Here is a 72089-nt window from a genome sequence, read left to right on the forward strand (position 1 = left end):
TAGGAAAAAAAGAGAATTAAGATAAATCTTGGGTTTGTTCTCATTTGAGACAAACCCTTTTCTTCTCTTCTGACCTTTTCAGTGTGACACAGGGTGTCAGGCTTACCCAGGTGCATGTCTCCATTTTGCCTCACCACTGCAACAAAGCTTGATTCCCTAAAACTTTCTGATGTCACCATGGTGATGTTTTGCCAGGCACAACTTCCCAGGCATAGCAGCATTCTCCATTTCAAAAGCCCCAGCCACTTGAGCTAAATCCCTAGCAGCTGCAGAAGCCCACCACACATGCCTGAGCTGCTCCAGTTTGCTCCAGGAAGGGACATCTACCTGCTAGCCATATCATTCAAATACACACCCACATTCATAAACATCGACTTTCCATTATGTAATCTAAATGGAAAATATCTGGAATGTATACATCATGATACACCTATCTTATTTCTAAAATCTCTCCCCTGCACATTTAAGGGCTTTTTTACCACAGCAGTTCTTTAACTATACTCAAACAGGTGTCATTTCTACCTTGCTAAAGTGAACAACAACAGAAGAGGCAATGAAAACTTGTCAGAAATGACAGTATAGTATAGATAAAGCATAGTATCATCAGAATCCAGTTATAACATGATCTTCTGCCTAGGTAATCCAGCTTCAAAACTCTGCTGTTAATTTTCAGAACTGATACATCTGTCAAAGTGATCCCAATTGTGGCTTTGTATTTTAGCCTGAAAAGCTTTTTAGTTTTGATTCATTCTGAAGTAGTTTTTATTTGATGACTACCTGTTTCTTTCAAATGCTCCTGGGATTATCAGACACTGAAGTTTAACTCAGCTTATACTTATCTCTTCTTTGTGCTTCTATGAAACGGCCTTGTCCTCTGGGGCTGCTGTCAGTGGAAGCTTTGTAAGTCAAAAAGTAGGAATGGGCCCTTAGCGTGCACATAGGGAAAGAACAGAAGTTATCTGTTTTGGAGCTTTTAATTCAATACAATACTGTCTTTTTACATATTTTTTTTTTTAATAAACAGTAACTGTTTATTAGAAAAACAGAGACACCTGGAAAGTTACTTCACTAAACGTAAAGGTTTCATGTTTCCTATTAACTTAAAAATTACGTGGTCAGGATTTTACAATTTGTGGTTTCTTTTTAGATTGTTTTGGTTATACGCAAATGTGCTGTGCAAAATACAAAAGCAATAATCTTTCTAAAACTGCTGACGACCAGGTCATTAAGTAAGGTGGCTGGCCAGATTTCATAAACTAAAGAACATTGTTGGAAGAGGAATAACTTTTAAAAGTTAAGAGGTGACTTTTGTAAATTCTCACACTGATGACGAGCGTAGGATGATTGCACAATTAATTCTTTGTGACACGCAGAGAAATCTGCAGTCGTAATTGTGGTTGTGTAGAATCTCAGTTATTCTGATGCAGGCTGCTAGGGAAAAAATTTTTGAATTCTCCTTTTTATAAAAATACATGTATAAAGGTTCAACTCGTAGAGCCAAGGTGGCACCTAATAAAGGTGAGGCAAAGAGGAGATGACAAATAATGGAAAGTTGTAATATATACCATAATAAAACCTTAGATTTTACTGTTTATTATCCTTAGTGAAGTAGAAGTCCATACCTCTGTGCTGCACATTTCATTAGTGTGTGCAGTAACGCCTGGATGAATTTGAGAGCAAACCCTGCTGACCTTACTAATACAAGCAGCCCCACTGCCCCAGGATTGCATTTCACACAACCACAACCCATTCCTGCAACACTCATGTTCCAGAAGATAAAGGCTACTTTATAGAACATGCTGTTCGACACGCAAGACTGCCATCCATATATACATATACATATGTAACTACTTGTCAGCTTGCAAATCAAAGGTTTCTGATATATATATAGAGAAAAAAACTTATCTGTATGAACCAGATCTTATTTTATATATATATATATATATATGAACGAATACAAAATATGTAACAGGAGTAAGAACTTTTTTATATATATTTATACACACACAATTTTTGCATATTTATAAATATACATATTTATACACATATCTATAAAAAAAAGTTCCTGTTCACACAAATAGATTCAATAACTTCAGTGAAAACAGTCACAAGTCAACAGGACCTGATTCAAAAAGCTATCACCTCTTTGATCTTATGGAATGGTATTCTCTTTGCCATCCAGTGAGAACACGAGCTGTAATGTCCACACAGTGATGTACAGTCTGTGTGTTTAAAACTACACCTTAATAAATGACATCTAGAATGCAATTACCCCCAAAACCCCACAACCACCCCACCTCCCCAAAAACCCCCAAAAAACCAAAACCCCAAAACAACACTAGAACTTTAGCCAGGACATCTCGAGCCAGAATGACTAAAATCTGAAGGAAAGGGGAATGTTCAGGAGATGCTGACATATTACAGCTGTCCCTTAGAATAACTCTCCCCTCCCCCCACCAAAAAAAAAAGTCTTCTGAATAAAAGTAAAAAGGGAACAGAAAGGAACATCACCATTAGTCTGTATTTCAGTGCTAAATTATTATTCACAATTTTACATGGCTTGGATTTTACAACTCATAAAATGGTTTCTAGGTAGTACAGTTGCAGCCTCTCTCTAAAGAGCACAGCCAGACATTAGGGGGACTAGGGAAGGAATGTAATGATCAATGGTGTAAACTCCTTATCCTAAAAACATACATGTTCTTTAAAGGCTGCACATATCAGTGCTGCATCCAAAGAGGTTTCTGCTTCCAACATCCAACTTGCACCTTTGAATCAGTTAAGACTCAAGTCTTCATAAAAACTTTGTGTATGCCAGAGAAGTTCTCCCATGGTTACACCTCCCAGAGTTTGATCCCCTCCTGTGCTTTCCCAAATCTGCTTGTCAGCCCCGAGGATGCCACACTAATCTTCTCTACATCATCCAGTTTTAGTCTATGTGCCACCAAAAAAAGGCCTTCCTTAATCCTAGCACCTGTGGTTTTAATCACCACAGGAAATCCTGTTTCCACTAAAGTCAGTAAGACTTAAATATCAACAGAGGAAAACTCACCAACTAAAAATAAAAATAATTTCAAAAAGACAGAGAAATATAAGCACGGTGGTTTATACACCAGGGGGTCTTGACATTTACTTATAGCAAGCACAACAAAGTAAAGACAGTAGGGGAAAAGTCACCCCTTTAATCCCAAGGTTTGAACTCATGACCTGCATCTCTTTGTCAGTATTACAGCTGTTGCCTTCTATTTCTGAACTGCTCAGTGATGATTTGGGTTATACCTCATTAACTAACACACAAATGATACCTGTAAATATTGTCTTCCTAAGAGAGCATCTACTGGAGTTTATTCAACAAATTAAAATCATGTAACTCAAGTTAGAATGTGCACCCAGATCGCACTACTGAAGTTTTTAAGAAAATTACGTATTATAGCAAGATTAATTGGCAGCAACTTAAAAAATGGGTTAGCGAGTAATGCAATATTTTAAGTCATTCTGCACCTACAAAAACCAAGTAGCTCTGAGTCTGGCATCCTGACTTCTTCACAAGCTGCCTGTGCAGTCTGCACAGATGAAAAGCTCTAAGCTAACACAGCTTCAGAAATGTTTTTTTCCTAATGGTTTTTAAGCAACACGAGTTCAAAATTATCCTAGAAAGTTCACAGAAAGCAATGCACTGTTTCACATTACCTCATGAAAAAAAACAAATCCACAACCAAACCAAACCTCATGCAATACCAAGCTTTTGTGCTGCACTGACCAAATTAGTGCAGAGCTTTTTGTGTCGCCTCTCAGCCTTACACATTTTTAAACGCATTTTCCGTGACTGGCTACTGATGTCAGTGAGAGCAGTATTCCTGAATGACTGACCAAACTACATCCTTCCATCTAGATGTTTTGAGCTTGGTGACTCCATCTAGAATTAGAACAGAAAGATCCATTTCTGTGTTAGTAATAATTTTGATACTTATCTACATTTTAGAGCTGGATCTTGAACAGGCTACCTATACAGAGTGGCAAAGATGTTCAGTATCTGCTTCTAGTGAATCAGTGATCTTTTAGACAGGATTCTCCCCTAGTTTTCAGCTGGGCCCTGTGGATCCAGCACGCTACAGTATTTACACAGTTGCTCAGCTTTCCCATCAACAGGGCTTCCAAGCCCTGTATCCAGACAGATACTCTGTGCTTTCCTGATTCATGCCAGCCAGAGGCACTAGTTTGGGTCCAGGCTGCTGGAGGAAGCTGAAGAGCAGCTCCACCTGCACATCTGCCAGCCCCACCCTGGAGCTGAACATGGTTCCCTGTTTGGCTGTAGACCACACAAAGAATTTGTGCACCTTCCCTCTTTGAAACTAACAGCACATGTGATCCCCCCCACAAAGAGGGTGGTTTGCATTGGGACTGTGCTCAGTGAAGTGTTCTCCAGCAGGAGGACCACCTGAGAGCACCTACCCTACCGTTCAAGGCAGGCTGTGGGTTAAGGTCAAAGATCCTTATAAGCGTAAGGAAGATGAAACAAATTGTGGTTTTCCACAAATTTAAGAGTCCTACATTTTCTAGAAAAATATGTTGAGCAAACAAGATTTAAGAACAACAGATATGGGAGAACTATCTTCATTAAACATACCAAAGTCCAATCTGTACTTTGGACATTAACTTCTAAACTTCCCCATCATGGCTGTAGACTGACAGCTGAAATGCCTCCTCTCAAAAATTCAGGTGTTTTGAACGTCCACCTTATTAACAGTAAAATCAGAGTGTAAAAGTGCCTACATATTGGCTGAAAATGCAGATGTCAAACCCAGTATTGTCTCACATAAAGGACCCGAGTTCACAAATCCATCACTCCAGTCTTCTGAAATTAATTAATTCATGACAAGGCAGACAGTTCAGCTATGTGCTTCAACAGGAACTGAAGTGAATGAGAAAGACAATGGTTTGTCTCTGAGCAGCATAATATTGACATTATAGAAAGATACACAGGTATCGCCTTTCCCTTCTTACTTGAACTATCTTTTTCACATAAAATGTATTTCACTTCTTCTTTAATTCTAGGCAATGACACCAAAACTTAAAATAAAAGAACACTCCAGTATTTTTTTTAAAGAAGGCAAAACATAGCAGATGGAGAGAACAGCAGTGGCACTCGCAATCCTGATCTGAGCTGCTGGTTGCACTGGTACATGAGGAAGGTGTTCAACATCTTGCAAGGCCTGACTAGCCCCTTTGCTAACACAGTCCACTTGAATGAATACCAGTATATCATCCTCTGAGGCTGGATTTGTTTGGCCAATATTCATACTGGAAGTGTATTTATACTCACATCTAATACATTGTTTTGGCTGAGTAATGCATTGAGGATCATGTCTGAAGGTTCTGAAAATGGTCCATAGTCTTTTTCTGTTATCATGAAGAGACACTCACTTGAGACTTTCATGAAGTCTTTTCATAATAACAAGTACTTCTTTCATAAGCATGTAACACATTTCAGCAGGTACTGTCAAGTATTTCACTCCTCCAAAAAACAACCATATACACTATTGTTACCTGTTGTACTACTACATTATTGCAGCTGTGCAATATGAACCTTAAGCTCTTTTGAAACTCACTGGGATTGTAAGTGAAGGTGCAGAGGCACACAATGGTGGAAAGGCTAACAGTGTGTGTTTGACTGCCCTTCGCCTCTAAGGAGCCCTGCAACGTGGTGACTGTACAGTTGTTATGGGCAGGTAGGTCAAAGCCTCAATTACCAAAAGCTCAGGTACTCAGCCCTCTAGTAACAGTTTTCATTCAGCTGCCTGACTTCAGGCACCCTTCCCAAAACGGACGCAGACCAGTTCTTGTCCCTGGACATAGGGTACCTTAAGTAAAAGGCTGCTTCATTTCCCACAAAATTTGCAATTTATGGATCGCTTAAAACCCAGAGAAAATCCTCTTGAGATAAACTGTACACAATCTTGAAGTCAATGCAAAATCCACATAATCAAGAAAACTTTTCACTATCGTTTTGCTTGTATCAAGCAACACTTGTATGCCTTTCTGTTCTGAACAAGAATGAGAATGTCCTCTGTTATCAGGGTAGAAAAAACAAAGTCCAAAGCAACAGTGATTGAATAACCATGGGCATTCAGTCACAATCTCCAAGATTATATTCATAATGCACTTTATAAAGGGCTCATAAGTGGCTAGTAGAATCTTTAAGTACTTCAATATTCAAATAGGCTTTAAAACTATGGCAATAACCGTTTCTAGATTACGCATGAAGTTTCTGATATGTGTAACCACTTTATCTTTTAATGAACTATTTCTATTAATTATTCAGCTACTTCTGAGAACACTATAAGAAATCTTAGTGATATCAAAACTTCAATGCAAGTCTGATCGAGGTTAGCAGTTTACAATTAACACATTTACTGAAAACAGAGTTAAGAAACACTAAGAAGATGTTGTAAAATAATGCTTCAGAAGTTCATTCACTGGCATGAGAGAATGGGCTATTGAATCAACTGAGGCACTGTGAAGAAATAATGCTTTTTATGAGTATTCCTAAATCACCTTCCAAAGTGCCTCTGGGAAGACACTTGTGCTCATGAATTCACATTCGAAAGCCTGATGAAAGTGCCCTAGTTCATTTAACAATTTGGTATCCAACAGGTTAAACACATGGATTTAAACAAAAATAAATCATTTCAAGGGATGAAGCACTGCACAAACACAAGCACCTTTCGTGTTGAGGCTATTCAGTTTGAATGGATTTTAATTTTGAACATACCCCTTAAGACAGAAAAGCAATTGAAAAGATGCATTTGAAAACAAAATGTTTTGTCTGTGCAGTATCAGCCACCGTTATCAGTCTGAAAAAGAATGATTAAGGAAAAGCCTTTATCTGCTAGATCGCTTATGGAGGTGAAACATTTGAAGCTTACATACCGCAAGAGGTTAGAAGCCACTGCTTTAGAACAGCAGTAAATGAAATCTGCAGTCTTCCACCATCTGTTAACTAAAAACTTGTCCAGTCTCCAGTGTCTGTCACTGAAGTTTCAGACTCCCGATTTAACATCTTATTTAGCATAAGGACCCTATCTGTGTAACGAGATCCTGATTCTTCACTACCTCAAGCTTTCTCCTGGCCCTCTCACTCCTTACCTCAGCAAGTCTTGAAGAAATCATTGAGCAATTCTCAGGGGTTGGAAGTGAACAACACTGACAACTGCTCTGTGTGTATATTAACTATGCCAGGACTCATTTCATAAGAATGAGAAGTTTGTCATTTTAAGTTGTGCAGAGTATTGTGTGCCAGATGACTTCTGCCTTCCTCCCTAGAGACAGCCACTGAGCCAGCACTGAACAGATGCAGCTGTATAGACCACCTTCTTCTGGAAGCATCAGATAATCAAAACACTTTTATGGCCTCCAAACAATCAATTTCTCTCTTTAAAACAAATCACACACACACAAAACATTATCTTCACCAGGAAGCAGCTTCCAGCTCTTTTGTTCTGCTCAACTTGTGAACCCAGGAGAACCTTACTCACAGCTGCAGAAGCAGGAGCTCTTCCCTCCATGTTTTAGCAGGGAAGATGCTGTGGTGCAGCAGCATCAGGCAAAACAAGGATATTCCATCACCACTCCCAAAGTGTTTCCCTAACAGGAGGCTGAAGAAAAGCACGGAGAATATAGTTATTTTTTTCCATAGGCCAACTCATGCTTTCCTTGCTGAAAAAAGTTAACACAATTGATGTGAATTGTGCTGGGGGGGAACAGGGGACAAGAGACATGGGGAAGAGCTGACCCTGTGCCTTCTCTTGTTAAACAAAGCTGTTGCTTTGCATGCAATCCATAGAATATTAAACTCTACATACTCTGGAATTGGCTTGAAGCCTAATAAAACTGGAACCACCCCATCCTTATTGGCTTTATATAGATAGGTACAGAAATATACAAAGTTGAGATGATTCATGCTCTCTGGAATGAAGGGCAGCGGCACAGCTTTGCTTAAGCAGAGATATTCATGGGAGCAGGAAAAACAGACCAAGCACTCTGACTGCTGGGAAAAGCTGCTGAAGGTTGTTCTTGGTAGCTATGGAAGAGGAAGAACATTACTGAAAAAGGGGGTAGGGCAGCTGATCCCACAGCTGAGAGAGGAGACTGGAAGGTGTCTGGGTCAAACTAAGTTTAGGTCTTTTGAACTGCTACTCAATAAAAACAAAACTTGTGAAATAAAATAGCCAACAAATGCCTAAAATCAAAATACGTAGTTAACAATTTTAGTTATTCTAGGAGCTTCTCTGCATCTGGCACAACCAAAGGACAAGGCACAGTACCAAATTTAAATAACTACTCAATATACATAAAAATATAAGTATCATGCTTCTTAAAAGGCAAGAAATGCTCTCTACATATGTGAAATGGAAGCTCAAAATATTTTTAGCAATATTGATATGCTCCACTTTTTTCTTTAACACGAGTCACTTCAGTGCTTTAATCAAAACATTACTCCAAAAATGCACAAATAAACAACCAAGCATTCTGAAAGTATTTGGAAAGTATTCCGAAATTTTTAATAATCATCTCGGGATGTCACAGTTCCTAAGAAAAACTTAAATTATTTTCCAAAAGTCTCTTTGAGAGAGACAGGAGATATGAAACTAGAGAGCAACTGTAGATTTAAGGGTGCTGATGTAATTTTTTCTCACAAAGTTACTGAACACTGTAGAAAGAAAGCAACGACAGATTAGAATATTATGCTGCTTCAGAGACTCAAAATCCATTGTGGCATATTTTTGTATTGCACTAATGAGATGGTAACTCTCACTGAACAGCTATACAGATGTCGAGCCTTCAGAAGCCGGGATAACCATATGTCAAACTTCTGTGGTTTTGCCACTTGATATTTTGAGTGTATGCCTTCGTTTGTGATAATAAATATCAGGCCACAAACTAATGTCTCCTCAGATATCTAATATGTTTAACACTCAAAACAGCTTGAAAATCTAAACATTTCTGCTGTTAGCTTTGAGTTCTCCTCAAAGAATTATGCTACAATATATACCAGATGAATAGGCGAGGGATAACACAACGATTGCCAGTTGTTGGGATGGGTTTCTCTACCATTTTGTGTCTATATTTTTTATCCTGCAGTACACACAAAGTTCAAACACCCTCTCCCTTCTCAATGTCTTCATTAGGAAAATCTAAATCCACTGTCCTACTGCACATTTCCATGTTGAAGGCTGAAAGTTTCAAAGTTGCTCCTAATGGTATCCTGCGTATAAGCAGGTACAAAGAAAGGTTTGTACATAAGGCATCTGCAGAAATGGACAGAACAGTACTATGTATTTTAAGTATCAATTAATAGGCCCCAAGGCATTTGCTTCACACAGCAAATGGGGAAATGTGATAGCAAAGTTAAACAAACGACACAGCATCAGACAGCCAGTCTGGAACAGTGAAGGCAGCAGAATTCATCCCCAGCCTCTCATTTATAACACCTTAGTCACAACACAATTCCTTCTGTATGCATATGCTTACATAGAATATATTCTTATTATATATGTTAGCTTCTACACCTTCACAACCAAACAACGACTGAGGAGAAACTGCTGTAGCTTAAAGCCAGTTGTGTTACCCTGACAGATGTCTTCCAAATTTCTTCTCGTTTGACCCTTTACAGACCTGAGGAATTAGCATTAGGGCTGACTAAACCCATAGGATGTATCTCAGAGGTCCATCTCCTTACTGAAAAAGAACTGCAAATGAAGCAACAGGAACACAATTTCATAGAGTATTGTTAGAAAAGCCCTCCCTCCCCCATGAAACCAATAGCAATGACTGTCCTTTCCTCTCCTTCCAGACTCTTGGCTTATACAACTTCAGACTTACAATGGAAAAAACACATATATATAAATTATATATATAAACCCCAATCAGTAGGGTCAAGTCTCTCTTTTTACAATTATGTCTCCAGAGTTGTCTCCAATCAAACTAATGCTCCAAGACCAGAACTATCAATGGTTACTTTTCTTTATTATCTACAGGACCTTTTCTGGCCAAAGTAGTAAAGACTCTATAGGAGTCCGATAACTTTACAAGGTGACGGCATTTCTGTGTTTATTGTAAGCCATTTCTATTGCAAATTGCAACAACTTTTCAAAGTGCAACACTGATTTGGAAATGCAGGCATGCTAATACATCAATTGCCATGACTAATGTATAAACTTTTAATGACCTTGGCAAAATCTTTCCTTCATTGGGCAAGTGCCACTATTTTGACTGTACAAAATGTTTTGGAAATATGTTGAAAATTATACTTGTTTTGGAAAATATTTCAGGATTTCAGTATAGCAAATGGAGCTATATTAAATAAAAGTTTGACATGGAGGAGAAAACACTCCAAGGTTGTGTAAGTCTTTTTTTTTTTTTTAAAAAAGAGGTATCCTCCAAGTGTTGTACATTCACAGAATGCTGACTTTTTATCCAAACAAAGTTAAGAAGATAAGACATTATCTTGAATTGTTTTCAGTTTCATTCAGTCACTGTCATCTTCTTGTTTCAGACCACCTCCTTGCTCAGTATCACCCTCTCCATCGCTTTCCTTGTCCCAGTCCTTCATAGATGCTCCCATCATGAAGTCATCACGCAGTATATTCCACTCTGGCCCCTCTTCAGACTTCACTTCACCCTGAATGTTTGAGGGGAGAAGAGGGAACAGGGGAACATGAGATGAACGTGAAAGGCAGTAAAAGATGGAAGCTCTTCAGGCAATCAAAATAACACCTCCTACAGTTTGCACTGGCAGACCTACCAAGGGCTAGCTCTTTATGCAAACAGTACACAGAAACATGCAGGACAACCATAAATGACTTGATGCTAAAAAGCAAACTTCTTATAACCAACCAATAAAAGAAATATGGAAACAAAACAATTATTCCTCGTGGATGAAACAGTCAACCCTGGGCATGGCTTCCTTTATTAAAATCTTTCTTGGCAATCAGAATGGATTTATGATATCATTTATTAACCCCCAGGTGCTGCTTCATTAGAACACTTCTTGGCACATTTCTAAAACATAAATATGGATTTAATAAAGGCTTAACCCCCCCCAATTTAATATTTAACATATTCTGTGATATGTGAACCAAATCCCCTTTATGTGGATTATTACCTCACTACCTGGGCTTGTCATACTGTACAAAGCTGCCTCTAAAAGAAACGAAGTTGATCTATGCTTAGCAAGCCAACAACAATTTACTCCAAGTTTCCTACCTCTTGAAAGTGAATAAACTGAGGCCCACTACATGGACTGGTGAATAATAGAGAAAAGGGATAGGAGTGTAGTTTCAGGTCAGCACTGAAAACAGTGCTTGGTTGCAGTTCTTTGAAGTGACAGATCACATTTGGGCAGTGCAACAGCCCCATCCTGTGGCAACAGTTTTAAAGAACAGCTTGAAGCTATTCCTACATCTTTACTTGAAGGAAAATACTAAAAGCTGTTACGTGTACTGAAGAAGGATTTATTTCAGTGGTTTATACCTTAGTAGCAAAATACTTCCAAGGAACAACATGGCTCAGTGTCCAGCAGGCAAGCAAAAAATTGTCCTACCAAAGTGGAATTAGGGACACTGAAAACACTAGTTTTGCAGGGTTTTTGAAACATAGTTAACACTGGCATCGCAGGTGTGCTTTCCCCACTCCCCTGCTCAAGAGGATGGACATCAGCTGACTCACTCTAGTTTAAGTGACTAGCACCTCCTGATACCCTACAGTGGATGGGGTCACCTGTTGCAGCATCCCCTGCAGACAAAGACTTGCCTACTAGATGCAAAACCTGCAGTAATCACTGCAGTGATCACTGCAGACATTTGTTCATGCCTCTTTTTCGTCATGTATCTAGGAATGTGAAATTTAGAACCACTGCATATTGAATCTGATGTTTGTGCAGTCTTTGGGAAAGAGCAACATATGGAATTTAATAGCTGGAGAATGGAGGAATAAAGAAAATGTGAATCTAACACATCACACCAACAGAAGCTATCTGAGTGCAAAAAGTCTGACAAACAAGGTGTGTATTTTTAATAGGTAATCAAAGCAGAAATGCCAAATGTGATTTCTCCTACAGTTCTTTTTGAAACATTACACTCACAAAAACAGGGTAACAAGTCTTAACACTTTCCTTCCCAAAAGGAATCTCCCAGGGCCTAGCCCCAAAAAAGAAACTCCACAGCTGTTCCTGAAGATGTTTGCACTGTGTTTTGGTTTGGGATTTGCTTTTGTGTCTTCACAGCTGCTCTCATTAATGCCTACTCCCATCCAATCCCCCTTTTCCCCAGGGTAATGCCTCCTAACCATTTTCCACTCTTGCAGCAATTCACTTCAAATGCTATACCCAGTAAAGTTTAAAAATCATTTCAGACAGGACAATCAATTACCTGGAATCAAAGAGCTACCGATAAGCTGGGTGAGTCCCTAGGCAGACTTTACAATGTTCACGAGGGAATAATGTGTATTAGTGCAAACAGAGCTACTCTGTTCTGGGATGCAAGGAGAGGGTAACTTTTTTTTTCCTCTTTTTTAAACTGTATTGCAGTTGGTTTATATGTTTACATTTGCAGAGTAGAAAAAGGTTAAAAAAATTACAAAAATCACCACGCTTTTTCTTTTTTAATCTCAGATCTTTTGTAAATCACTGTTTGAACGATGACATTTAAGAGAGTTAAATATGAAATACCTAAGTGTAAACATCCCATATTCCTTTCAAAACAATTCACTTTCTTTTTTCAATAATAAAACCAAATTCCATTTTTTTTCCCAGATGTGCAGAATAGGGATTTTTTTTCGCTGGCTTATTTTGTTTTGGGTTTTAAACAGCACAGAAGCTGTAGATTATTGTTGGCAATGACAGTGGAAAGCTCAGGGTTTGAAAAGCCCAATCCTCAAATTCATCACAAGCTACTATTCAGCAACCATTAGCCTTTCTTTCTGGCTATGTCAAGTGAACAACAGGACAAAAGCAGGACCTTAACAAAAGAGGGATGCTGATCCTCCATTACCCAGTATGTAAGGCACCACAAAGGTTTGAATAGAGTTTTACAACAAGCCCTAAGGAGAAAGACAGAGGTAGCATGTTAGTGCCTCAAAGATGAAGATTAAATGCTTGAAAGCAAATATTTAATCAATTTTAAGCATGCTTCCAAGTGCAGAAAATGCCTTGTTTAGTATCTTCATTCCTAACTCATTTGCTACTCTATTTTCCCCTCAGAATAAAAACTCTCCAAATCTACTGTATCAAAAAACATTCCTGAAGTCTTAAGAAAATATGCAGCAAGACTATTTGTATAATTAACAATTAGTTCAACTGTAACATCACTTCCCAACTTGCTTTATGTAAGAATGTTAATACAGTTGGGTTTTCAATGCCATAATCTGGTTTCATCTAAATAAAACAAAAATGATTCTTGGCACGTGGAAAATAAACCATCTTTCACTCGGCACAAATGCTTTTGAACTTCCAGTCAGCTGTTCATGCACATCTCACTACAACACTGAAGTCCCCTTTGAACACCCCCAAATGAAAACAAAGCAGGCTATATAAACATTAGAGTGTAATGCCACATAATGTGGATCCTTTGGTAAGGCAAGGAGTGAAAAATTGTGGTGTTGGTTTTTTTTCCTCTCCTCTTCTATACATATATTGAAATGGATTTGTTCTTTGCAGAAGTTGTGGCAACCTATTTCAAAATATTTGAGGTATTTTACTAATTGCCGCCCCTCGGGAGTCACTGATACATTGTAATGTACTTGTTATCACGAGATGAAATAAGACAGACCAAAACATGCAGTGTGGTTACTGTAGTGCAGATACTTGCTGTGATGGACTGATAGTCCAGTTGAAAAATGATCATATAAATAAAATAAACACTATCTTGCCTGCTTAGTGTGCCACCTAAGCTCTCATAGCATAAGCTCAAGTCTCATACAAGTCTCTGTAGTGGGGACATACGTCCCAAACTAATTCTGGTTTGAAGACATACCCTCTACAATCTGTACCAGGACAAGATGAACTGAAATTCTTAGCCAAGTCCTAATAAAACCATTCACCCTCCAACAAAGCTTAGTTCTATCATCTAGAAAAAAACAGGTGTCCCTTTCAGGATCCAGGCTGGAACTGCCTCCTGGATGTCTTAGAACAAATTGCTTTACAAAAGCCTCGTGGTAGCAGCAGCAGCTATATGATCAAGATCAAGTCAGAAATCTCCCTGTTTTGATTCATTTCTTTACCACTGCAAAAAACTGGAGCTACATAATTTGCTCTTGGTAAATGATGTGACAGTAAAGTATCTTCAACTGAGACCTGCCAAACTCACACTGGAGTTGTGGCAGATAGTGCTGACACTGAAGTGTGAGGTCAATCCTCTCTACTCCTTCTGAAGCTGTCAGAAGCAGCAGCAGGATACTTGTAACCATACATAGCTGCTTCACTCTGCCAGTGAGTGCCTTAGCTCAAAGCCTTTTGCCTTTGAAAGCTTAAGGGAATTAAACTCAGTCTGTCTAAGCCACAGGACATTGTAGTTTTCATCTCCTGCTTTACTGGTACAGCAACATCCTAAAAACAGAGCAGGAAAGTTTGCCAGAGCTTTTCAAAACCTTACACTTAAGCAGACCAAAGTCCATAATGCTTATTGGTAAGTAATGGCATTAAAAGATGTTCCCTGAAATCAGGGCACACATGCAAAAGACAGCATTTCATTCCATCTCCCACCAGCTTGTGTCACTTGACCACACTCCAGCTCCTGCTGCTGCAAAACAGCAAACATACCTACAGCACCATAGAGATTCCCCTACAGCCTGTGTCCAGAAAACAGTGACTGCAGGGTATTAACAAAGGAATATTTTTCAGATCTGGGAATTACAATCAGCACACTGGACTTCCACGCCTTTGTTCCGTGTAAAAGATGAAATGCCAGAGCTTGCAGGGGCATCTCTCTTAACCATCACCTACAATAAATGTTTATTTGTACCTGTCAGGGAAGGAATTTCTAACATAAATATCTCTCAAGTAACAACTTTAAGCCCCGAGACAACAATTCTAACGTGTCTAATTAATCTGAACTGCCCCCCCCATCCCTCTGCTTTGCTCAATACAAACATCTAAGACCTTGAGATACAGGGAAGCTTTTGTCATGATGAAGTTAAAAAGTGTAACTGCCAAAAAGCATTCTCACATACATCTGACAATTATCTTCCCTTGCCAGCTTGCATCTTGCTCCAAATGATTGCTGCTATTCTGTGTCTCATCCCCAAGCAAGTCAGTTTAAACTGAGCTCAAAAAAATAAAAAACAGCACAGGCATACACTGAGGTGTGTTAAATCTCAATTGAAAATAATAATAATAATAATAAACCACTTGGCAGAAGAGGGGGAGGAAATGGAAAACAGAACACCAGAATAATCACTTCTCCTAAATTAATTTTCAGCAATATCCAAGCTCACAGGGTAAGAAAATAAGTTTCCTCCAGGCTGGGAAGAAATAAATAAAACTGCAGCTGAAGTATGTAAAGCCGAAGTATAAGCAGAAAACAAAATGTAATTATTTTTAACAGAAGAACGATACTTGGGATTGATCATAGGTGCTACTCACAACTTAATCTAATTTGAATTACAGCAAGATCATGACTCTAAGAAAGGTTCCTATGTAAGCCTGATCCCAAGCAGCGAAAAAGCCACAGATTTGCAAACCGAGATTGTAACTAGTACCGCTATTATCCTGAACTTCTGCGCTGAATTGTCACAGCAACTCACTTTGGGAAGCATTTTCAAGCTCACAGAACATGTGAGCTGCACAACAGAAATCTATTCTGCTGCAGCATAATTCTGCATGAGGATTTATTCCTTAGAGTGAGAGTTATTCAGTACCCATTTGCATCCTCTCTCTGAACGAGCCTTGTATACTTGAAGTGGCTGTCCATTCTGAGGACAGAAACAGTGGCACAGGAAATTCAGTCAGTTCACAAGGTCTCTCATACGCACCAGAACCTGCTTTGGTAATTCTAGTAAATAAATCCAAGAATGAAATTTTTTTGCAGTGTGTTTTGAAACCTGCTGTTTCTGTTCAACCTTCTCTGCAAGTAACACACTGGAATTATTACTACAAGCACAACAAATACTGATTTTCCTTCTGAGCACAGCCAGAAGACCACCCAGAGCTTAATGACCTCTACGAGGAATCTCCCCATCCTTACATCCCCCTCTAGGGTTTACTACAACTGGGGATGTGCAAATGAGAAGGAATGCTTTGGGTTGGCACGCAGAGGCTTAAACATGTCCCAACTTTAGAGGGGTCAGAACTGAATTACAGATTTTCTAAAAACAACCATTAATCTGGGCCCAAGCAAAGAAGACAATTCATTAGCATCATTATTAAATGCTCAGTTGCAAAGAAAAATCTTAGGAAAAGCTGATGAGAGAACAGATTTCCTCAGCCTTGGTTCACCAGAAGCCTCATAAATTGTTATTTCTGTCAGAAAAAAGCAAAAATATTTTAAGAATTCAAGCTTAACACAGGGCCCTTCTGTATACGGGACGCTCTGGAACTCCTCAGCCCGTGCCATTCTTCAGCAGCCATCTCAGAAACCCTTCTGCTGCACAAAGAATTTCACATGTTGCTGCAAGACACGTTTGGCCATACCAGCATCGAGATTCCCTTCACATGTTTTAATGAGCATGATGAGTAGCATGGGTATGCTACACCAGAAGCTGCCCACAGAAAATAAAAACTCACCTGAAAGTAAGACTCACCTAAATAATCCTATAGATAAGTTACGACTCCGGTATGAAGTGTTACCTTTACCCATACCAACAGTTCCCCTTGCGGAATACATTCTGTAATTTGTAACTCATGTTCTCTTAAATAAAAGGCAAAATGACAATGTTGTAAACATCAAGTAACTACACTGTCTTTCCACTTGTCAGGCCAAAACACTCCACTGACATTAAAAAAAAGAAAAAGAAAAAAACCTTGTCCACAAGTAAGCATTTTTAAGAAGGTACCAAGTAAAGATAAGCTCAAAGTAGATTGCAAGTTATTCCAGAGAAGATACCTGGAAAAGACAGAAATAGCACATTCCCTGTATGAGGTTATCATGCAACTCATCAGGGCAGAAAAGTTATAGCCCATACATTCTTTCAGCATGCCACCACAATTCATTTTCAGTCCTGCTTGTTTTTATCTCCTGTAAAAACAAAACTGCTTCATCTTCCTCCTCTATATGCTTTTACCTTTGCAACTGCAACGCCTGTTTATCAGCAGTTGTATTACTGACAGTGAAACTCCTGTCTACTGTCCTGGCCATTACTATCTGTGTATTCACCTGTTACTTGCATACTTTATTCACCACTAAGTCTCCACACAGCTTTCATGGTTCATGTACTTGATAGACAGAATTCTTAGAGCAAACACTGCACAGCATCAGGATCAATTAATACTTGACATAAAGACCCAACGAGTACTGGTTGAAAACAACATATAATCAAGACTTTTGTATTTAAAGCCATACATTACACTCTCATTGTTTATTAGACAAAAAAATTTATAGCAAGTTATGGTGTTCAAACTACTTGAATTGTAGTTCTGACTTGGAAAAGACAACGCCATTCATCAGAAAGAACAGCTTTTCTTGCTAGCTAGTCATTAACCTCAGCTAAACTGTCTGCAAAATATTGTTCATTTTGTACTAGAAAGCATACTGGTTAATTACCAAGAGCAATCTTATATGGACAACTCCTTACCAGCTTCCATCATTATTACTAAAAGGAAGATTATGTACCAGTAGTTTTTCTGTTTGGATGGTATTCAAGATAGAGGAATAAAGAACTTTTCTACATATGTAGCACTTCAATCCAGAAATAAATGCCACACCACTTCTCACATGTAATAAAAAAAACTTCTCTCCATCAGCTGGTCCTACATTTCTTAATGCGTATTTTCTCCAGACAGAGTTTAAAGATCAACCTAAAAATTACAGAGATCCACAACATCCTTGCTTCAAGTTGCACAGTTCCTGAACCATCAAGCTGCACCTGGAAAATACGCAGGTACTGCAAGAGTGCATGGTAAAAAGCATCCAGTCAAGACTAAGGCCGTCAGTCTGCTATCCCTCAGAAGTCATGTACTCATGTCTTTCAACAGTCTACTTTAGATAAACATTTTCAAGTCATAACAGATTTTTCTCAGATGTCACCCTTTATGCAAGATACTTGTGCACTATCTCAACTGGGTACTTAAATTTTTCTGCAGGTTTTTATAAAAGCTTGTCTGTTGGCACAGTTAAGAAATGTGCAGACCTGCAGCTGTTTGGAATATTTTTGATTTTTTTTTTTTAATAAATTAGCAGCTTGAAAATTTTTGAATTATCTGAATATGACTCAAATTATTTCCTACAAATGATGCTGAAATCCTTCAATTTGTCATTATGATTCAGCAAGAAGCGTAACAGAGAGATTCCCAAAAGCCTGTCTCAAACAATGAAAGCTACAGTAATGACCATGTCCATCACTTCCAGCTGATGAGGAAGAAGCAGGGCTAATAAAAAGCCTCCCCTTCCTGACTCAGGATTTCCACTTACATTTGAGTCCCAAAAGAAGTATAAGGATCCAAAAAACTATGAGGTAGGAGGGTGAGAAAAAAACTAAATCCCAGAGCCCACAAGGAACTAGCTTTTGTATAATTTTATTACTAAATATGAAATACCTAAGTTTTTATGTCTACTAAGCAGCTTGTCAGACTAAACCTCCCTACCCCCATTGCCCCTGCTTTTACTTAAATAGCTTCTGCAACATATCCTAAAGGTCTTCAAATCCAAGTCTCTCTGATTTTATATTCCTGTAATTTCCCCCACACTATCACATATGAGTGGCAAACTCATTAAGGAACAGACTATACCCCTCAACACTCCCAGGCTGCTTTCTAAAAGCAGCTTAAACCCGATGAAGGAATATGTAAACCGCCCATGATCCCAATCCCTTATCTTAGCCATCTGGCTACCCTTTCTCTGCATTTCTGACCTTTCCATCTCCTTCTGTGTTTCTGTATGGGTTTTCCCAACAGCTGCAGGTGGAGAAGAAATGACACAGACCACCTGCAGAACACTGTCCAGGGTACAGCAATGAACCAAAAAGAGGTCAGATCTTTCCAAGAGGCAGCTTTAGTATAATTTGCAATAATACTAGGTTAAAAAAAAAAAGAAGTATAATTTCTAAGCTTTCAGTAAATTTCAGAAACACTCATTAAAAACTGGCCAGATTTTCCCATACAAAAAAAGAAATACTGAACTCAGCAAATCTCTAACCATTGAAAGCTGGAAGCAGTTTCACCCACCACTCCTTAAGTCTACCAAGATAAACAGATGAGTAGGTGCCCACAGAGGTCATTTATAATACACATCTGCTAGTTCAACACTCTAGAAATCAGAACATTTTATACCTTAATAAAATTTCAAAGTAAAGGAATCACTTTTCAAGATAATTTCCAATAGAAAATGCTTAGATGGGGGAAACAAACTTGTTCAGATAGACAAGCTCCACCCAAACTCTTACTTCCAGAGGACATTTTTTTATAAAACTTTATGAAATGTTTAGATGTTTTTTTTCTCTAAGTATATTGCCCTGCCTATAAGAGTTATGAACAAAGCCAAAAGTGGAGAGCTGCTTTTATAAGGCTTCCAACTCGATTTACCAGATAAAAGTCTAATAGGATTTGACTCTTAGTGCTTTGTATACTTACGGGAAGATCAAAAGAAGATGTATGCCACAAGTTTTTCAAATGTGGTTGTTTTAGACACAGTCTTACTGAAAAAAACCCTTGCAACATCTTCTGGGAAAAAAAACACCATCAGAGTACCCTGTGCACTAATAAACAAATAGCAAGGCAAGTTACTTTCAAATATGACAGATGGAGCTGTCTCAGTATTGCCTGACATTTCAATCACAAGTCCCTGTTTATATTCACTTAAAAATTTGCCAAACTTCAGCCACTTGGTGCTGAAGGCTTTTGCAATGTTTCAACTAAAATCACTTCATTCCTTTTCACAGAAAGACAAACTTAAAATATTTTGTCTTCAGCTCCAAGAAGGAAAGAGACATTTCCTACAGGAATCCATTAAAACCTTGCATGATTCATTCTTTTTGAACTTAAAAATCAGTTAAGGATGTATTTTGCAGCTGGGAACATATCTTTTGCCATCTCCATAAACATTTGCCTGGACTGGGACAAGTTATAAACATCTGGAAGACTGCCCTCCCCAAACCTCAGGTCATCACCTCAGTAGATACAATAGGCATTTAGCATCCAAATTCTCTTAAGATATCTGTCCTCACTGATCACATACTATCATATCACATACTAATGCATTTTAGAAGACAGCGTTAAGCTGGACTGTGCATGACTCATGATGACAAAGAAGGTGTCATTTCTGTGAGGACAACTGTCAGGGTTGCCCTCACATCAGGCACCAGGATGCTGGGCTGTGTGCTTGGTCCTCAGGTGCAGGGGGAAAGAATCTGTCAGGAACATAAAACAGGAAGAGGATAAAGAGAGATAGATGGGAGCAAAGTGCAAAATCACAGTCTTTTTTCCTTTCTGACTTCTGATCAAGTATTTGGAAAAAAGAGAACAGAAAGGGAACTCTGAGTATAAAACACAGGAAAAAGGGTTAACCTGGTGAAATACAGCCCATCCTTAATCCTCTTATCTGGAGTTGAACTCACGGTGTCAAGTTCTTGACATCTATCAATCAAATACACATTTAAATATTGACAAATATTGACCTACATTCCCACAATAACACAGATGTGTGTTACCAGCTATGGCAACAGATAGGGAACTGAGCTTGCACATCTTAAAAACCTAATCCTGTTGATACCCAAACCGTTTAAGTAAATACGTCTTCTAAACAGTAAAAAAGTAAAAACCATCACCATCCAACAATTTCTAATACTTCAAAACAACTCTTTACCTTAAAGAGTATAAGGACTGTAGGATATAGCAAACTGGTGGCAGGCTACACTGCATTTGTCTCTACGAATAAAAAGCAGCATACAGCAACTGAGCTAGTCAGCAGCCTTCTGGTACAAAACCAAGAAACTAACTTAAAAGCATCAGCTCCAAACATACAAGAGGTGACTTTCAAGAGTATGTACATACATTTGGGAAAAACAGGTAAAAACGCAGCATCCAGAGGAATCCAAATTAAAAGTTTCTGTGCACGTGATGGGAAAACATCTATTAAAACTGGGAGAACACATCTATTATGGCTGCAGCTGAACTAAATTAATACTTGGCTGCCCCCTCAAATCTGCTGGAATACATGCATGCCTGGTTACTCCTTCAATTTGTTCTGTAAAACCAGCACACAACATTTGTAATAATAAACTTGTGCTACTCTGCAAAGCCATTATCACCTAAGGAAAAAAAGTTTCCTTTTAAGATTAAAAAAGGTGTTGATACATCTTATCAAATTTCTAGAAATCATCTCTGCCTTTATCCATACTTCAGAAACAAAATATTTCCTACAGCTAGTTAAAGCAATTGTTCAGACCATTGTAACTTCAAACAGATTTATGGATGAAAATAGTATTATTTTCTGCCCTTCCTCCTCATTTCTATACTGTGGAAAAAGTGGGAAAAAGCAGAACACGCTGATGGCCAGTACTCACACAGCTGCAAGAAAAAGAAGGCACTCTCACAGTTTTTACACAGACCTAACATTTAAGCTGAAAAGCACATTTTATATCCTCATTTAACTTGAAAAATGAAAGCTCCAATGCCACTTCTTGTATCCCAGTAAGACCAGCAGTCAAAGTCAAGTGTAGTACTCCTCCTGCCCTTGAACAATCTTTAAACTACTGCTTAAAATTAGTCTTATGAACAAAAGAAAAATCTATAGCAAACCTGACTCTAATCACTGTGCTTAAAAATTACTTACCAACCACTAGGAGCATTTATAAAATATGCTTCAGGCAGAAGGAACTTTTCTGGAAAAGCACTTTATTTCAAATCCCATATGAGCAATAGCTGATATGAAATAGCACTTGTATTCTTCTCCACTCATCTTCCTTCCTATCAATAAATTATTTTAGAATAGGTACTATTTTGAGACCAATAACCAATTTTTTCCAGATGTCATCACAACACAGGAAGCAAATTGTACCTTCAGGTCATGTAGCCAGTACACTTACAGAAAAATTACCTTACAGAATTTGGATCATGGTTACTGAAGTAGGCCAGGAAATCCTGCTCTTACTTCCACCATTGAAATGCTCTGTCACAGATCTGGTGTAAGAAAACTTACACGTTGAAGCAAAATCATGCTACAAAGGCCTAATTGAAAATGAAAGGTTCATGAGTTCAGGCTATGCTTGTCATAAAGAGTATCTGTAACGATCATGCCAGTTGTTTATATATCACTAGAAAAATGTTTTACCACACAGTAATGCTTTACAGGGAGTAGTACAAATGACAAGCAAAAAGTCAAGATGAAATCTGGTACTGAACAACCCTGTTGTCCTGACACGCACTAAAGGAGAAAAGGTGAGGCTGCTCTGAGAATGCTAACTCTGAATTTCTTTGTTTCCTTACAATTAAGATTTCAAGACCTCTTGTAATTCACTACATCAGCCAACGTGTCTGCGCAACTGTAAGAGATCAGAAACTTCATTCAACCCTGGAAGCAAAGGTACTTCCTCAGAGCACCCAGAAATTTCTTCAGGACCTAAAGAAAACAAAAGATTCCTGCAAGGAATCCTTTACTGCCACTACTTACTTTTGTATTTCTTCCATAGACATAAAGATGACCTCAGCCTTCAGGGTTGGAAAAACAGCATCTCTGATAGGTACCTTTTCTAAACCTGTAGTTTAATAATATTTCTTACAATGTCTTACAGGTGGGAAGCTGCAAGACACGACCAACACGTACTGAAATGAAAAACTGGTCTGTAAGGATTGTGTTGAACAAGATTGAAAGCTTTCATATCTGCCAATAAATGTTTCCCAAAAAAACCCACCCCAAAACTTAAAAAAACCCCCACCCAAACAACAAACACGTAGGATTTTTTTAAAAAAAGAAAATTATTATATGTTTCTCCCACACTGCAAGGCTTCAGACAAGGTGGTGAGGGGAGGAATATTAGATGATCTTACCCAGAGGCAAGCATCGTGCACCGTCCCTTGGAAAAAAAAACAGGATAAAATATTACACAAGTCAGCTGGCTCAGCAAGGATTAAGAAATACCTTGATAAACAGCTAATGATATGAAAGGCAAAGCTTTTGGCTCCAGCTCAGAAAAGTAATTACTCCCATCTGGGCACACGAAACCCCAAGAAGGGCTACAGTTTCACAAGACGAGCACAAGAAAACTTTCACAGCCTTGAAGCCTTTTTTTCACAGTTACATTGGTGGGTGTACGCTAAGTAATAATTAGGCCAATGACTAAAAGTATACAAGACTATAAACAACGTTCTCAAGAGCACAGGTTACCTGCCCTTCCCATCAATGTCTGAAGCTGATGGAAGTAGAGAACCAAATTCTGCTGCAGATGGGCCTTTACAGAGCATTCAATTTCTTTTTCTCACACAAAAATATACTTGACTAAGAAGTCAATCAAAACAGAGCTTTATAAGGGGTTTCTTCAACAATCCCTGACATCTGGAAGAAACCACCAAACTTTCAAAAATACGCAGCAAATTCTGCATTTAAAAAGTACTGCAGAGTAAGAAGAAGCATTAGCCCATTCCCACAAATACAGTCAAGTCTCCTGTCACAGCACAGGGCTTGAGTCAAGAAGGGTTTGCTTTCACTGGTGAAACTTTATTCTGCTATTTTTCCTGCTGACTGCTTGTTTCATGTGGGTGGGGTTGTGTTTTTATTGTTCTGGACTGCATTTTAATTGATGGCAGAATGCCTGGAGTTTGGGATTGGCATCTCTTCCATTGTTTTTGTTGAGATAAATAAATACATTTCACCCCTCTTTTCTAAAAATTAAATACACGCTATACTCTCAAGTGGTAAAAAGAAAGCAGGCTGCTAGAAAGAACAAACCCACAAAACAAACAAACAAACAAAAGCTTTCAGATGGCATAAACAACTACCAAACTCCTGTTGCAAGGAATTCACTACCAAAAAGCCTCATCCCTGCTTACTACCCTCTGATAAACCCCCAAAGACCAAGAAGCAGAGCTATGACAGTGGAGGCCAACAGTACTGTTCAGTGGCTAAATGTCTCTGTAATTCTAAAGAGAAGACTGCAGATCAGATTTTGGCCTCAAGCTCAAGCATTAACTACCAAGATGGGAGCCTGCTAAACGAGTAAGATATGTTCTCAAGAGAAAATAAGGAAGATTAAAAACAGCTTGAAAAGGAGTTATTGAAGAGATTGGTTCAGTATTGAATGGAGAGTCACTGAAGCAGAGGCAGCAAGGAAGAGAGGAAGAGGGGTGGTCTATCTAGGCAGACACACTATTTAAAAAATCCAACCAAAAACCTCTATCCCTGTCCAGTTTTTGTTCACAAGCAATGTGAAGGCAGCATCTACACTAATAGTCAAACCCAACACTAACCAGCCAGCCTCTAAAGCATCTCCAGAGCACTTGAATGGAAATATGCTCTTACTGATGCTGCCAAAATAAGACTTTTTTTTTACAGTATAGAAACATTTGCAATCTACGTTTTCTGACCTACTAATTAGAAAATTGTCCTGCTACAATCTGACACAAAAGAAAACAAAGGTCCTAGTTCTTGCTCAGCTATTGATTCAATGCTGACTACAACACTAGTTGGCACTGCTATTGTTCTGATATTCTGCTATTCCAGGGGAGGAAAAAAAAAACCAAACAAAAAAAAGAGAACCACACACATGCATGCCCCCCCAACCAAACAAGCAAGCTGGAATTATTTAAGGAGAAATAAAGTGTCAGCACCAAGCTAAATTGTTCTCATTATCTGAAGAATTTAAAAAATACTTTAATATTACACTTGCATGAAAATTGTATGAGCACTTCATGCTAGGCAGTGTTTCAGCATGTTCCCCAAGTGCACACAAACAAAAAACATATGACAAACTGTTGTCTCCCAACTGATTAAAGTATTTCTTCCTGGCACAGAAAAGCACTTAGTTAACTGCTGTGAGTCTGGGCCAACAGCAGTATTCCACCCACTACTGAGCACAGAGTTCAAACCTGAACACAAATACGCTTCAAAAACGTGCAGCTTCTGAAATACGAGAGAGAGTACGTCTGAGGAACTTGTTTTCAACCCTGAGCTACTTGGTGAGCTGAAAGAATCACTGAAGAGTTAGACAAGTCTAACTACACCACGTCTCAAACACGTTAGAAAAAGTGAAGTGTATTTCTTTCCAAAACATCGTAACAGCAACGAAGCCACATCAACCTAAATACACATACAGAATCAAGGAAAGAAAAGCCTACATATAATGTTTAATATGTCTCTATTTCTTTCTGTTGTGGTATTCACTTTGTACAGCAAATCCCTTCAGTTCCGGATACCGCAATCATCCAAAGGAAGTGAGTTTGACATGACTAAACTCTGGGTACACACAAGTAGTACAGTCTAATACACTGTGTAAGATGAAGAGCCTCCATGTCTTTAACAATTTTTAAGGAGCTATTATTGGCCAAATTCCAAATGTCACGACCCACTAAAATCTAGCAGTTTGTTCCATGCTTGATGCAAAACCCAAGGAAAAAAATCCTATATTTTTTTTTAACATACACCACTTTGTATTTTGATACTCAAAATACAGAGAAAACAGGCTAAGAGCTACTTGTTCCCTTGCTAAGAAGTCTCAAAACACCCCAGCCATTTGGATCACAGCTGTTATGAAGAGCAGGCACATTAACAGACAGTAACTATACTGAGAAGGTATCTTGTATGCATTTTCTTCTCACAGATGAAGCCTACCTCTTTACATTTTGTGGCCTTTCCATCATTCTTGCCTCCTTTAGCACCCTCCACGTTTCTTAAAACGTTGATGAAATCTTTCTTTGAAACAGAAGACAGCAGTTTAGCACGCCGCCTGTCAGAGCTCCCAGCTTTCTTCATCTTCTCATCAATGTTCTTTTGGTGCGCCCTGACAGCATTAAATAATTGTACAACACCTCTGGGATAGGGGAAAAAACAACAGAATAAATTTTTTAACTCAAGTTCCTTTTACAGAAATGAACCCCCTACCAAAGCAACTAATTGGTGCAGATGCTGGACAGCTTCTAGCTCCCCAGAATGGTTAGTGGGAACCTCAATTTGGTTAAGAAGTAACATTTGCTATAATGTTCACTCCTCCTTTACAGTTATTGCTAGGAACCAGTAACAAACAAATCCACACATAACTATTCAGACCCTGAAGTAAGCATAGTAACTTGGCACTGAAATCAGTACATGAGCATGTTTCATCCTCAGAAGTACATTACTCGTCCTACAACCAGATATTAAATTCTTCAGGCAAGATCTCAAGGGCAGCTGAAGTAAGGGGACAAGGCAGAGGAATGATTAAGGAGGCAGACACAGGCAGCCCATCAAGGTGTTCAACTAGTTCTGTGACACCAAACTACTGCAACACTGAACAGACTGAACTTTACAGCCATCAGTCTGGTGAATCCTCTGCAGAGAAGCAAAAAACCAGAACAGTAGAAACAACTGTTCTGCATTTTTAAGGCATTAAATTAACAAAATGATGGGATTCAACAAAGCACTCCTGTTAAGCAAATATTAGATTCCCATCTAAATTTTTACTCTTTCATAAAGCTTCTGAAATCTTTTGCTGAACTTGATACCGTACAATGCAGACCTGTATATAAATCTCTCGGCTCCTGGAAGTCACTTCTTAAGAGTTCAAACTGATTGGAAACAGATTACCTGCATAAGCCTTTTCTTCCCCTTTTCCTCCTCTTTTTGATATACATATATTTAAGGAAAGCATTCAGAAAAACTCTTACCTTGTGGCAATTCTCTGAAGATTTCTTTCTTTCTCTCGGTCTTTGACAACATCTGGCTTCACTCGGCACATCATTTCCCATTCCCGCTTTTTATCGAGCTGCATTATAAATATTGTTATGAGAATGCAGCACACACTGATAGAGTATGTAGCAGGAAGAAAAAAAAAAATCTGCAAAGTTCAGTTTGGTTTGAGGGTAAGGGGGGCTCCAATATGGGGCTGGACAACAGGTCTGAGGTAAGTCTCTTGCGTTGACACACCAGGGCCCACAGTCAAATCTCAAAGAATCACCTGCTTTCAGTGACAAAAGTCTAGAATAAAAATGCTTTCACACTAACTGCCGTGAGCAAGGAAATTATTCAAAGACCGCTTTCAACTCCAAGACTCACAAGCTGATCACAGAGAAATTCATACATAATAAAATCCTGTGTCTACCAAGACAGGCACATCACATTTTGAGCCTTGGGAATTTGACTTTCCCCACAGAATTAATCCCAGTACAGCTCTGTGACCAACAGTGAGGCACATCAAAGACTGCAACAGGCAGAACTCAAGCACCAGGAAGAGCACCAAGTGTCCACCAGACAACAACTCGTGTACAATACTGATTTTTGTCTTTTTCTTTTGAGTCTCTGCTTCAAAACCAAACTGATGCATTTTCCATTACCAGGGGCCACAATATCACCAGCTTTGTTTCTGCTAAAATAGGAGACCACTGTATTTCACAACCTCTGCTTCAGGAGAAAGGTAGTGAAATTTTTTCTTCCCCTTTGAACAATTTAATAGTGTTCTAGGCCTAGTGATGTTCCATTAAATCTGTTTTATGCAAGAAGTTTTTAGTGGAATTTCAGAGTCCTTATCTTTATAATTCCAGGAAAACCACTATGAATTTCTGAGTTTATGACCATGTTTTGGCCTTTGATCAAAAGAACTGCCCTATCCTACCTTTCATCAGCAAGCAATCAGTGGAAGGCAGAGCGTTTTCAAGTTTTCCTAAGGTAAACAAGTCAGTTTGGGGACCTGTAGCCCACCTCTGTTCTGCAGTATTCCCACATATTTACTGGATGAGAACAGGTATTTAGGACAACCAGAACCACGCAGATGCTGTACTGAAGCATCTCTGCATTTAAAAGGCAAGCTGTGGCCCAACCACAGCATGTCCCAAACTGTCAGGTGACTAACCTGGCTATCCCACTGAAACAGAACCGGTAAGATGAGACATTAGTACCATTAATGTATTTGTAGCCTGAAGGTAAATCAATCACAGCCTGGAATTAAAAGTTCCACTAAAGACACAAACAAAAGACTTACTTGCCAACATAACTTTGCTCTCTTCATAACAGGTTCAGAACCAGAAGCTATTCAGGGAACAGACACAGTTTTCTACAGTAGTAGAAACAGTAGTTTCCAGTCAAGAAAATCATTGAGGAGAGCAAACAAGTATTCACAACCGCATCAATAGTTACTCAACCTAGAGGCCTTGATTTCGGATGTTGTGGCATAATTTAAATGAAGGAAGTTTTCTTCTTTTTCTCCCTCTCACTTTTTGTGATACAGAACTATTTTGACTTTTAATTCTGACCACGTGAATTTCACTCCAAACTAACAACGGAATTAGAAAACCAAGCTTAAAGCAGCTGCTTTCACCCTCTCAATAACAAAAACACCTTATGGCCAACAGACTGGAACAGTCCTGCTGCCAACGATCAGCCTGCCTGATGACCCAGAAAATGCAGTAAGGGAAAAAGCCCTACACAGCATGACTGGAAAAGTAAAAAAATTGAAGTTATTTGACATCACTGTGGAAGAGAGATTCCAAAACTGAGATAGTCTCAGAGCACTCTCCCAAATCTCTGCTGAGACTATCTTGCATGTAGTAGCCCACCTGACTATGACTACATAGGAAATACTGCATCTTTTTCTCACCTTCATCCTCTTTTCCAGCCTTTCTTGTTTTTCCTTTTCTCTCTCCTTCTCCAAGCTTTTATTCTTGGACAAGATGGTGGACTTATTCTGTGGAATCTTTTTGTTGAGCACTTTTGCCATGGCATCTGCCCAGCCTGAACTTGGGCCATCTCTGGAGGTTGTTGCCTCTTCAACCACATTGCCAGGGGCTGCTGTTTCATCTTCATCATCACCATCCAGGGCTTCATCTCCTGAAGAGTAGCTGTCTTCTGGGAGTTCTGAGCTTAACTCAGAATCTAGGGATCAAAAAAAAAATAATTATCAGTTCTTTTTCTCGTAAGGATCCATCACTGGTGCAATTTGCTCCATATGTAAATGTTATCTGAGTCCAGGGCCACGTACTGCTGCACATGTAGTGTCACAATTACTTCCTCAAGCAGCCAAACACCATCATAATGAATTTACTAGAAACTATGTAATGCAAGTGCTTGCTTATCTCAGTAATGATTTAAAGTGATTGAAGTGGATGGCTAAAAGGGAAAAGGCAGCCTTGGATATTTTTTGTTAGAATATGAATATTTTTATGTTTAGGGCTGGAATTGTGGGGGAAAAAAAACCCTGTATTTCCCAGTTCAGAAATTATAGCTTATAAATGCATATACATACATATCTGTATGTATACATATGTGTATGTACACACACACATACAAACTGCAACAGTGACATCTGGTGTTTGAGTGCAAACAGCCACAGGGATTAAACTGAAGCTGGGAGGGCATTCCTTATGTGAAAGAAAAATCTGCCCAGGGAAAACAATGCCATCAAAAATACAATTACCAAAGTACAGTGAACACAGGGGAGATTGTTTTGTGAAATGCAGAATCAAAAGAGTCATCAGGTACTCAAAAGAAACCAGAGGCACTAAGGTCTTCTGGCATAAGTAACTGTTCAAGTTCTTCATACAGAAATAAAACACCCCCAAGTTTCCTTACCCTATGAGCCCTTCAAAACAAAACTAAAGGAGCTGAAGTGACAATATTGAAGTTAGTAATCAAGCAACATCAAGAGAGCACAGAACAGCCAACTAGATGGCACATCAAACACATGAATAATCTGCCATTTCCCTCATTTGTCTGTTCAGTGTGTCAAATTGCAAAAATTAAAGTCTTTAATGGTGCAGATTAACTAGAATGAAATGGGCTGCAAGTTTAGGGTGGGCTAAAATTTGTTTGGTTATTTCAGTGGACCCACTTTATCACAAAATGAAGAGCACAGCATACATATTTCCTGCCACTATTAACTACTATTCCACTAATATTTGTGTCATGTGAAATTTTAAATTAATTTCCTTATATACAACTTTCAAGGGCACAAATCAAGTGCTGGACAGAAGGAGGCTAGTTTCTGACCCTGCCCAGTCCCACTAGCAAGGGCCTAATTCCCCACCAGTTGACTCACTTTCATCCCTCTAGCACTCACACTACTTGAAAAAGAGTACTACTACTACTACTACTACTACTACTATTACTGCTGCTGTACTCACAGTACTACTGAGCCAAGTGCTTTACTTTGTAAGCACTGCTATATGCCATGAACTACCTTTATCAATTAAATCATTAAGAGAACGAAGTCAGGACTGCTTCACTAGATCTGTTTTCTATAAAGCCATGCAGACAGCTATTAATGATATTCCCCATTAATCAACTGTCTTTTTAATTACTTAGCAAACATAAACATACACTCTGTTGCCAGACTTATTCATTATTCTGCCTTCTCCATGTGCCTTTTTAAACCAGAAAAATACAGCCTGACATAGCAGCAAAACAGTGGCATTAATCAATTTAAAACAAAACCTCTAATGCCCAGGCACATTTAGAGGCTCGGAGAGCATTTAGTTACCATCAGAGACAGGAGTAAAATTATATGTTTACAAAACAAATGTGGAAGAGAAATAATTACTGAGTACTTAGTCATGATCTAGGTCAGGATGACTTTTACTAGCATCAAGGTGCACACAGTGTTGTGTCACACTCCACTTGAGATAAATAATGGGTTTGGTTTTTTTTTCAACAGTCCTTACTATAAAGTGGAAATTTAGAAGCTGCAGATATGTTCAACACATTCACTAACTACTTAAAGGCACCCTTTTTATCCTTTTATATCCTTTTAGATATCAGTATGTTTCCATATCCTGAGTTCCAGATTAAAAAAAAATAAATTCAAACCATTGCATATGAAGAAGCTGGTACATCACCACAGCCTGGTTCCTACAGGTAAAACAATGTCAACTTTTCATCCCTAGGCCTTGTCCATGCTAGGATAACACTATCTAGTTTTTAAACAATGAATCAACCCCCACTTACGACTTTTTTATAGATACAAAAACTAACTACTAACAAAAGTCCAAAGATGAATTCCCCAGTTGCTTGACAGTTAGCCATAAATAACAGATCAGACTTATAAAAAGGAAAATTGCAGAATTATGTATTAATTTCCTTTACATAATATTTTCTGCCAGTAAAATAGGAGGATAGTGCTGGATAATACCAACATTTTGCTTTCAACAATTACAGAGAGATTAACAAGACTTCAAGGACCAGCCTTAACTTACTCTTTTACATGTCAGAGTATCAGACAACAGCATGAGATAAAGCAGAGATATTTCAAAGTAATTTAGACTAGATTAACTCTATCAGAAGTAGGACCTGAGGCTCTGTTCTGAACTGCAAACCTTAAAGCCTAGTACAGGTTTAATGTAAAAAGTCTTAATTGTGTGTGTGGGAAATGCACATTTCCATACTTTACTCTTCTAATATTGCTCAGTGACGAAGGTGTAGACGCACAGTTAAATATAGAAAACATTCCAAAACGAGCTCTGAAAGAAGCTCTCACACAAAGCTTTCCCTTGGGTTCAGTTTTGACCCTCAAAGCAAACAGAACCAGTGTGACCTACAGCTCCAAACGGCCACAACCTTGATTCCTCCCAGAATAAAGAAAAAAAAGTAATCTAATTACAAGATACAATTAAAAAGCGATCACAACTAGTTAGGTACACCCTCTCAACTCACAAGGAGGCAAGAACGAGCGCAGAACTGTGCGTAAAGGATGGAGTACGAGTGTTTGCGCTCTCCTGGTGAATCACTACCTTGCGTGTCCCACGGGTTTACTTCGGAATAGAAGCAGATCCCGGTCTGGCACAGACACGGAACTTTTGCAGCTCTGCACAGTCGCTCCCCCCGCTCCCAAGGAAGCAGCGAAAGTTATTTTGGTGGGCCCAGGGAATTAACCAGCTGCTGTCGGTACCCCCTAGCTGAGTAGAGAAGGGCAGGAGCAGAGGACAGGACCAGGCACAACACCGGGCACAGCGGGAATGCCACCCACGGGACCCCCGGCTGAGAAGGAGCTTCAGCACGTGGCTGTGCCGGGGCCTGAGCCCCCATCCCCCGCGAAGACGGCTCCAAGCCCCGGCCCAGGGTTCGGAGCGGGGGGGCTGAAGGGCCTCGGACCCACCGGCGGGCTCGGACGCGGCAGAGAGGAGAGGCCGCCGGGCCAGGACGGCCCACACGGGCACACAGAGCTTTAGAAGAAGGAGAGACCCACGCTCGACCCTCCGCCCTCGTTACGCTGTCCGTGCCGCGCCGCCGCCGTCCGCGCCCACGTGGGCCCGCCACGGGCCGCCGCCATCTTCCCCGGGTCCGGCCAGCACCGTGCTCCGGCCCCGCCCCCGCCCGCCAAACTGCCGTTCCGGCTCCAAAGGTTCCGGACGGATGGAGCGGCGGCTTCCGGGGCGGTTGGGGAGGAAAAGGGGACAGAACTGAGCTGATGAATAAGTCAGGGAGCGCCGCCCGTGCTCCTGCTCCCCCTGGGGCGCTGCCTGCCGCTCCTCCAGAGCAGGGCAGAGCCCAGCGAGAGCCGGGGGCCGCTCCTGTTCGGGCTGTTCGAGCCCTCGGGGGCGCCGCCGTGGGGTCACGGAGAGCGGACACGGACCGCGGCCTCGTGGGGCCCGAGTGCGGGAAAAGGTGGAGAGCGCCCTGGGAAACCCTCAGACCCAGCAAAGCTCAGCCTGGTTCACAGAGTCACAGGGACCCTTAGCCCTGCACGGGGCCATCCGCAGGAGCCACACTGTGTGCCCGAGAGGTTGTTGGCTTCCACCTCGGGGAGCCAGTGTGGGTGGGCGCAGCAGCGATAAAAATAAATAAATTAGTGTTCTGTTTATGTAGGTTGCCTGGTGGGAAGAGGAATTTGGAATCTCCACAGTGCTGATGTCCCCAAGGACGCTTAGCCATGCTTTCAAACATTCCTTTAAGGCCCAAAAGGAGTTTTGTCATGGGGAGGATTGAAAAACTGAAATTCATCTTTCATTGACTTTTCAATCAGGGGAAAAAAAAAAAAGAAAAGAAAAAAGACAACTGACCATTTACTATATCCCTAAATGTTTACCATTTTCACACTGATACCACATACTTTCTGAAGTCATTTTTTCTACACTAGAAAAAGATTTTCTCAATCTTTAAGGTTGGTCTGCCCTAGCTGGTATCTGTGGAAGGGATGAGCTCAAATTTCCTTGGACACCAAGTGGGCCCCAGATAGGGTAGGTCATGGACCTTTTGTAAACAAACCACAGGTCTCTGGGATGGGCTGTGCTGTTAAACTTCACTTGACAATTACTGTATCCACCCAAACCATGCTGATCTAATGCTTAGCATAAGTAGTTTAGGTCATAGATCACTGACTATGCTATACATTCTTTTACAAATTTTTCAGATTAAGAGTTTTGGATGCTAGAAGTTTTTGCAAGCTCCAGTTCATGTACTGAAATCCCTTTCTCTCAATGGTAGTATTTGTTGTTGCACTGGGTGTTCAGAAGAGCACACTATCCCCCACGTGTAGGGAAACAAAATTTCTCATACCTTAGGTTAGAGAATTTCTTATCTTAGTAACACTTATTTTCTGTCACTTCACAGCCAGTGAACGGACACACAGATTTTAAGACCAGACTGTAACACTACCAGTCATCCAGTTACTCAATTGGAGGCATCTGTAAGAAGTATATCTTGAAAAAAGCACCACCTAAAACACCAGAACTGTATAAGAAGCAAATCTTCTTAGGCAACCTCTTACATAAAGGTGCTCTAAACTAAACAAACAAAAATTAGTTATCAAGAACTGCTGTTCTTGTAGCAATTAAATGTGCTGGTAGGCAGAAGCTCCAGTATTCCTTGGAGCCCTAAAGTAGTGCAGTACAAACAACCTTTGACATTGCAAAGTACATCTATAGATATGAGCGAAGATAGAAATGTGTCTGAGAAGATTTGACCCAAACACTTGCTGTCTTACATCATAATTATTAAGCAAGATCCTATGGATGAAACACTGCACTGCTCTGCAACTTTGCTGACACCTTAGAGAGCCTGGATACATGAACAAGTATTAAAATAAGGAATGGTGGCTCATATTGTAAATGAGGTGCAAGGCAATGCTTTACCTGGCTATTACTGATCTTAGACTAGTGGATTGATTTTAAGATGACTTGGTTGCTTTTTTAAAGCTCAGTTATCTTATGGTGGTGCCTCCAAATTACTACCGGAGAAAAATGTTACATGCAGCGTATTCCTCAGTATTTTGCAGGTTTTAAAATCTTAAAAAATGTTTCTAATTTTCACATCCTGTATTTTTGTGAATATTTTTTTGTTGTTGTTGCAACACTGCACAACAAGTGACCTTTGTCTTTGTACTTCTGTCATTCCACATTTTTTTCCTTAATGATGTGGGTTGCAGCCAAGATAGCAAATTTTATTTTGCTCACTCAGTATCAAGTGGGAAAATTAGAGGTTGGACAGAGGTCAGAAAATGGTGACAGAAATTCTTACCTGGCTGGGGAAACAGTTTCATAGGGAAAGATTATAAAGGCTAAGTAAGTGTGTCTTGGTTAAGTGCTGGCTAAGGACAATGGTACTGGACTTCTGTTTCTGTCATAAGCTGTCTTGCAGAGCAGAGCTACTTGGAAAGAATTTCAGTCTAACTCATTGTTACAAGCAAAGAGAAAACTCATGCTGAAAAATTTGGGCCAGTGCTGTGATTTGCAGAGTAAGAAGGAAACTATAAACATCCTCATGATGTGTAATGAAGAGGCACAAGCACTACAGGAGATGTAATTCCTAGTGTTTTACGCTGTAGGGCTCAAATCCTACCGTGTCTGCCAATAATAAGCAGTAACCATTTGGTCAAGTCTGCTATGTGATGATAAAGACACTTGCCATTTGCTTGGCATGATTCATCTCTGAATCATGTTGCGTCAGAAGGGACACTGCTAGGAGAAGGTTATTAAATTGCATAGACAACAAGCTCTTTCAGTATGGCAATTACAGTCCTCATTTCCTAGAACATGCACCTTATTGAACATGTCTTACTCGTGGTAGCATATTTGTCTTGGAAATATGTCAAAATCTTCAGATTAAGTTCTGTAATGGGCTCCAGTAAATGACGGGTCTGAACCTTCTTCCCTCAGACTGAATTAACAAGTCACATCTCTGAGAGCATACTTCTCTCCACAAGCATTATCCCAAAGCATTTGTCAGGAAATTTGTTGCCAAACCTCATTTCAAATGACTGTCATTGTCTCCCATCACTCTGGCCTGAATGTTTTTCTGTACTGAAATTGTGGTCTGAAGAACACTGGAGATACAACTGGCCTACAAAATCTTTCCAAAGCAGACAAAGCAGCAGTTACCTCCCAATTTATCATTATCAGCAGCAGCTGAAGAGGAGCAGAGGCACAAGCTGACATTCTGCATGTACAGGTCTATAGTAAAACCATGGCTAATGAAATAGTGCACAAAACTTTGACCCATGGATGCAGCAGAGCCATGGGTCTGGCACAGGAATTTGCAATCCTAACTCTTTTTTAATAAGATTTTAAATGTGAGGTTTTTGTATTTTTTTTAGCTGAAAGTTTAAATATCAACAATACTGGGAAACAGCCCAGTTAAAGCAGTTACTGTGTATTCCTCATTACAAAGATAGCAGCAGCAAAATCATAGAATGATAGAATGGTTCAAGTTGGAAGGAACCTTAAAGATCATCTAGTTTCAAGCCCCCTTGCCATGTGCAGGGACACCTTTCACTAGACCCGGTTACTCAAACATCCATCTAATGTGACCTTGAGCACTTCCAGGAATGGGAGATCCACACTTCACTGGGCAGTCTGTGCCAGTGCCTCACCACCCTCACAGTGAAGAATTTCTTCCTAATACCTTATCCTAATACCTGCTCTCAGTCAGTTTGAAGCCACTACCCCTATCACTACATGCCCTTGTGAAAAGTCCCTATCCAACTTTCTTCTAATCCCTTTCAGGTACTGAGAGGTGCTACAAGGTCTCCCCAGAGCCTTCTCTTTTCCAGGCTGAATAACCCCTCTCTCTTGGTCTATCTTCATAAGATATGACAAGTAAAGACAAAACCTCCCTTTGGTTTCTCTTTGGAGTGGTAGAGCTCCTTTCTGTCCTGATCTGTTCTAGAATTGCAAAGAACACATAGATCCCAGCAACATGCTAAGCAAATGACCGACATCTGCTGTATGCCTGTTGTCAGTTTGTCTCTGGGAGAGAAGTTTGCACTTCGACACAATGCATAAACACATAGGAAAACGTGTAGTGGGTTTATGTAAAAGAAACCAAGGTCAGAGAAACATACCTTGTGGTTAAGCAAGGTAGTAAAAGTTTTGCGCTATCCTTATTTCTTGTAGAAAAGTACTCCACAGGCTTGTCTCGTTCTATGCAAAGGAACTCTTGCCTAGGCAGACAGGATTACTGTGCTGGTTTAAAAGTTAACCAGCAGGGGGAATGAACTCAACTCAAAGGAGAGATTATAAATCAGAATAACAATTTATTAAAATAATACAGTAAGTACAATAATACAAACAAACAATTGGTCTCAACCCACAAAAACCCAAATGTATAACCCAGTGCCCTGGGGCATGAACAAAGTGGTGTTCCTTGGGCCCTGTTTGAGTCCAAAGTAAAGGGAGAGGGGAAGAACCTGCTGGTGGGAGAGCTGCTGCAGTCTGGCCAGAACTGGTGATCGCAGTCCAGTGGTGGTCTAAGTCTGGTTGAGAGCGATGAGATGCAGCCGTCCTCTGGATCCCACGAGTGGGTTGAAAAATGTTCCAAAACTCCAAGATTATATATCCTCCAGTTCAGGCAGGAATGTTCAGTGCTCCCCTCAGGGCGGGGAGTTCCACAAAGGGTGTGAGGACAGAAACATCCTCCTATCTCACAGGCCTCTTAACACCTAGTTTATAGCCTGAGGAGTCAGGCTCTATGGGCAGAGGGTGCGAATAGTCTATTGACAACAATAGTCTAGTTTCTGGGAAATGACATGGAAGGCTATAGAATACAGTTTTGGGTCACACCCACCATGATGAACTGATCTCAGCTGTCCTAACTAGGACAATTACCCTTCCTAAAAAAGTTCAGTCATTCTTAGTTATCAGCTGTGATCTTCATCCCAGAGTGTAACCTCTCAGATATCCTGGGTGCAGGCCACCAAAAGCCTTAAAGACAGGAGTTCAGTTTTGACTTAATTGGATAGGTGTGGAAGTAAACTAGAGGCCTGCTGCCTCCCATGGCCTTTGGATCAAGTTCTTCATGTTTAAATTTCAGTAGAATAGAAATGAAAAAAATTATATAATTACAATAATTACTAATGTAGCCCCTTGTTCTGTTCTAGAAATTCTTATGGGCATCTGTGAGAACTGAGCATTGTAGCATCCCTCACATATTCCTGTGGCATTATCCTCAGCTTCCCAAGGCCTTAGTATCCCAACTGAACAGCTTTGTGTTTCTGATCTGTCCAGCTGTGTTTTCTTTTCCACCTGTCCTCTATGGCTGCTACTACCACTCTCTTCCCATCCCGTTTATGAATAAATTGCCTTGCACACATATCTCCCAAACAGTTGCCCTTTCCATTCCAATGAAGGCTGAATTCCAAGCTGGTATAATAAAGTTTAAAATCTTTGCCACTTTTGTAGGTCATATTCAGAGCCTGATTCCTGCACTAAGAGAGATCAATAACACCAGATAGGAGATGAGCATGATAAAGCTCTCCAGTGCCCCAAGATTTAAACATGTTTATTCTCATTTCCATTTCTTTGGTTTAGCTGATGCCATGTTTTCTACCCAACTCTGCAGGGTATCTGCAGATGAAGAAAGAAGGGCAGTTCATGAGTAAATCACAGAATACTGAACTGTCATATAACAACTACTGCTCTAATCTCATATTCAATAAAACTCATATAAACTGACATTTAATAAATCATAATAAAGTACTACCTGGTCCTCTGCAAATGTTTTGCCTCATGAAAGTTCTAGTCCAGCTCCCAGCAAGGTCAGTTGGAAACTTTGTACTTCTTTCCCTGTGAATTCACTTGGTCCCTAAGCCTCATAACACCATTTCTGTTGATGCTTTTAGGATGGAGATACAGAAGGATAAATACAACATTTGCAAACTTTCATGACTGTATTTTTTGACGTAAATACCTGTTTTTAGACTTAACTGAATACCTGTGCAATCGTGGACTGAAGATTGATGCTATAAAGAAACTGTGACATTTTGCCCATTGAGTGTGGCAGGTTAGCACATTGTGTATCCATGAAGTGATGCTGGGTAATCTTAAAACTGTGTTTTCCTAACTTCAAGTGCTTGAGTTTGCAACTATCTCTGTTATTTGACACAATTTATTCTGCATGTGGTTGCTAATTGTTATATATCAGCTTTCAACCAATACCACGGTGCCATTTGAAATACATCTTCCTGGTTTAAGCGATAGGTAAGTTTATATGTCATGTTGAGGAGCAATTATTAATTTATCCCACATCAATATGAGAAAATGAGAGATAAAAGGGCTTAATGTACCTGGTAGCTAAATCTTAAATTCTTCTCTGTTTCTTCTTCACTCACTCCATTCATTAATTTATTCAGGCTCAATAATCATTCTTATTCCTATATTTCATAGGAATTAATTATGGTAGTGATGTATTACCTGACATAATCAGGTTCAAAACATGAACCAGTGACTGGAATTTTAGGAATTCATGTCAGATTTTCTACATTTCATCAATATCTGCATCACAGGAGTTAGCTGGAGTTACAATGAGCAAACGAGGAAAAGAGCTTGTGCCCAAAAACGTGGGTTTATGTCCGGAGCAGACTTTAAATGTTTAAGGACTTGTCAAGGAGGGCAGGTGGGAGAACAAAAGAGTCATACTGAATATCATATCCAAATATTTAAGGCTTTAAAGGTGGACAGGTTTATGTTTAAATTATTGTCAGCTATATTCATCATATCTGATAATGTTAAAGAATTCTCAGTAATGGCTAGAAAAGAGAAGAAGAAGAAACTTGCATATATGAAAAGTCAGAAAAGCTTAGGTAAGCTTAGAAAGTTGCCTCCTGCTCTCTGGGAATCACAGAGAGCCTGTGTGTAGTAGAAGATTATCCAAATGCCTAACACCCAAGCCATAATTAAACCTCAAAGTGTGAAAACGGTGTCAGAACAGTGACTTAGCTTGTATGCACTGAGGGTTGTGCAGGGACACTTCCTGTAAATTCTGACAATGGGAATGTCCTACAAGTTATAAAGCAACAAAATGCAGAGAAAGATAATTCTGTAAAGTGATTAATTATGAGTAATTTATTACTACAGAATAGTCTCAGAGAAGTTTATATACATTTTTAGTTAAGAGTGTTATGTACTTGTTACCTAAATATTTTTAAATTCTGCCTAATTATTACTTCAAATAGTAAAATTTTCCACATCTACTTGTTCATTATTATAGCAGTCTTCACAAAACCACGTGAAAGCTCACTGCAGTGATTTCACATTGGCCATAAAAGTCATTATAAAATAGAGATGCAGAAGGGTTAGCCAAAAACATTATTGCAACTACAAAGCAAAATCTGTATTGAGATAATTGAGGAGGATGAGATAATACTCTTGTACAACGGTGTAAGAGCTAAAGAAACATCACGTTAGACTAGTTTAAAATTTTCATAATATATTTCTTTGAAATGCAAGACAAGGAAATTCTAGTTTTTAGCTGGACTTGACCTTTACTTTCAAATTTGTTTGCACAAGATGAGCAAGTGCATGTATATTTGCTCTTCATTTAATACCAGATTTTGATACGCTTATATCGTATAGCACCTAATTGCCTAAGTTAGCCTACTCCAGTTGGTAAAATTAAATACCTAAAATCTCACTTCAAAAAGCTTCTAAATCCCTCCTTGTCAAAACTCTTATACCTATGAACTTTCAGTGCATGAATTCTCTCCATGAGTTCTTGTAAGCTTGAAACTAAGCCTCTGTGTAATTACCTTGATGAAGCCTGAATACATGAGGTTGCAGGCACGTGAGCTGTTACTAGGATCTGCTACTTGCACCTGAGTGCTGATGAAAAGCCATAATTCTCATATGAGCAAATATTCTGTAAAATGATTAAGTTTTAGGGTTTTTCTCCTGGCAGATGAAACACAATGGGAACTGGTTTACAGTGTTTCCTTTCATACTCTCAGGTTTTCAAGTAATGGTATTTTTTTTAAAAACCTGAACTTTTCTAGTAGTAAGGTCATAAGAACATTTTAAACATAGGAAACTAAACTTTGCATTCAGTTGTATTGTTGCAAACGAATTTATTCCTAAAAATTAATTCCTCTTCCTTCACTCCCTCCTCCTCACAGTGGAAATCATTTACAAATCAGCGAATCCAGCTGATAATCCTTCATCTGGATGAGAACTTGGCCAACAACCATAGTTAAGAGTTATTTAAACAAGGTGAGATCTATCAAGAGTCTTACCATGCCTGGGACATATTTAGAGGAACCTAAACACTTCAGTGAAAAGTGAGTTATGTATGTTTAGAGATGTTGAAGTAAAGGTAAAGGAAGAGATGTCTATCAAGCCAAAAGCCTATTCTGTTAAGAAAAGTGCTGGAGAGATTCATCATCCAATCTATCTTCATCAAGATTTCCTCTCCCTGTGTTCTTGCAACAGGCACCCTTCCAGCTAACACTGGGTTTATTTTTCAAAGTGTTTTAGGAGGCTTTCATCTTTAATGAAAGACAAGTGGATAAATTCCTGGTTCCCCTGAAGTCAGTAACAGATCCCTCATTATGTTCAGGGAAAATAGAATTACATACCGTATTTTGTCCTTGTGCAAAAGTGTAATTACTAGTCATTGTTTGTCAAGTTCATTTTCTTACCTATGAACTTACACTGATTTACCTTGATGATGGAATTGCTAATGGACAAACCTGTTATGGTAAAAGTACTCTTTCAGCTTTCATCTGAATGCTAGCATTAACCAAATTCAAATCACTTTTTTTTTTTTTCCCCTGCAGCTCCAACCGAAATTATTATTGCAAATGAACTCCCTAAATTTCTTTTGATGCAATGAGTCTGGATGTTTGGAATAGGTCTAAGGAAATTATTCAAAGAACATGAGGTCAGAGAAATAAGCTGTACCTTTAATTTCAAAAACAGTTCTGTAAATGTTCTTGGTTTTGTTGTGACACTAAGTCCTACTGAGTAAATCAGGCTCATGGGGCTCTTCAGTCTCTACCTGAGTGACTCTCCCCATGCTTACAGGATCTTCACTTGTTCTGCAGGAATGTGGATACCTGGAAGTCCCATGGTGGCAGCAGGAAAAGCAACTTGGCCTTCAATATAGGGACAAAACCATGTAGCTAAATCTGGGATTTGTGAAGAGCCAGAGTAGAGGATTTTTGTTAATCTTAGCCAATAGATGGACAGAATGCAGTGTTTTGTACGAGAGTAATTTTTCAAGTTGCCTGTCTTCATTTCTGTACTTAAATGTCTCATGCTGGCCTTTAAGAAGGAAAAGAGGTGGTGTGAGGGGTGGAGGAAGTGATGCTGGAGAAAGACTAGAAGTCTGGCAGAGAGATGTACACTTCTTTCGGGTTGGGGGTTTTTTTCGGATTTTTTTTGTTTGCCTGTTTGTTTGGGGTTTTGGGTGGGGATTTTGTTGTCTTTGGTGAGGTTTTTATCATTGTTTGGAGATAATCTTGAATCTGTCAACCTGATTTTTCAAGTGTGAAGATTCAGCTCTAGGAAAATGGGGGTGTGTGTGCATTGCTACTTAAAACCAGATCCAAGGTTTTGGTACTGTTGCTAGAAATAAAAGAAAGATACCCGCATCTGTCTGAGAAGACAAATGTGAATCCTACATACATGTGTGAGTTTCTAATGAAGCTCTTTCTGCCTTTAGAAGAAAATGTTTCTGTTTATCTTTAATAGAAATCCATTGCGTGTAGCTATGTAATGGAATCTCTCATTTTTTATTTGCATCTGTTAGCTTTTTATTGCAAATAGGGCTCTAAATCTTACTTTAGAAATGAGTATTGCACTATATGTCAGTGCATGTGCAAAGGAAGCCATTAATAATGTTCGTTATGAAAACCTGATCATAAGTGTTTTTAGTCCATTAGCCATTCAGCTTTATTTATGTCCTCTTTCAGGAAGAATTTGAAGCCAGAATTCAAAAGATGAAGTTTGAAAAAAGAGCCATACATGAGGTCATAAAAAGCTGTCACATTCAGGATGCTAGAAATTTCTTCTCTTTCTTCAAGGTTTTCAATAACCTTTAGAAAGACAAATGAATATTCACCATCTACTGCTTTGCCATCATTAAATTACAGTGCTTTTAGGAAACAAAACTCTGGTGAACCAAGCCAAAGTAATCTGCTAATTTCACAAAATTAAAATATATTGTACCTCCTTGGACTGTTTAAATGTACTGCAGGTAGCAGCTCTTACATAGTCAATCCCTTCCCCTCAAGGCTTACATGACGTATCTTTATTCTTGAGTTTTTGTTCTGACTGCCAAAATGTGTAGATTTCTGATCTCTTTTAGGATAAAAAACTTTTAAAATAAAATACTGGGAAATGTGCAGCCAACTTCTCATCTTCATAGACTTACTCCAACTGACTTTTTTTTTTTTTTTTTATGTATTACTGAAAAAGATTAGGCCCTAGCTCTAAAGTGTCCTTTGGTCCTATTTACAAAAGACACCATCAGGAACAAAATTTTGTACTAAAAAATCCTCATGAGCTAGCTGAAAGCATAATCCTATTGAAAAAGGAAAATGTTTTTTTCTCTTTCAAATAACAGTTTGATATCTCTTGCATTTTTTTCTTTTAAAAATACTGTGGCATTTGTATGATTATCAATATAAAACTGTAGTTGCTATTTTGTCTGAGAGTAAAATCACCTTGTACCATTGAGATTGGGAAAAAAAAAAGTTTTCTTACATGTTCCTTGCAGTATAGTTACTGTCAGCTCCGGAGATTTCTTATGTATGTTTACTGTTTTAATGTATCCCTGAAGCTATGACTTGATCCCCTTGCATTTAGAAGTTGTGTCTGGGATTTGAAATGTCAGCAGAAGAGCTGCTCTCAATGCATCACCGCTGCCATAGGTAGTGGTGGCTGTGGCAGCCACTTTGAGGAGCTGCTGGTGTTCATAATTTCACCAAAGCCTCAGGAAAAGAGGCTGTGTGAGAAATAGGGCAGCGTAAGAAAGAAATGATCTCAGCTAATCTGTCTTCATCTTTGGTTAACATAGTAAGAGGCAAGTTGATTGTGTATAATACAAATTATTTTATGATGTATAGGGAGACTTTTTTCCTCTGATTTGCATAAAAATGCAGTAGCTAGCCTGACGTAATAATTTGGCATTCAGTGGTTTTCGATCGCCTAACGCTGAAAGGCTGAAGTGGTTTTTGCATGAAGAATAGGTCACTAACTTCTGAATTAATTTCTGTAGGAGACAATATGGATGCAATGTTTTTAAAGCTTAATTTAGATTCAAATTAATGTGAAGACAAGCTCCTTGAGTCACCTAGTCTTTCTCTGTGGAATCATTTCTAATTGAATGTTAAGATCAAAGTTTAAGTTTATAAGAAAGAAAAACAAGTGCAGATAAATAGTTATTATCTGACATCCTTATGAAAATTCATGACCTGCCGCTTTATCAGAGACCTTTTAAGAATTCTAATTGTGAAGTATGCATAACTATTAAATGGCTAGAGCGCTTCAGTCTCTTGATAAGAAGCGAGTTAAATAATTGTCCTGTTTAACTTGTGCTTGTTAACCTTTAAGGTCAACTAGTTTGAACATACGTTTAATGAAATCCTGGAGCCAGAATTTATGATACTGCTGCTGAATGTTAAATTGGACAATTTACATAAGCAGGACATTAACCTTCTGAGCACTAAATAGCATTTTAGCACTTAGCCGCTGGGGACAATAAGGGACATGTTCTATATATTTGTGATTAGCTTGCCTGGAAACTCTCATGATGACCAATTGGCCTACCAAGTTTAGCAGTATAATTAAATGAATGGACTCAGCCTAAGTAAATTATCAGTGCTGTGTACAGTATATCATTATAGTCCTAAGGAAAAAAAAAGATATGAATAATTTAATATTACATTACTAATTTATCAATGCTAAGTGACTGTGAGGAGGCTCTTTGTAATTCGTTGTTTTAAATTTGATATTTGATTTACTGCTGGTGTGATTAAACTTGAACCTACTTCATTTCTTTATCAGAAATTTATGATAAGAGTAGACTTTTTTCTCAGGGTAATGGATGTTTTTTTCATTTTCTTCATCTTTGACGATAATAGCAAATACAAAGTATTGCATATTGCCAAACTTGTAATTAAGCAATTTGTCATAACAAGGCATGTGTGTCATCTTTTGGCTGGCAGATCTTGTAGCAGATATGGGCAGCAGATCTGGAATTGTCAATGCTCCAAGCTGGAGGAGCAGTGATAGCAGCAAGAGCAGTTTAAGGTATGCTTTTCTCCCTGAGCTGAAAGATGGAGCACAATATCCACATTCTGCCCACTTACCTATTCTCTTGTGGCAACTCAAGGCCGTATGTTGTAAACAAACAATGTGCATTTTTTGGCATAGGTGCTGTACTTGTTAGGACAATTACAATTTTTGGGGGATGGTGCCTCTTCTTTGTCCTGTGTTAGGTGGTGCTGCGCAAACATGAATAAGGACATGTTTTGAAGGACAAGGTAGGACCTGAGCTATTTCCCGAGGAGGACGGCAAGAAAGCATCTGGTTGTTTTTGTTCAGGTGCTTGTTAGCTGGGAGATGCCTTCAGATGGGTGCTACCCACGGTCATTGTTGTTCAGGCCCACAGGCAGGAGCCACGCTGGCGGGCAGCTGACTTGTGTGTGGGTGCTGCATCTCCAGCCCAGCTCACCACCTCTGCCTAAGAGGTTACCCTTGGTCAGCAGAGATAGGAGTGTGTTCAGAGAACTGGAGCCAAGGAGGACAGGATGGAACTGGCTGCCATTTCTGACACTTGGCTGTCCTGCCTGTAGACTGGGAAAGTGCAGTTTTTGCAGATAGCGCTGCCTGAAGGCATTGCCACCAGTAAAGTACGTGTGTTACAGTCTTATAAAAAAGGACACTGAACAAAAGAATCGAGACAGTAATGGGCATATAGTAAATTAATAACTCATGGATGTTTAAACACAGAGACAAAATAGCCCCAAGATCCAATTCTGGAATTGCACAATAAAGCTGTCAGGAAGATGCGATGGCATTGCTGTCCTTCCCTAATGGGATGGAGCAAGGAAGGCTGCTGAGCTCTGCTCTGTGTGCCCTGGGGACTTTGCTTAGAGTGCCAGAGAGGCTGAGAATTGCTAGCAAGCTCAGGTTATGTGCATGTTGGTGGTGTTGGGGAAGAAGCACTCAAAACCTGAGATTTTCCTGGCATTCTCCAATGTCCTACTTCAAGTTCTGCACTGTCCAGTTTCTTTAGCTGTAGAGAAAGGATAACAGTACTGGGTAGGAACTTAGTCTGTTGATGTGCCAGAGGAGTGTAAATTTGACCCACTGGTGAATTCACTGCTGGATGTCTAAGATGTACTCACAGAGTCTAGATGGATTAGATCTTTGTGCTCATTCAGCTACACTGACTTCCCTAGCATCATTTGTTGTGCCTGAGAAAGTCATGGTGTGTGAGAAATACAAGATATAGTTCATAATCCATGGATATTCCCCAATACTGCCTCATTAAGGAAGAGAAGCGGTTCAAGCTCATGTAGGAAATTAGAATGCAGTAAGTGTTTTAATTTTTCCCTCTTTTCTATGTATTTCTGGCAATGCATGAGATGGACTTGAATAAAGCTGCTTTTCATTACAGAGGATCAGACTGGTTTCTTAAGTCCTACTTGTTCCAAGTACTTTTGCTAGAAGGGAAAAGGGAGGAAACCTATGAACTCTGGTCTCTGAAAGAGCACCTCTCCTGATAAATGTAGTAGTGGTTTCTGAAACGGGTCAAATATTCATGGGCAGGAACAAATTTGCAAGATTCCTGCCTCTTTCCCCTGGAAACCAGTTAAAATTATTCCTGAGAATACTGGTGACTGGTTAGGACATTTTTTGTGCTTTAAAAAAAACCCAAAAAAACCAAATCCCCTTGTTTTCAACAGTCTAGACAATTACTTGTATTGGTATTTTGGATGCTAAGGCTCCTAGTCTTTCTCTGGCTAGCCAATGCATGCCAGCCTTTAGATTCTCACTTATTACACCACAGTTAGAAAGTATTAATAATAAAATAGCAGAACAGGAAAAACACTTTAAGCCATCTAAGCCACTTTAAGACTTACTAATATGTCTGATCATATCATCCTGAAGATCATTCAGGGTGTCATCTGTCAGCTGTAGACATTTGGTAGACCGAAGAACCAATCAAGAAGGAAATTTTGTGTTTTCAGAAGCTGGTTTCTCTGAAGACAAAGCTCTTTGAATTGCTTTTTTTTCCATGTAGGCAACCTTGGGTGACCCGAATTCAGGGCCTTGTTGCGGCAGAGAAGTTCATGTAATGTTGGGCAAGCCACTGAGTTTGAATGCATCAGCTTCTGAGCTCAAGTTCTGCCATGTACAGAGTGTAAGTAATAGTGTTATCCTCCATCAAATAATTCTGTGGCAATGAATGCATCGGGACTGTGAGCTACTCTCGTGCTGCAGGAGTGAAATCTCTGTAAGTCATTCCCCTTTCCAGTAGATAGTAAAACTCAATGGAAAGAAGTTAACTTTTGTGACAAAGAGGTTTCAGCCTGCTGCATAATAAATACACTTGCATCTGGGTTGAGGAAAAAAAGGGAGAGACGAAGTCACGCACCAGCCCTTCCTAGCCCCAGAGATTCAAACTGTTAAAAAAGATACATTATCGGCACAGCACGCGTCTGTTTTTCTGCTCTATTTTTGTGGCATCAGTGCTTTCAATCAGCCGTCACTGGGAGTACAAGGTGCAAGGGTCTTCAGAAACAATTTTAAATGATCTCTTCCGTATATGACAATCATCTTTTCCCTCCCCTTTTCCTTCTTCTGGATATTTGTCATTTGAGACATTTCTCTATACATTTTCAAAACAGTTTTACAAATGCAGTCAAAGTTCTTGGCTTCCCACTACTTGCGGTGAAGGAGAGCACAGCTCATACAAAACACCAGTGCTGCAGCTGTACAAAGGTCACACGGGGAGGAGAGAGCCAGCAGAGAAGGACAGAGAGGTTTGAAGGAAGCACCTGCCAGCACCAAACCTTCTGTATTTTTATTCTTGTAGGAAGCTACTTGTAATAGGTGTGATGGGACCAGAATGTGGGTTACTCTACACTCGGGTTGTCCTTAATGTTGTGCCTCTGCTGTTTTGTGGATCTGCTGTTGTATAGAGCCAGGGGTGTTGGTGTGTAAGTGACAGGGAAGTGACAGGGGGCACTCAGCATGAGACTGTGGCAGTTATGCTGCTCCCCAGGTGTTACCCAGGTAGCCCTTTTTCTTTCATCAGTCATATTTCCTTGTCTGAAATGCTGAAGAGACTGCAGGAGGGCTGTTAACCGGTATTAAGACTGCAGATTTCTCTAATTTTGTGGTCCCAGGCAATAGGGTTACACTGGCGAGATGAAGTCTTGTTTTAATGAAGAACAGATGAAAGAAGTGGTGAGTTCAGGTAGTACAGCCAGTACTGATGGAAAAACTTAAGGCAATTGTAGCCCACAGCAGCAGACCAGCACAAATCCAAATATGATGAATCTTTTAAAAGACTCAGTGGTTGTCTATCACTTAACCTCGTCAGCTTTCCTCATGGCAAGATTAATTTACACCTCTTTTGTTTCTCTTCTTTTCACATTATTTGAATTCAATATAATCAGACAACTATGTGGTTTTGGGGTCTGATTCCCATCCAAGTGAACTCAGTCTTTCAATTTTCCTCTTTTGGTAATCCTAGAAAAATCTCCTGCTTCCTCTCAGTCCTCTACCACAGTCTTATTTTAGGATGCTTATATACATTCTAGTTCAGTTGTTTTTTTTTCCCCCTCCATCAAGGAATATTTTAATTCTTCTGAAGCAGACAGTCCCCGTTGGAGAGGAAAACTCACAGAACTGTGAGCATTCCACTAGGTGATAGCAAGGAAGAACAGAATAAAATACACCACACACACACTGAATATGCAACCTGATTAAATAGAAAGAGACTTTTCCTTCAGTGGACCACTTTCCATCAGTCATGGCACAACCTGTTTTGCCTAATCTTTAGCTATTTGCAAGTATTTAACTCTACTAGTTTTAAAAATGCAACAGACACATTAGCTGAGTGCATTGGGCAAGAGGCTTTTCATTACATCTTTAAAATTGCCAGCACTGATTTACACCTACAGGAAGCGGCACGTTTAAAATTACTGGCACTGTTTTGTCTTTGCTTTCATATGCGTTTTTGTCTCCCTGTTTGATGATGACATTAGTCCTTAAGTATCCCTCAGCTTCTATTTAAACATGCTAATAGCAGTATATATGCAGAAACTGGTACACTTGAAGAGTTGTTTTGTGTTACTTAAAGCCATAGAGTTTGTCTCTGCATCTTTTTTCTCTTCCTTTTACATTTTCTGCTTAGTAAAAGTTGTATATACTATTGATAGTCAACAGCTCTATGAAATTATATGTTATAAACAAGCTTAAAAAAATTCTAGTCTTAAAGAACCTCTGAAATGAATTAATCAATGCAGCACTTTGGCAGGCTGAGGAGATTTAAAAATTCTTTCAGCCTGGCTGTAGCTGTAAGACATCTTCCCACAAAACAACTATTATCTTTTCAGAAAAAAGAAATACATTTCTCTGCCTTGTTTTCCATATAGATATTTGTAAATATAATCCCTTCTGTTGGTTTGGTAAGTCAATCACACGAATAGGTACCAGTTATTCAGTGACTGCCTTGGGCTAAATAGAGCAAATGACAAAAACACTTTTAGGTTGTCATGTGTTAATGCAAAATGCCCCCAGCCCCCAATGCTTATTCATCTTCATCTAGTTGACTAATGCTTTTCCCATGTTGTTACATGTTGGTAAATTAAAGAAGCCTTCCAGACAGTTCTGTCAACAGTTTACTGAAATGTACCTCATTAGTGAGGTTGAGCTGTCACATGAGTGTAATTTAATCCTATTGAATTATCACTCAAAAATGCTTGAATACCAGGCCTTTATACAGTGAGAAAGAAGGTTTTCTAGGAATACCGTCACATCATAAATTGATTAGATGTGAAGCATGCGAAGGAAAAACCCCTGAGTTTTTTTATACTTGCAGTAAGACTTGTGACAGCTCTTTCACTGCATCTAGTATTTTAGAGACCTGCATTGAGCAGATGCATTTCTTTTGAGCATTTGTTTTTCATATTCATAGCAAAGTTGAGTAGCTGAGTGCCATGCTTAAGATGGAACTTTTTTTTTTGTCCACTGAAACAGAAAGGAGAAAGAAGGGGAAAAAAAGGTAAGGAACTGAAAGACCAAGAATGGTGTCATAGTAAATAGTATGTATTTAGTCCTTCTTTTAGAGAACACTAGGCATTTTGAAATTTTTGCAGTCAGTTCTGCGTTGTTTGACCAATGCACATATGATTTAATCCATGAAGTGTAGAATCTGGTTCTATACATGTCTATGTGGGTACCTGAGGGTTTTTAAGTTTACTCTGTTCCTACTGAGATAATAGAAATGGACCCCATATGCGGACTGAGTGTGACGTGATTGGAAAAGCTCAAAGACAGCATTTGTCTGAAAAATTTGATGAGATTGAGCATATCCTAGATGTAGCATTTTAATGATGCTTTTGTCAGAATTGTTTTGGGAGGACTTGGGAAAAAGTTTAATGAGAGACAAGGGTAAGATCTGCCCAGTGATGGGCTTTCCTCAGCTGTGGTGGATCATAGTTCAGAGGACAGCTACTCTTCCTACACCCTACCTAGATGCCCCAAACACTAGATGGCCAGACTTATAGCAGAAACTGCAAAAAAATCATGGATACTTTACAGGAATGGTCTTTAAATCTGATCAAGCTGGACAATTGTTTCTCACTCACCCCAGCAGTCCTTCCAAGCAAAGCAGTGATGCGATGGACAAATATACACACAGATCCCACACTTCATCCACTGTTGGTAAAGAGGAAGGGGGAATGGAGTGGTGTCCCAGCAACTCGCCTTGCTGGAGAACATCCCAGAAGAATTTTGCCACAGTGAAGGAAAGCTCACTGACACACAGTCCTCTCCCCACTGAAGGTCACCAGGGAGTCTCTGTGGAGCACGTCCTCTGTGCTTGGGGCCAGCCCTACCTAGTTTCCTCTCCTGGTAGGTCTGCTGCCTTTACATATTTAATGAGATTTTATGGTTTTAGGCATTGTAAATTATATTCTCTTTCTCAGACCTCTAAGACCTTCCTCCACCTACCCTCCCTTACCTGTCAAGTTTCACTGGGTATGCTTTAAATTCTGGAGAGGAGAATACTGACTTTGCATAACATAAATGAAAGAGTGAGAAAGCATTACATTTTCATAGAAATTAAATGAAACCCCCAAGATTCTGTCCTTGAGGGGAGACAGCAAAGCAGCAAGTGTGCAAAGAAACAATAGCTTTGGGTTTTGGGTTTATGTGAGCAGGGAATAACGTTTCGCATACTTCACATAAGGAAAGCTCCTGTGCTTTGCAGGTAGCAGTTGTTAGGCAAAGCTGGATTTTACTTGGTTTTGTAAAACTAAGAATTCTTGCTGTTGTCCTGCACAGGAAAAGTTGTACATGTCTGTGGGAAGTTTGTACTAAAAAAAAAAAAAATAATGCAGCAATTTCTCTTTTGGACTTCTACACCAGTAATTTATTCCTCCGTGGAGCAAGTGCTCATTTTCACTGGGCACATCAAACTTTTCTTCTGCAACAGGGACTGCTACAGGCAAAGAATTTTCAGTAATGAAAATGCAGTGTTACATCTTGTATATGTGGCTGAGCACAGCAGCTGAGTTCAATAGACTGCTACTGAGAATGTGTTACCTATACGGAAAAGTTTTCTGTTCAGAGTTACTGTATTGGAAGTAAAGAGATATTAAGACTGGTCAATAGGGTTATCAGCAGAAAACTGATCACTTCCTTACCACTCCTAAGTTATTATTGCCACAAAGGCAGTCCAATTTGATCTCTCATTACTCTGTATGAGGCAAATGTCTGATCAAAGTATGCCTAATGATTCTAAACACTTCCTTACAAGTGATCACTTCTTTACTATTTGGAATGCTGAGCCAGGAATAAAACGAAAAGGATCACGTGGTTTCTGGCACAGGTCAAGGTATATACTAAAAGAGTATCTTGCTCCATTGTCTCAGGTCATGATTCCTTCTCTGGGTTCAGGAAAAAACTGTACGCGTAATTCTGAATCCATACAAAGAACAGTAGAAGAAGTAACATGAATTTAAATATGAATCCTTATGGATCAACTGATTTTCATTTGGAGCTGAAATAATGTTCAGTAGAAACTCTTCACCCAGTTTGAAGAGAAAAAGTAATTTTTGGGTTAAATAGAGTAGTTCCAAGACACTAGACCCTTATTCCTTTTTCCATAGTAGTCCTTTAACACATAGAAGCTCCTACAGCCACTAGGGCCTAAAACAGAACTTCATATAAAAGGGATGCTCTTATTTTTGGGTGGCTTTGGGGAAACAAGAAATTTGGGGTTGGTTTTTTTGGGGGTTGTTTTTTTTGCTGGGGTTTGATTGTGGGGGTTTTGCTTTTTTTTTTGGTGATGTTCATTCTGTGTTTGTGAAAGTAAAAAGATTAATAATGCTATGCTATCTTATGTTCTTTTGTTTGGGGTTTTTTGGTTTTGTTTTTGGGATTTTTTTGTTTGTTTGTTTTGTTTTGTTTTTTTTTTTAATTTATTCTGTACATGCTGTAAGTATGTGGAACTCCAAAACAGTATTTTCCTTTTGAGCTTAGAACTATCAGTAAACTGCTTTCTAGCCCTGACCATAAAACCATTTTTTAAAAGAAAAGCAATGCAAATTGTATAACAGTTTGCCAAAATGTAACTAAAAAGCCCAGAAATTGAAACCCACTAAACCTCATTGTTATCTTTCTGATACAAAAGTCTTCATTGTCTACTTTTTCTTTATAGTTATTTGTTTTATATTTGTTGGTTTTTTTGGGTTTGGGTTTTTTTTCAAGATCTTAAGGAAGAGTAATACTATATATATAGTTTCACTGGACTTCCCTTTCATAGCTAAATATATCAAGTTGATAGTAGCTTTCACCACTTTAGGAACTTTCTACTTCCTAAACAAAAAGTATAAGCAAATATAAGTAGGATAAGTGTTGTAACAGTGGGAAGAGGATCTTAGTATCCATAGAAAATGAGGTAGGAAACCAGATATTCTTCTGCAAATGATGGGATAACAACCTCTTTGTTTCAAAGATTACTTTTTTTTTTTTTAATTCACAGAGGTTTTGGAGGTAAATTTGGAATCCTAGTAACTTTATTTTCTGTTTTCAGTTATCTTAGCAAAAAAGTACCTCTAAAATTCAGTCACTTGACCCCTCAAAGAAAGCCCATTGAAGTCAAAGGGAAGATTTCATTTACCCCATGAAATTTTGCATCAAACTTTTCTAGGAAACATCTCGTATTTTTTTTTATTTTTATTTCTAAGTGTTGTACCTCTAATTGTTGCTAGCACAGTGCTATTAGACCTTTCTCTTAAAACTAGTTAGCTTGCCAGTTCTTAGTCCTGGGATGAGCTTATCACATACAGAGATTTTGGGTTTTGCTTTCATGAGTGGTTTTAAATAATAATTAGAAATGTGGTTTGGAATATTCGAAGTTCTTACAGTTTCTGAGTGCAGTATGCTTTGTTTCCAGATCCACTGTCACAGTTTTGTTCAGTTAAACCAGCTCTGGGGTTTGTCAGATCCCTTAGTGGGGATGTGCAACCAGAAAACTTTCAGCTCAGCTGCCTGTGCAACCAAAAAATTTTCTCCTTGCCAAATTAAATGTTTACTGGTGTTATGAACTGACTCTGTAGGGTACTGAGGAGTGTAGGATCACATGCCTAGGAGACAGGGAAAAATTTTATTTCATTGCAACAAGTGACTATCTTGGCTCAACCATTATTATGGTATCCTTAGTACAATACCTTTGGCTTAGCTATAGGTGATGTATTTGAATAAATTGGGTGAAAAATGAGCATCACTGCAGGCAGGCAGAGTTTTACCATTATCTTTCCTGAAGTCAGGCCTTTACCCAAGGATCTGCTTGGTGGCATTGTTGGAGGACAGTTTCTGACCTGCATTCACATCGACTAGTCCTGATGGGCACTGCAAGAGACACAAAAGGGCTAACAATTTGTATTTGAGTATGGATTTAGTCCTTGACCATGTAATCCACCATACTAGGAAGTACTTTTCTAGTATTTGAAGAGTAAAAATTCTGCATAGTTTCAGAACGGGGGTAAAAAGAGAGTGTTGCCTGAACCTTCTTCATTCACTATTTCACCCGCAGCATAAATGCATAGTAAAATAATACACTACAGCATCATCCCATGATGTTAAGATCATACCTTTTTCCCCTGTGAAAAAGCAGAAACTGAATAGCTGGGCACAGAAGTGTAACATAAGAAAAGGGATAGTCATTACTCACAAAGAAAAATGAGAATGCGGAAGCTGATATGCCTAGGAATTTTTGCAGAGGGTGGGCATGTTCCCAGAGCAGGCACATGCATGACTGGAAGAGGGCATTCGCATTTTAAGACAGATTTGCTGCTTGTTTTATTCCCCTGCTTTCAAGTAACAATAGCTTACAGCGTTAGGTGGTTTGAAAGGGAAGATTCAACTCCCACACCAAAAACCTCAGAAAACCAAAGTCATCCTGGAAAGGGTAACAGTGTTGGAAGTGCTTAAAATGAATGATACTGAAAAAGAAATCAAGAAAAAATACAATTTCTTTTTTGTACTGCTTGCAGATCTAGTACTTAAGAAAATCCTTGGCCTGTCTTCTTCCCCACCATCATTCTTCTTGAGTTCATGTTGAAAACTGTGCCTGCTTGAAGATAAACTTTGAGAGATTTTTTTTCCCCACCCTGCACAAAAAGGCAGTGAAAAGGCAACAATGTCAGTGTCATCATCCCAGTGATAAACTGTCTCTTCAAGCAACATGTCCACTAATTATGAGAAGAAATAGCATCCAAAATCTTTAGTTCTTGGTACGTGACTCTGGTTCCCAGTGTTTAGCATTTTACTGAAGTGGAAGTGTACTGAAATGGTAGTATTTTATATGCTCTCCATTTGTCTTTGTAAGAACTGCCCAAGAGCAGATAACCTCATCTTTTCTTTTGATGTATCTACTACAATTTCTACTAGAAATTCTGTGGCAATCTTTTGTCTAGATTAAAAAATGTAAATGCACTATATGATACTACCTTTGGGCTATCAGGGCAGCACTTCTACATTTTTATCTCATCTCATGGGCTAGGTGCTCCAAGCATCAGGTGAGGTGCAAAGCACCTCTTACCCTTTTACAGATAATTATAGAGAATTAGGCATGCAGACATCTTAAATATTGAAATGAAGTGTGACCTAAAAAAGCTGAAAGGGAGCATGTTGGGAATGTCCATACACCAGCATGATGCTGTATGAAACCATTGACAATTAAGAGGAACCAGACTGTCCAGGTTTCTCAAAGGGATGTGCTAGCCCCTGAAAAGTATCCTTTTAGTATGGTGTTGTCTAGCACTTTGCTGGCTTCATAACCTAACTTGTGGTTTCCATTCTGACTTGGTTATTTCTACATGTTATGTTGTACAGTTAAAAAAAACCCCAACAAACAAAACAAAACCCACCATGAAAACCACTCCAATAAAAACCCACAGAACCCCCCCAACAAACCAAAAAACCAAACCCCAATGTTTTGTATTGACTAGCAACCTGCCAGGCAACAGTAGGAGCAGTCTGCTTCCCCGGGGCAGATGAGACGAGAGGCAAGGGTAACAGCAAGGGAAGCTCAGGCAGGGGTTTCTCAGCCACACAGTATCTGAACAGGAGGAGCAGGCTGAGTCCAACAGCAGCAGCCAGGGTCAACCAACAACCCAGGGAGGCCAGTGGACAATGCCAGGCCAAGGCATCGCCAAGGCACAAAGGCAGGTACGCTCTGTGTGAGAGGCTGGTCAGGGCAATTGCAGCCTGTTGGCGTGCTTGGGGCCCTGACACAACCATCTGCCCTGACTCTCTAGATATGTGGTGTCTTATATCAAGCTGAGGTGTTAAATTGTGTGGGTGTCAATGGTGAGGGCACTGGTGCATGCCTGCCCTGGCACAGGAGACATGGGAAGAGCGGAGAGAAGTAGACCTTGGCTATGGAAATAATCTGTCCTTCCTGCCTCTAAAGGGCAGGTTTGAAAGGGCTCTGGCTTTTGCTTTGTCACGACTGGGTTGAGGAAATGTTGAGGAAAAACTGGTTTTTTTCCAGCAGAGTCTAAACAATGAGAAATATTTCAAAGACTTGGAAACAAAGCATACAGTTTAAAAGATATTACTTTTCAGTTCTTCATTGGGTTTGCTCTTGTTTTTTCTCCTTCATTTTTATGCCCATGAAAAGTGCTAGGTTGACAGACTTGGAGATGAACTTCTCTCTTTATCCAGCTGTCCTGACAATGTACTTCTTCCCTAAGGGACCACTTTTAAGGGGACTGGATGGTAGGTTGATTCCTACATTATGCGTCTCTGCCAGCAACTAACTGCCTGTGAGGAGATGACCTAGTTCTGGCTGTGAAGGTGATGGGATTTTGGTGGGCCAAACTCCTGGCCACAAAAGTTTGAGCTTTTAATAATTACCTTAATCTGTAGGTAAGGTGCTTCTTTGGTTTAAGTATAGAGAGAAATCTGTATGCACACAGACATAAAATATATGTTCTTAAATGCCATGTACTTGCTTTGCCTTATAGTACTATTTGCTCTGTGGGCAGAGCCCATGGAATTATTATCTTTACAGCTATTTTGCAGTCATGACACTGTTATTACCATGCAGGAATGGGAAAATATTATCTTTTTTTGTGTCAGTTTTCATTAAATTGCTAACATTTTTATACCAAATAAAGAGTGGAGACTGTCAGCCACTTCACGCTTTTTTATCATTGCTAGGTGAACAAGAGGGGGTTCTTTTTGCAGATACTGAACTGTGAAAAATGATTTTTAAAAGGATAAACAATTTCTGTATAAAATACAGTACATTAATCCTACTGCAGCTTAATGTAACTCCCTGAATTTGATCATTTCTTTAAATTCTGAAATCAGTTGGTTCTCGGTTACTTTTCAATGACATTTAACAGTTAGACTTAAAAATACAGAAGAATGCATTATAAGTTTTACCCAAAATGATTATGGCAGTCATTTGAATAAAATACAGATTTTGCAAGCTGTAAAGCATATCATTATACTATATACTGGTCTAACTAAGGTTTGGTTCACAAACTACAGTGCTCTAACCAAGTCATTAAATCTATCTAAAAGGGCCTCATTTGAGAAGCAATAAAATTTTTAATCATTTTATTATTAAAAGAGTGTTTAATATGTAGCTAATTAAATGCCAAAGGCAGGTTATCTGAGTTTAACCTTCAAAAAGAAAATGATGTATCAAAGTCTGCCTCTGGCATCATGGGATAGAAATGTCATCCTCATAATCATTGCGTGACAACTAGCTGGTGGCCTTTTCTAGAGCTATAGTTAAATTACCTGATTAAATTAATAGCCATTTAGGTGTTTTAGGAACTGCACAGACCTATACTAAATGAAAATTAGGTCCATTACATTTTCTGAGTGGGCTAGATAGACCCTAAAATAAAACACGTATGCCATTGTCCACATTACTTAGATTAAGCAATTAAAAGCCCTTTCTTAAAAGCTACTAATTTTCCATAATGTTCCAAGAACTAGGTTTACACTAATGATCAGAGAGGAAGTTTTTCCTCTGCTTTCCCCCACTTTTCTTGTTTATTTTACTATTAAAAAAATACCTCTCAAATGCACAAGCACATCTGTGTTGTGCTGTGTTGACTTCTCTTAAGTCTGATCTCCTGGAAGAGCACCAAAGGAGGATGTTAAATGTACAGACCAAGCCCCATAAAAATCACAGTGGTCTTCCCTGTTTGAGCTGGAGTCCTTCAGCATGTCATGGTCTTCTCCATGAGAATAGAAGACCTTGTCTGACACAGGTGTGTGAAATGACAGGTGAAGAGCACAGTGCATGTGCTTGCTGTGCCAGATAGAGAGTTTTCAGTTGTAGGAGAGTGACTTTCAAGACTCCAGGAAGGATATTTCCTTTGTCTCAATAGTCTGTTTGGGAGAGAGGAAGAAGAAAACCCCACAATTGTGTTCATTTTGGATAAGGTGTCCAGTCTATACAGTTGTTCAGTTATTTGTACAGTTGCATTCTTTCATGAAATCCTAAAGGACTTTCTTGCCCTTCCTATAAGAAATACAGTTTATATTACTGTGCTTAAGGAAGTTGATTGGGAGCTCTGGGAGACACTTTCACACTGTGAGACATATTCTGGGGATGGTGCTCAGTGAAGCTGGAGACACTCACATTTCCTTTTGATCCCTGCCCCTAAAACTAAGATTGTTTGTATCCATCAGATTTCCATGTCCCTCTCCAGGGCAGATTTCAACCACATCCATGGCACTGGTCTGCTCTGAGATCTTTGAATGGTCTGCTTATCTGTCTGCATCTCTCTGTTTCCACTCCTATCATCTCTTTCTTGCCCATTTAAGCCATACATTCTTCATGGCAGACGCTGTTTTTTTACAATATAGTGTTTAGCACAGCAATGCCTCAGTCTCAAATGGATCCCATGAACAACAGTGTATGTAATATCTTCTTCTTCTGCAGAAAGCCCAACATAAACTGTTCCAATTTTACAAAGCTGCCTTTCTTAATGTTGGTATTGTACTTGTCTGAATTTTTACCTTCTACATAGAACTTCATTTCAGTACCAGATCTGTAGATACATAAGACACTTAATCCTGGATGATTTACTGCTATATGCAGGTTCGTGTTCACCATATGGGACTTTCTAAGTACGTAGTGTTATCTAAGTGCTTAATGCAGTTAGAACTGTGCTACAGTTTTGATTTAGATATGGATTTTATGGATGCTTATGCTTTAATCCAGGTCTTAATATTTTGTACAACTCTCATCCAGTAAAATGCTCCACAGGTGCAGGTGTTTTAAATACATCGAATCCCACTGAGTCCAGCAGGACTGTATATACACACTTGACTTAGCACGTACACATTTTGAGTCTTTTCTGAGTGACATTATAGATTTCCAAAAAATAAAGGAATCTGTTAGAAACCAGGCTCTCACTGAGTAGAGCTGTTTGTTTAGTAGACAAGTCAGTATGCTCTGTGAGTCAAACATGTTCTTCAACTTGGTCCTTCTTAACACATTAGATAAAAATGTTTTATACATTAGGCTTTGAGGTGATGCAGTTTTAACTTGATTTAACTGTGAAGTGTGATTTGTAAGAAACCCCAAACTATTTTATATTTGACTCCAACAGTGTTTTCAGAGTTAGTAAAATGAAACATGGAGACAATCTCATTGAAGAGAAGGTATAATAGAAGCTATAGTTTAATAAAGCATGGCTTAGTATTTCATTTTTCTATAACAATTAGAAAGACAGTAACACAAAATTTATAACCATTTCTGCAGTTTTAAATGGTACTTGTATTTTTGTCTGTGGGGTTTTCATTTTTTAACCCTACTGTGTAAGCAGCTTGTTTTACCAATGATGTGTCCATAGCATAAAACAGTTCCTACAGAAACATTTTAAATTTGTGATAAATTACGTGCATCAGGTTGTTAGATGCTGATGATATTAATAGTTGTGCAAAATACCAGTACTAGATTTATTTGACATTTAAGCCTGAATGAAGTTTAGGGACTTGCAGAGGAGTAGACTGTTTTGGGGACAGTCGCATACCTTCTCACCATAGGAGAGCAAGGACCACAAAATGTTGTTAGGTCAAGAAGTGGGCTCTCACTGATCTGCTGAATCATACTAGGACTGTATGCATTTGTTTTGCACCAAAATTTTGTTGCTGATTTTGTTGTTTCTTTTCTATAAATGTGAATATCAATGCATGTGTGTTTACTGAAGGCAACATGACCCATACCCTTTGGGTTATCTTCATAAACTCTTGAAGTAATTTTTTTTTTTTTAGTAGGGATGATTAAAAGTAATCAAAGCAAGGGTGAGCTCAACCAAAGAAAGTTAACTCCTGAGCTCCTTAGAGAGTCCCTCACACATGTCTCTGGAGTCACCCACGGGTATTGTTGCCTCAGTGTTTGGCTCTTCTTCAGTACTTGCAGCATAACCCCTCATTTCTCAGTACAGCTGTGTTTTCATCCTTCCTCACAGAAATTTAAAAATCAACATGTTGAAAGGGGTTTCAAGTAACATCTGACTTTTCATTTTGTGGGGATACCTACATGCTTTGCAGCATTTCCTCATCAAACAAGCAAGGGAGGCATTTATTTCCACAGCACTGCAAGGGATGGGGCATCCACAATTTCTCTGGACAACCTGTTCCAGTATCTTACCACCCTCACAATAAAGAATTTCTTCCATATATCTAACCTAAATTTCCCATCTTTCAGTTTGTACCCATTCCCACTTGTCCTATCACTACGGTTCCTGATGAAGAGTCCTTCTCTGTCTTCCTCGTAGGCCCCCTTCAAATACTGGAAGGTTGCTGTGAGATCTCCATGCAACCCTTTCTCCAGGCTGAACAGCCCCAGCTTTATCAGCTTGTCTTCATAGGGGAGGTTCTCTAGCACCTCAAAATAAGTAAAGGCAACAGCCTTGGCCAGGGCTCTTCACCATCCACATACAACTGATTTTTTTTTCATGAAGGAAATGCATTTCTTAGACACCAGACAAAAGATGAGAAATACAAAGTAGCAATAAAGACACAGAGGTGCTTTTCCTGTTATGAAACATATGGGAGAAAAGCAGTCTAGTAAAAAAAGATTCTGAAAAATATCAAACACAGGCCCCAGGTGAAGAAAATGCCACTGGAGAAAATGTTTTAGCAGTGCAAGTTCTTCAGAAATAGATATTTTAGGTGATTTTTTTCCTCTAATAGTAGCTGGCTGACATTTTCCAAATGCTGTTCCTTAAAATTACTTTAAATCTTCCTTTGAAGTCTCCACCTTGTGGGGGAAGGACTCCACCATACCAAGACTTTACTGGTGGTACCAGGCTGAAATTTAGATCTCTTTGGTGAAGCATCTCTTTGAGAACAGATGAATTTCTGATCACGTGACTTGTCTTCAAGTGAAACATAGACTATTTCCTTTTTTCAAAAGCTTGTTTTGCAAAGAGCTTTCCCATATCCTTTGCAAGATCTTGTCTTTCCCTTTAGCACTCCAGTTCACAGCGGTTTTGTGGGAAAGGAAAATGAAGGAAGTTAATTATGGTTTAAGCCTGTGTAAAACTAGTTACTGGGCTTTCTCTGGAGCAGTTCTCACTGCCCTCCATAGCAGTTGAGCTTAAGAATGATAGCAATAGTTTAAATAAAGTTCTTCAAAAGTTTCTTTCTTTAGTTAAGAATCACATCCCCATGCTACACTGAGTCTTGACATTCCATTGGCTTCACTGGAGCAACTCAATATGAGCTAAGATGACAGAACTGAGCACCAAATAATTCTTTTGGTGAGGAAAATGTGCTTTAAGCTCTAAAATATTAACAATAAACACAAATCAATGTATCTTTATGGCTAGATCATGATTTCAATAATGGGATATTGGATTTGATAAGCATTGGAAGCTGCCACAGCTGATGAGTTAAATACCAGAAAAAAATGAAAAAAGCACAGTGCAGACCTGTTAAAAAAACAAAATAAGTTTTGAAGAAAAATGGAAAGGCAAAGGGTGCAATTTAATGTTTAGAATATGATTGGTGGTCACTTAGTACTAGCAGGGTGCTCAAAATGCTGAAATAAAAATGTAAGTGATATTAAGTGTAATTACAGTGATTCTATTGCAGCATCTCATTTTCAAAGCCAATTCACTCTTAAGGCAGACTTGCCTTTTCAATGTTAGTACTAGTCCAAACTTCCAGACTTGCCTGTTTTTCCCTCTATTCTGAGAGGAAAACAATAAAGAAAAATTATATACAAACAGTTTAGATATTTATATGTCTATTTCTTCCATCCATCTAGTTAATTATGGATTTACAGGATTACAGCAGAGATCTGAATTTCTCCATGACGTAGCAAGAGGATCTTCTGGGTGTTGAGAGCTGACTAAATCCCTTTAAGTTTATAAGGAGGGACGGGTTTGCATGTGCCATCTAGGCTCACCGTACACTGTAACCCAGCTATAACCTTATTACCAAGGTGGTCCAAGGTGAGTTCATGTAAATGTGGGAGCTTCTGAAAGGGTGGTGAGCTGGTACTCCATGTTGGGTGGAGCTGAGCCCCTATTGGAGACAGAAATGTAGATCTATTTTTTCCAATTGATGAGACTTTTTGATGAACTGCCATTGCGCATTAGAGGTGTCCATATAGGAACAGAGCACCTGGAGAAAGTCCTGAAAGGTGGGCTATGCTACCTGGTCAGTGGTTCCTGGGTTACACTGGGTTTTTCTTCAGGATGCCAGAATTGGGCAGTTTCTTTCACTACTTGAAAGAAATAAGCACGCTTCTTTCCCAGCCGTTTCATAAGGCACACAGAACGGGTGAGAAACCCACTGTAATATTTGAGTAATGAATATGAAGCATCCTGACTTCTGTATTCCCTTTTATTTTTTTTTTTTTAGCCCTGGCTTGTGGAAAACCAAATACAACTAAACTCAGGGTCCTCTGATGCCTTATAGTTTTCTTTGCTGAATCAAATTCATCACAAATAGTCTTGACCTGTTAAGTTTATTTCCAGCTTTTACAGTGTTTACAGCTATTTGGGTCTTTGGGGTGAACTCAGTGGAAGTGTTGACCCAGCACTGAAGACTAACCCTGGATTCAAGCAAAACATGCCACAAATAACTGGCTTTGTGTTTGGATCTAGTCTAAAACAAGTCAGGATTTTTTTCTCTTGTAGTTTGTCCAATATTAGCCAGACTTCCATAAAAGGCTTATTTTGATTTTTGACACAAAGTTTGGTGTCAGTTTTTGGAAGGCAGTGTTGTTTACCTTAATTTGAGGCAGTGGTCAATGTCTCATAAAATTTGAAGATGTGGAATAAGATACGTATCTGTTTGCTAATGCAGAGTAGTGCTTTTTTTAAATCTGGTTTTGGGGTGGGGTTTTTTTTTGTTGTGATTCTGGGGTGGGGTAATTTTTTTATTTATTTTATTTTATTTTTTAAAAGCTGTGTAATTTTTTTTAACATGGCATTTGCTGGCTGCCTGCACTGCTCCTTTAAATACTAACTGGGAGATACAAACGTGCATTACCTTTGCCATTTCTGAACAGTATATTTATCATTTTTATTATTTATGTTTCTGGCTTGCAGTGTGGATGCAAATGTATTAAATGCTGTTAAGACCTGTGTGCTTTAGCATCTGTGGAATATCATCACACCTCCAAGGCTAAGCCTGCAGCTAAAGTGTTTAAGAATTTATATGGCCATTCTTTTTCCCTCTCTGTGGCATTAGAGGGAGGAAAAAAAAGCAATAATGAAATGCATAACCTACATCCACAGAAAATATAACTGGTCTATTTATGATTATGATTCACAGTTCGGTCACTAGAAATATACTACTGTTCTGCAGTTTTATGCCTTTAGCAGTTATTTGTTAATGGCAACTCCTGCACATTTTTTCCCGCAAGTCTTTTGGATTTCAAGAGAAAATGTGTCCTTCAAACAAGTTATTTCTTTGAGGGATCTTTCTGTAAGTGGGTTCCACTGTGTATTGACTACTCATAGTATTTTCTGTTATCATCTTGTCAGGGTTCAATTCATTACTCCATTCATTATTCAATTTGTTGGGCCATGAGCATCTGAATAATTGAAAACTGCAGAAGTATTATAAATTATAGTGTCGCCATGAAATCCTAGTTTTAGGGTTTATGGCTTGACTTTAAGAAATCATTCTCTGTTGAAAGTTGGCATATGAGGTCTCATCTTTAAAGCAGAATCTTATCAGTGTGGCGGTTTTTAATATCTCTATCGCTGCACACTTAAGAACTCAGGTTGCCTATGTGTTTTAGGTTACCGACTTTTTTAACAGTTTATCTGTTTTTTAATTACTATTACCATCTCAGTGATGTGGACTAGGGACAGATAAAGAAATTAATTTGTTTTGAGGTTAATAAGCAATTTACAGATGTAAATTAAAAGTCTTTTTTTTTTTTCCCCTTTCACACAATAGAGTTAATATAGTTCCCCTTATTAAAGAAAAAATATTTTTGTGGTGTTTTGCGGGTTAAAGATATTCCTACACAGAAATATGAACTGACATTTAATTATTATTTTAACTAAGTACAGTATGTTTTAAATGTGTTTTCTTAATTTTATTTTTACCTCCTGTGTTTTGATTTGGAGTAGTATTATATTTCTACTTTCTGGATAAATTGTATTAAATGACATCATATTTATTTTAAGACAAGAACTATTTAATTTCTAAAAATATGAATACCTCATAGACTACATTCTTCTCTTGATTATGTTGCTGAAAGTTCAGCAGAATTGTGCAGGGTAGCCTGCATTTCTTGTTTTGAATTTTTAAACATTGCCTGTCTTTGGCCTGTTGTAGGCCAAATTTGTGAAGATATGCCAAAAGAAGTAAATGTGTCATTAAGGCTACAAAATAATTTTTGTTTATTACTGTACTAATTGTGTGTAGCCTCAAATGCCTCTTCACGAATAACTGTTAGGATCATCTAATTTTGTTGTAATAATATAGGAAAGCTTGTAGTCATGCTATTGGCAAGCTACAAAATACCAAGAATGATGTAGTGATGAAGTTTCCTGTATCAGCACATGCATTACCACGCCAGCCATCTTTCTGTGTTTGGCCACCACCTTATGCAGAAGACAAGAGAAGGGTATTTTCCTGTGATGATGGTTCAGGGCTCACTGTCGGCGCTCAGAACTTCATTCAGCAACAAAAACCTGGGTTCATGGTATCCTTTGGGGTATCTTGGCTGTCCTGTGTTTCGACAGCTGTTTGTCCAACAGGGTGCAAGGCTCCCTAGATTCTGAGTATCAGCCCTCTCTGTTGCAGGTGCGTCAAGTACCTTACAATCCATCTCCTGACCAAAGATTTGAAGGTGTTCAGCCTTGCCAGCTGCATGCCCTGTGCAGCTTACAGAGCAAACAGCTACCTAGAGCTGGCTGCAATTTTCTATCAACAAAAGAGGTAACTCACACAGAAGCAAAAATTGAGTTTCTTTATAATTTTAAGGATCTGACCCTCTCCACAAAGCCAAAATGAAAAACCCTACTTTTGAGTCTTCCCAGTAACACCACAGCAGAAAAAGGCCCCAGGTGGCTCTGGCTGCCAGGGATGTTCGGCTCATTTGTCCAAGAGCTCTCTGAGCAGTGTTCACAGGGACGGCTCCGTGGGAAGCCTAGCCCTGCCAGCACAGCTGGCCACTGTGTGTTGCCTTCACAGCTGTGATGGTGATGCTGTGCTGCAGCTGCAAGGAGGCTGAAAGCCAAGAAATGCAGGGTCTCTCTGGAAGCAGGGAAATCATCTGGGATCTCAATGAGGCCTGGGAGAGTTTGATTTGTGGTCCAAATCCAAGCATGTGTTTACCATGTTCTTAATTTACATTGCCTGCACAATTATCTTTGGAGTCTGAGTCTTTGTACTAGGCAGGAATGAGGAATTTTATTCCCTAAGAAAAAGTGTAGGAAATATGTTTTCTATATCTTAATTTCCTATGGGCATCTAGAGCTCCTTCTTCATCATGCAGGAAGTAAACACAGGGTGAATTCACCCCTTTATGAGTTAAAAACTGCAGTTATTACCACTGTTACTCAAAACTTGGATAATTTTTTCACCAGATTGAGGCAAAAACATCTCCGTTGTGGAAGAGCTGAAAGCAGCAGCTCAGTGTTAACATGACAATGCCAAGTTGTCTTAATGTGACTCTTGTGCACTTGCCCACAGGACTGCCAGGAGCTTGGCCTTAGTATTGCTAAGGACAGCTGGAGTTTTGCTCTCATCTTTGTCAGATCCAGGGCTTCGCTCCTGTGTTCTCTATCATGAATAATTTTAAGAGTCAGGACCAAAAAGCATCTTCAACACTAGTCAGCGGCAAGATGCTAAAGGGTATCAGAAAGAGAGATGATGCCTATGGTTTCTTGTGGGCAGGTGCAAAAAGGCTGAGTAAAGGTGTAGTGATGAGACAGCATGGAAAGCTCACCAGGTCTGTGCTGTACCTATACATGACTAAATCCCTGAATACATATGTAGTTCCTCACCAGATTTCTGCACATAGTTTTCAGTGAAAGCCAAACAGGAGGAAATCTTAAACCTTTTAGAACAACGAATTTGTGTGGTAGGAAAAGACCAGATTTGTTTCTATCTGCATCTGAAATCCTCATCGTGATCTTGATGGCATTTGTTTGGATATGCAGTTGATGGGCTCAACAAATCTCTGGGATTATTAATATTGTTGATTTTGGAGAAATATTAAAAAAAAAAAAAAAACAACAAAAAAGAAGCAAGAACCAGATGGGGGACAAAGACACACGGCATCTGTCTGTCTGGTCCCCAACCTCAGCTGTGCTATTATTCCTTTGTTACTTGAGGATATGGCACAGAACCATTAAGGTATTCTAGCATAGCCAAAGCCCAGAGCCTGGTTCCTGATGATATTCTTTATAATAAGTGGGGGAAAAGCATAAAGTGGGGAAAAAGCATGATGTTGGGAGGGGTGGGAAGGAATATTTGCACGTATTTGGTTGCATTCAGAGAGGGATTGAGACCCCCATATGCCATGTGGGTCGATGGTGTGGGATCCATGGTGTAAGTGGCGGAGATGACCTCTTCTGGGAGGATGTCAGGCTCACCCAAAGCCCCTTGAAGGCAGTGGCTGTTGAGAAGGGATCTGGCCACATGAGGCCTAAGTGAGGCGCTTAGAGAACAAACTCCTGGTGCATAATGGAAGAGAGGAGGAGAAATAAAGGGGTTTGGATCTGTGGGGGTGCAGGTAGGTGTTGTGATGGTGAGCAAGCATCAATGCACCGTGGAGCTGGGGAGTACAGGCAGCATCAAAACTGGAGGGGAATGGGAGGAGGGAGGTTGATGAGCAGGGGAGAGGGTAAAAAGGTTAGCAGTGAAGTATGCAACATCCTACTAGCTTTATTTTCTGTCCTGTTATTGATAATCTTATTTCTCAGTCATTATGTAATGGGCAGTTAGTCTGAGTGAGAAGACCGATTAGGTGTAGTAAGCACAGTGATTAAAGCAGCAGGATAGAAAACTGCTTTAGGAAATCTGCCCACTAACACTTTTTTTATATCAAAGGAGGTAGCATCTGATTTAATGATATTTTCTAATAAAGTAAGGATTTTAATCTGAAAAATGTTTTTCTTGCCTTCCATGCTTTTAAAAGCAGAGGCTGTTTGAAGTTAAGCAAACTGTTCTATTACCAAACTACCACATATCCCAGCCCGCACTGACAATGTCTAGCTTAAATTTACAAATAACTGAGGGGTTTTGAGACCTAAAGAGCTTTCTATTTATGTTTTAGAGTGAACAAAACTGGGTTTGCAGTGAAAACATATTCTCATGTTCAGCAGTGGGGGAGCTGCCTTTGTGCCACGGTACTACTCAGAGCGTAGGATCATATTTAATAAAGAGATATTTAGTTTGCTATTGGAAAAGGATTGCTGCAGGAAGATATAAAAGCTACTTAGATATTTTTATAGAACTTCTGCATAAATCTTGTATCCATAACCTGATCTAGTGACATAAATATTAGCAGCTTGTTTCTATTTCACCTACTGTAGAACCACTGCTGTCCTACAGCAATAACCAGCAAGGGAATAGAGCTATTTGCTGCTGTCATAAATAAGATGGGGTGTCACAGCTGTTTTCATTTGACTGAGCAGTAATGGAGTTAATTATACTTCCAGTCTCTTTGTTTTTGATCTGTGTTTCCAAAGTCATCTAAGCTTCTTGAATTCTTGCAATTTTTTAACCCTTTTTTCTACTCACCTAGATTAGACATTTTCTGTAATTTAGAGGGCATTTCATTGTTATAATTCTTTCTAGTATTTATCTATGCTTTTCTTATTAATTAGATTTTATTATTATATGAAAACCTCTGCTAAAAATCAATGTATTTATTTGTACTAAGCAACATAACAGATAGAGAGCATGTTTTTTTGGAAGACCAGACATAAAAACTTACTTTTGCTGAAAAACAAATCTGTTTTCACATCTAGCAGTGCAGGGCAACTTGCTTTAAGAAAAAGAACAACATAATAAAGCTATTCTTTGATCCAATCAATCATATTGCCAAAATAATGTATGCAATTAGGGAAGTAAAAAAGACAGCCAGACTTGCACAAATAAGGAAAAGATGATTCATATTTAGGAACACTAGTCCATATAGCTGCTTCACAGCAGCACACCAGAGAAAACTTATGGCAAGAAAACCTCTCTGGTTTTGGCTACTATTGGTTTTTCAATTACTTGCATATTTTATGTTTGTTTAGGTTTTTTTTTTTAATGCAGATAAGGGAAATCTTTGTTTATAGGCATTAATGGCAGTATCTTAAATGTGGCCAAGTTTTGCACAGATAATTTATTAAGTCTGTAGTCATTCAAAGAAATATAGTTGTTGAAATGTCAGTGATGGAGGCTCTGATTCTGAGCCAGCTTTATGAAGTTACTGGTTTTATGGGAGTCAGACACCAGAGTGTGTATGAAAATCACACTGGACACCTATCTGCATATCTCCATGCTTAAAAAGGTGTTTTGAGATGTGCCTTCAGTGATTTGCAAGTAAGTGACAAAATGAAACACGAGAGCAGCAAGTACTACAACTACAATTCTCTAGTATTAATGGTCTATAATTGTTAAATCTCAGAAATACCCTTGAGATGGTGAGCAAGGAGGTATCTTCAACAGTCAAACATAAATAAGGTTGCTAATACACACTTAAAAATTCAAAGTTACTTGTAATTTAGCATGAGAAAAAACATTGTCATTGATATATGCCAGCATAAAAATCTGTGATAAGTAACCTTGCTCTTAGTGTATTTACCTAATACAGTCCTCAAATCCAGTTGTCATACTGTTATGCAGCATTACAAGACTAAGGATTATGTATTATTTTGTCCCATAGTTTAGGGTTTTTTGACAGATAAATAACTAACTGAGCAGACAGGATGAGGAGAGAGAGAAGAGATGAACTTCCTAGAAGTCCTGCCAAAATGTCCCATCACTGGGACACAGTGGCCTTGACATATAGAGGAGTGATACTTCTCAAGTGTGGTTTTAGCAGACTACTCTGTCTCAAGTCAGCCCTTTGAAGGGACTGCTTGGGAGTACATTTGTTGAGATGCTGCATATCTGCTCACAGCACTTGCAGATGAGGAGTGGGAGTGACACTGTCAAATACCTTCACAGCAGACAAAACCAGCTTTTGGGGTGAGGGGAAATTGTTATTCTCTAATGACTTAATACTAGTTCAAACCAGAGTGTGAGAAGTCAAAGTTTCCATTTTCTGCTGCCAAAACCTTCAATCACCCCACACACCTCACCCCTACATATGGCTATATATGGTCAGGGAAACTTTGCAAGTTGATGTAAATTCTAGGATGGTGGGAAGATATTTATGCTTTAGTGAAAGGTAAACAGAAGGTTGAGCAATGTTTTGTTCTGGGGTTTTGGGTTTTTTTTTTTGAAGGCAGGTAAAATTTAAAATCCAGATTACATTGTGAGGTGTGTAAAACCTCTACTTTCAGTAGTGGATTTAGCCAGATACAGCCTTTGCTACAGAAGGTCAAATCTTTCACTCTGAAGTCTTTCAGACTCTGAACCCAGTTTGCATATTGAGCTCTCAGAACTATTTTCAACTACCAAGGGCATCTGAGCATGAAGAACACATTTCTTGATGTCTTTAGTTACAAATTGGCACACAGATGGGCTGCAGTAGTATGATGGGGGGGGCCTCACACCTTAATTCCGCTCTGTTTATTACCCAGGAAGTTTTGATCAAGTTTATGGTGTTAAAGACTCCAACATATCAACTCCATTGAAGAACAGGACAAGCTATTGTAAATATGAACCATCAAAGCATTAGCCATTTCAATGAAATGAAGCAAATCAATTGTTTTCTATAAAGGTGCCTTTCAGATCTCCTTTTTCAGGTTCTGAGATCCCTTATCAAGTTCAGCATTATTAAATGTTGGACTATGGACTGCAAGAGTAATTTTTTAGGACTTCTAAAGGGTCACTTTGCTGCTAACATGCTTGTCTTTGCATTTATTTTACTTGACCTAAACAGGGTGATTCACGCACACACAAATATACATAAACCAGAATTAATTCTGTTGCATATCATACTTGTTTGAGCCTTAACCCAGCAAAGAATTTGAGGACTTAAAGACAATCAGAGATGTGTTCAAATGCTTTTGTAAGATGGGATTAATATTTCCAAGGAAATGCATCCATTATAATGGTCTGGTTAGGATCCTCACTGTTTATCTGCAAGAAAAAACTGGGGAAATAAAAGATGTTTTCTTTGTGGTGCATCATATGCTCACCTTTGTAGAAAGCTACATCTCTAGATCAATGGGATAGTTTCCTTTTCTTGGGTATCCATCAGCTTCTTGAGAGATGCTGCAGAAATACTGTGCCTCTCTTGTCCATATTGGGGCAATACCAACAGTTTGTACAAATATTCAAGGGATGGAGAATGCTCCATTTTTTTCTGTCCTTTCTCTGCTGGAGATGGTAATGGAATTAAAAATGGAACTTTGTTTATGTTGGATTTGTGGCTTTTGTCCAAGTAATTTTAGGTAATTTCTAAGAACTAGTTTTCCACTGAAATGTAGAAATTCCTTAACTTCAAGCATGAGATGTCCATCTCAAAGCACAAGTTTAGGTATAACTAGAAGATTAAATGCCTTCATAGACTGGGGTCAGTGCTTCCAACCCAGCTAGCCTTTCCACTATGCTTGCAATCAAAGGCACCTAGTGTTACTTTAACATATGCTTTCTTTAACATGCCAAAGCCCTGAGCTGCCATGTTTCAAAGAAATGAGAGGCTAGAATGAATTATCTACTTCCAGTAAAAAGCAGAATTTCCTCTCTAAAATTGCACTGGCTTGAGCTCCATTATACCCAATATACTTTCCAACATCAGTGACAGGTTTAAGATCTGGTATTTGTGATGCTTAAGAACTAAAAACTTATGATTTATACCTCTGGAAAGACTGTATTTCTAGCTTTCTAATGGGACAAACAGAAGTTGCACCTAGCCCAGGAATGTCCAAAGTCACTGCAACTCAAAGCTATGATGTACGTTTAAATACGAAAGTTATTTTCTGTCACTTTAAAATAAGATTTTAAATAAGAGTTATATCTTTACCAATTTAAAACCAAACCTGGTAGCAATTTAATAAGATGGATATTTTTGGACAGAATATCCATAATATCATACATGCCTACTTTCCAAAGCATGCAGTAAAACAGAACTTACTGTAAATTGCTTGATTGCTTAACTTTCTTCCCAGACTCAGCTCAGTGGAGTAACAATGCTATAAAACTGGGGAGACAGGAGAGATTTCTTGTGCTTTAGTGACTGAATAATTCCAATTTTTCCACTTTCATGTGAACCTAATCTGCTCTCCAAACTGACCATCCTATCAACCTGGAGGAACTGGTTAGAAAAGAGAGTAAGCAGGGTCTGTTTTCTCTGGTTTGGCTTTTTTTGGTTTTTAGCAAAACATGTTTCGAAAGAGCAAATTCTTTTCCACAGAGTTTTCAACTGTGTACTTGAATAGTGAACATTTCTCTAAAAGAGGTAATGGTAATGCTGTTCTGACAGTAACATAAATCTACTTTTTCCTGCAAATTAAAGCTTCAAAAATTATAAATGTATTCTCACTGAATACTGATATCCTCTTACTCTTCCTCCACATTTTTTCTTTCTCTTTACAACTCCCTAAATTATAAGGGAATTAAAAGTCCATTAGATAGTATACATTAACATATGCTATTATGGTTTTAGCTAGTGAGCGTGGGCAGAAGCTGCTGTGTGATATGATTTTCCATTACTGTCCTTTGAAGGCAAAACATAAAATTGTTTAATATGTTTTGCTATTTAAAAAAAAAGAACAGTGCTAAACTTCTAAGCTATAGCACGTGGCCTATACCAGGTAAAAAAAGTATTTATTTCTAAAATATGCTCCACCTGAATTGCTATGTTGAAAAAGGCTGGTTTATCCCATGCGATGTCATGTGTGGGATACCGGTTTTCCAGACCATGTTGAAGAAGCCTTTTATAGGTGTCTAATGAATACTTTCTACCAAGGAAGTCTGACTCAATTTTTTTAAGTAAACATAGTTGCCCAAAACAAAAATAACATTTTTTAAACAAAAAATGAACATTTTTCAGTTGTGTTCCTTTTATTTTCTGTCTGCCTTGAGTCAGCCAGATGAGCCTCTAGGAACAAGTGGCTATAGCCTGTGTACTTTTCTGTCCTTGACCAAGTTGGTTATCCTTGCTATATCCTTATTTCACCATATGCATAGTGGCATAATGCCTCCCTACTTCATGTACTGGAAATTGGACATTATATTTAAAAATTGAAAAGTG

The 72089-nt window shown here is 39.0% G+C and overlaps 1 protein-coding gene across 1 annotated transcript; it reads right to left on the reverse strand.

Annotated features, from left to right (window-relative positions):
* Nucleotides 1-8423: 8423 nt before the first annotated feature.
* On the reverse strand, nucleotides 8424-32586 carry RRP15 (ribosomal RNA processing 15 homolog). The gene is made up of 5 exons (XM_029965093.1): nucleotides 32526-32586; nucleotides 28924-29198; nucleotides 26999-27096; nucleotides 25968-26166; nucleotides 8424-10681 (listed from the first exon to the last, which is right to left on the reverse strand). Exons 1-5 carry the CDS (start codon nucleotides 32584-32586, stop codon nucleotides 10529-10531), a joined length of 786 nt encoding a protein of 261 aa, XP_029820953.1. The 3' UTR covers nucleotides 8424-10528.
* Nucleotides 32587-72089: the final 39503 nt, after the last annotated feature.

This window comes from Manacus vitellinus, unplaced genomic scaffold (genome assembly GCF_001715985.3).
Source record: "Manacus vitellinus isolate BGI_N305 unplaced genomic scaffold, ASM171598v3 scaffold_8_pilon, whole genome shotgun sequence".
NCBI lineage: Eukaryota > Metazoa > Chordata > Aves > Passeriformes > Pipridae > Manacus > Manacus vitellinus.

Coding starts and splice junctions, on each gene's coding strand:
- RRP15 (XM_029965093.1), bottom strand. CDS start 32,586: ATGGCGGCGGCCCGTGGCGGGCCCACGTGGGCGCGGACGGCGGCGGCG. Junction 29,199..32,525: donor GGCGGCGCGGCACGGACAGC/GTAACGAGGGCG, acceptor TTTGATCCCTAG/ATTCTGAGTTAAGCTCAGAA. Junction 27,097..28,923: donor GGCTGGAAAAGAGGATGAAG/GTGAGAAAAAGA, acceptor TTTATAATGCAG/CTCGATAAAAAGCGGGAATG.